The sequence below is a fragment of the Conger conger genome, chromosome 17 (genome assembly GCF_963514075.1).
Source record: "Conger conger chromosome 17, fConCon1.1, whole genome shotgun sequence".
In the NCBI taxonomy this organism is placed as follows: Eukaryota; Metazoa; Chordata; class Actinopteri; order Anguilliformes; family Congridae; genus Conger; species Conger conger.
In genome coordinates this window covers 5289697-5361785 of record NC_083776.1, presented here as the reverse complement: position 1 = coordinate 5361785, position 72089 = coordinate 5289697, and the positions used below count along the sequence as shown (strand labels likewise).

The following is a 72089-nucleotide window of genomic DNA, read 5'->3' as shown; positions in this document are numbered from 1 at the left end:
CAGAACGAGCCGCCGCAGCGGCCTGAAAGGAAGCGCTGTGGCGTGGAGACGCCGGGCGCGGTGGCAAGCTGTCAGTCAGAATCTGCCGCCCCAACCAATTAAAGAGAGAAATCACTGGAGAGGAAACGAAAAGGAGCGCAGATAAGGAGGCTTTTCATTCTCCCAAACACAGAGCTCCCCCTTCACAGAGGCGGTCGCCGGGGAAACGCGGTCTCATTTCTGCGCCGACAAGCGAATATCGTAGCGTTCCGCCAGACAGAGAACACACAATGGAAACGCAACAATTTGTACCTGGTCGGTAGAGTGGAGTTACCAAAAGCGCCCTACAGTGTGCTTCTGTTCAAATTACATCTCGGGGAAAGAATGCGTAACTGAATTCAATCGCATCGTTCGATGTCGGTTCAGTTTGCATCCGTCGCTCAATGCCCAGGCTATTTTCATGTGGGGTCCATCGGACAAGAACTACACGCTGCATTTAAGAATCAGAAGTTAGAACAGCATCAGTGTGACGGTCAGCACTGCAGTCCTCGCAAAGGACCAAAGTCACACTCGCACACCAACGGCGATTGGCTGCCGTGCAAGGCACCGGCCAGCTCGTCAGGAGCATTTGGGGGTCGGGTGTCTTGCTCAGGGACACTTCGACACACCCAGGGCGGAATCGAACCGGCAACCCTCCGACTGCCAGACGACCGCTCTTATTACCTGAGCGAATGTCGCCCCCGCATGTTAGTCTACATGTCGGCAAGCTTAAGGGCCGCACCATCGGCTTCGTCTGGAATAGGAATAACCGAAAAGTTTAATTCCTCGTCCCAGAATGTCCATTTGATGTGAAAATGATGGAGCTCTGCAGCAGATCAGGGGCCGTGGCAGCGTCATTAAACAGGGCTCCACAGCACCCTGACCTCCCGCCTGAGCTGTGGGGAATGCACACGCATCCAGAAGACGACCTGCCATCTGTCAGAGCTTCCCTCTCCCTCTCCCTCTCTCTGAACGAAAAACAGCACCACAGGCAATGGCAATCTCCCATAAACAGGCTGTTCTGATGCAGCATCTCCCATAAACAGGCTGTTCTGATGCAGCATCTCCCATAAACAGGCTGTTCTGACGCACCATCTCCCATAAACAGGCTGTTCTGATGCAGCATCTCCCATAAACAGGCCGTTCTGATGCAGCATCTCCCATAAACATAAACAGGCTGTTCTGATGCAGCATCTCCCATAAGCAGGCTGTTCTGATGCAGCATCTCCCATAAACAGGCTGTTCTGATGCAGCATCTCCCATAAACAGGCTGTTCTGATGCAGCATCTCCCATAAACAGGCTGTTCTGATGCAGCATCTCCCATAAACAGGCTGTTCTGATGAAGCATCTCCCATAAACCTGCTGTTCTGATGCAGCATCTCCCATAAACAGGCTGTTCTGATGCAGCATCTCCCATAAACAGGCTGCTCTGATGCAGCATCTCCCATAAACAGGCTGTTCTGATGCAGCATCTCCCATAAACAGGCTGTTCTGATGCACCATCTCCCATAAATAGGCTGTTCTGATGCAGCATCTTCCATAAACTGGCTGTTCTGATGCAGCATCTCCCATAAACAGGCTGTTCTCCCATAAAGAGCAGCGACCAACTCGGGTTTAAAAGAAAAAGACACTGGTGTTAAAACATTGAAGCCAACCAAAGGGACCCTTTAATTTGTGTGGCCTTTTCAACAAATCTATTAAACAAATATCCAACTCGTTGGTACTTAGCCTCAGATGGCTAGCAGTAGCAGAACTCTCACAAACTAATACACCTTCACTTTTGCCCTGCCAACTCATTCATCATTACGGTGGTTCTGCTTTGTGAGCCAGCTGCACGTTATGTTTTCCTCGGGCTCCATAAGCGTCTGCAGTGCATCAGCATGTGAATCGCGTGAGGAAAAGCCCGGTCTGGCACGTGGGGTGGCAGCCGGAGCAGAGCCAGGACATGCTACAGACCGTCCCAGGGATCTGCCTCTCCCGTTCCAGACCTGGGAGCTCCAGCGGGACGTCATTCCCCTTTCCTCGCGCGTGCCGGGAAAGCGCTTTCCCAGCCGCTTGGAGCTGGAATTCCCGGCGTCGGGAAGAAAACCCAACAGCAGGGAAACTCTTCAGTGTCGGAAGCCGGAGAGCTCAGATTTTCCGCCGGATTTTGACCGCGTGCGGACAATCTCCCGGCCCCGGGGAGGCTGGGAACTGGTCTAGACATGAGGTCATCCAGCGCAAACCACCGACAGGGCGAAAAACGTGCTCCTGACGGCAGGGTGGGGAGTGATTGACTGGGCCACACCAACAGCAGACTCCATCCCAGTGACCAGGAAATGAGCACAAGATGGAAACTCACTATTCACAGGACAAACGCGTATGAGTTCGGTTTCAACCACAGGGACATTTTTATTTTATTAACCTTTATTTATACAGGGTAAGTTCGCACACAAGCTCTTTCACAGTGATGCTCTGTTAGTGCCCCCCTAAGCAGCCTAACCTCTGCCTCTGTACTGTGGGGGGAAACCAGGGTACCCAGAGGAAACACGGGGAGAACAGGCAGACCCCACACAGAAAGGGGCCCAGCCGGGATTTAACATGAAGGACTGCTGCACGGTAGTCTGCAGTGGTGTAGTACAGTGGTGAGGGAGCCGAGGTTGCCAGTTCAATTCCCAAGCGGGACACAGCCATTGTCGTCTTGAACAGATTCAGCAAAATATCCAGCTAAATGGGGCAGCCTGTAGCCGAGTGGCTACGGTACATGACTGGGACCTGAAATGTAGGCGGTCCAAGCCCCAGCGTAGCCACAATAAGAACCTCTAATCAACTTTCGCTTAGGATAAATGCATCAGCCAAATAACTAATGTAATGTAATGTAATATGTGGACGCCCTAGCTAAAAGCATCTGCTAAATGGCAGGCAATGCAGTGCCAGAAGTCTCACACACACACACACTCTCTCTCTCTCTCACACACACACACACACACACATACACACACACACACACACACACACGTCCTTTTCCTGTGCCGTGCAGCTCTGCTCCCGGGCTCTTGTGACAACAGAATCACGCAGATTACATTCAAACCCCAGCAGCTGCCACAAATCAGACACACACACACACACACACACCATGCAGACACACACACTGCAGACACACGCACACACACACCGTGCAGACACACACACTGCAGACACGCGCACACACACACACACCGCGCAGACAGAGATGAACGACTCGCCCCTGACCCCTCTCTCTCTCTCCCTCTCCGCCCCGCGCCCTGTCACTGCCGATCCCGCGGCGGGTCGATGTCGCCGTGGAAACACCGGGGCCGAGACGTCGACGGCGGCAGAGAAAACAAGTCGTCAAGCGTCCGCTCCCGCGCTCGACACGACAGCCTCCCGCACTCCGCCCGCGGCGTGCCCACCGTCGCGGCGCGTCCGCAGAGGCGACTCAGCGTCTCCTCTGCATCTCCCCCCCCTCCATCTTATCTCTCTCTCCCCTCCAATACATCAACAAGATTAAGTGGCCTGAGAGTGACCATCTCTGGGTTTAATGGCCGCCGTAAATCACGGCGGGTTTAGCCCTGCGCCGGCGGGGGAGAGCGCCATACATCACCGCGAGGCTGCAGGAGTGTCCCGATATATCAAGATGTAAATTCAGAGCCCATTACGGCCTCAACTTTTCCTTGTCCTCTACGATTTACAAAAAAAAAAAAAGGCAGCGCTGAAGCGTAATGAGGTGTGGAGTTGGGGGGGGGAAAGGAAAAGGAGAAACAAACGACGGCGAGCCAGGTCTGCTCGTAACAGCTCTCCCCGGCGAACACAACATAACGAGAACAGGCCATTCAGCCCAGCGACGCTCGCCTTTCCCTGCCACTGAAGTGTGCCTCCTGCTTAGTCTGCCTTAGAGCAAAACAGTATCTAGCATCGTATCAAGCCTGGTTTTGCCTCCACTACATGTCCTGGCGAGCTGCTCTCTGCCGTGAAACTTTCCTCCATCGCGGCACGCGGGTTCTCGGGCGTGTTCACCAAGCCCCGTTTCCAGGTTGTTGTTTTTATTTTTTTCATTTATTTTTTTTTTGCAATTAAGCCACATCATAAAAGCCTGTGAACCTTTCAGAGGGAACACCCGCGCACAGGCAGCTGTGAAATTGCTTTCTGTTGAAATTAAATTATTAACGGCTTCATTGGAAAGATGACAACAAGCTCCAGCAATTGCAGAACATTGTGACCAGAACGCTGTGACCGAGCGCTTCTGGCTACCGCAGTGTCAGATTCAGAGCAGCAGGAAAAACGCATTTCAGAAAGAGCCAAAAAAGAACAGTCCTGGCTCTTCAGCCCCTGTTTGTGTGAGCATTCTAGGGGAGAGAGACAAAAATGTACAAAAAAAACAACATTAAAATTAAATATTTATAAGGAAATATTCATATACCACTGTTTTCGCTTCCATCTTCAAAGCTCCAGCGCTGTGTGCAAACCCTAATTTTGAAGATCGAAGGGCTTCTCAAAAAGTGTCCAAAGGCTTTTGGCTCAGTCTCAAAGCTGCAGTTTACGTGGGCTCAGAGGTTTATATTTAGCAACATCATCCGATAATTAAGCAAAAAACATACGTCATGAAAAAAAAGGAAGAGAAAGCTTGAGGATGATATGAAAAGCTCCAAAACACAAAATGCGCGTGGGCCGCTAAGTAGCACTAGGGCATACTGCATAGGTTGCATCAGAGTTAAGTAGGATGTGTGCATACTGCATACTATAAAGAATGTATCAGCATTAAGTAGCACTAAGGCATACTGCATAGGAAGCATCAGTGTGAAGTAGCACTAGTGTGTAACCCATAGGGTGTATCGGGGTTACAATAATTGTGTTGATTTGGGGCCTCTTTGGCCGGAGGTGAATATCAGGTCAGCACATGCAATACGAGTGATGTCATGGTGCTCAGAGCCGGCTGCTAGCATTAGCATTCGCGCTCCATAGTCCTTATAATGGGCCTCACCCACCTCAGGACCGCAAGTCGAGTTTCAAACGTCTACTGGATGTGAACAGCTTTATCAATGCTATTATTCTTGCAGCGTTAATCGTCATCTATACGCACACATCCAAGATCCGTTTCCGATAGCTGCCTCTCAATTCCCTTCACAATTCACGCCGAGAGTAGTCTTCCCCAAACGCTCTCCTTTCTGGCCTCAGAAACTCCAGAGCCGGTTCTGAAAACGTGTCTGTAGAGCTCCAACTACAAACTAAAGACATCAGGTGCTACAATGATGTTACAAAGACTAATTACAGATTTCAGAGGCAGATTACCACTGATTTATAAGGAATTTGGAGTAGTCTACCCAATCAAGGATGACCATTTTCTTTCTGTTGATGGTTGTGGTTTTATGATTATGATTGGGTTTTATCGTGGGTGTCGTGGGTTTCTGCAGCTGATCAGACAGAGGGAGAGGCAGAGAGAGAAACGGTCTTTTAAACCCCCGGCTCACAGGACGGGAGTGTGCAGAGGATGGTCAGGGTGTGTTGAGTCATTCATTACAGAACATCTGACAGCAATTTACGTTGGGTTCTGTGCAGCTGTTTAGAACTGTAATATTCGGTTTCAGGATAAATAACACAATTATCCAGACCGACTGCAATAAAAGTACAGATTTCATTTCCGCGAGGGCCGACTGGGAAAGCATTTTAACGGCACAACTCCTACGCCTACCGAGACAGGATGGAAAGGATATTATCGTAATAGATTTTTTGATTGCGGGATTTCACATTTCATTCTACTGAAAACTGTCATTATGTACAAACGTCGATGGTGAGCAGGAACGGAAAGCAGAATTGTTCAGAGCCTTAACCTGCTCCCAAAATGGAAAAAAAAACCGATTCAAATTCACAGGACACCGATCGATAAACCAGCTACCGAGAAAAAAAAAAGGGACCTTAAAGGGATTGTTCCAGCGGGTGTCGAGGGTGAACAGACGGGGCGAATTCGAATCGAACGGGACGGGCAGGAGCGGCTCTCTAACGGCGGTTGAAGAAGGCTCTCCGCAGCTCTGGGAGAAAGCCCGGTGCCGTCCTTCGAGATGCGGAGGAGTCGGGGCGCGACAGGAAACGGGCCCAACAGAGGCCCGCTTTGGGCGGAGACCCAAACATTCGGCGCTGGGTGGAAAAAACATTTGGGGATGGGTGGGAACAACGCAAGGGCGATCTGCACCGCAGATGTGCAGGGTGGGACCGGTCAAGAGAATCAGAGGAGCACAGTCTGAGCCGGTACTGTCAGACCCGTACAGAGCAACACAGTCAGGACCACTACAGGCAGAACTGCTGAGAGGAGCAGTCAGAACTGCGACAGTCAGAACCGCTACACTCAGACCGGCACAGTCAGAACTGCAGAGAGGAGCAGCCAGAATTGTACAGAGCAGCACAGTCAGAACTGCAGAGAGGAGCAGCCGGAATTGTACAGAGCAGCACAGTCAGAACTGCAGAGAGGAGCCGTCAGAACTGTACAGAGCAGCACAGTCAGAACTGTACAGAACACCAGGGAAGGGGCCCAGTCTGAAAGCACTGCTCAGAAATCAAGATTACACGTTGTTTCAGGTTGTGCGTGAACATACACTTACAGGCCTTCACAGAAATGGAGGCGATATCCCTACAGGACGTCTAAGCTTTGAAAAAAAAAAAAAACCGCAACATTTCCCTTCTAACAATTTATACAGGTACACAGACACACAAAACACACAAACACACACACGGTACACATTGACAATATCTCTATATATAAAAACAACAACTTCATGCTATTACAGAAGACACCATTGTACACAAAATAGAAACGGCTAGGAATACGGCTAGGAAGCACTATCCTGCCATTGGAGCCATAATGCCAGTTCTGTGCCCAAGAATTACACACCGCATGCAGTATGCACTAGTGCTACTTCACCCTGAAGCACACTATGCAGTATGCACTAGTGCTACTTAACCCTGAAGCACCCTATGCAGTATACACTAGTGCTACTTAACCCTGAAGCACCCTATGCAGTATACACTAGTGCTACTTAACCCTGAAGCTCCCGATGCAGTATGCACCTGCGCTACTTAACCCTGAAGCACACTATGCAGTATGCACCAGCGCTACTTCAACCATCATCCTGACGGGCAGCCGGGTGCTCCCTTCAGGCACCAGATGGCCAGGTTCGACTGCTCGTTGACTTCCCTGAAGCAGAGGGGTTTGCACGCAGAGCTGGAGCTGGGGAGATGAAAGTGAAAACAGTGGCAGCCCTCCAGGAAGCGATCAGAGTGGCCCTCGTCATCTCCACAACACCGGGAGAGGAGAATAAACCACTGAACCAGCTCATCTCACATCTACACAACACCGAGAAAATAAACCGCTCAACCTTATCTACACAACACAGAGAGTCCAATCAACCACTAAACCCCATCTCTCAGATACACAACACCAGGAGAGAAATAAACCACTAAACCAGGGAAAGTGAATGAGACTCATCGCGCATCGATACAACACAGAGAAAATAAACTGCCAAAACCTAATCTCACATCTACACAACACCAGGAGAGAAATAAACAGAAATAAAAGACCCTTGGGCCCGAAAGACACTGCGGAATTCTACTCGAGCCAAAACCACAATGAGCTTTATTCACTGCTGCTATCCCGCCAATATACCGCCAGCCAGCCTGGCAGAAGCCCTGAAGGGGCTCTAGAGTCGTGCCGAAACCAAACCAACGACGTCAGGGGCGTCCGATCTTCTCCAAAAATTTTAGCCCAGCAGTAAAACAACCCGGTTTTATCGACTTATCAGGGCAGGGAGAAAACTAAAAACTTGCCCTTTTTGGATAAGACTGGAAACCCCTGTAATGTGTTATCTGTGCATTACAGCACAGCTTTATTATGAGAAAACCATGCATTAAATCTGATGACAGAAGAACACTAAGAGAGCTGGTACGTTAATGTGAGGGGCTACACATGCACACATACACACAGGGCTGCGACCAATACGTCCACACATGTCCTCGGACGCATTTGCACAAGCCTGGGGCACACCTCAAGTACTGTGCAGCCGAATACCCACAAACACTGCTCCACGCCCACTACAATGTATGTAGAGCATGAAATCTGTCACATGCACACACACAAGTGAAGATCAAGGAAATAGAAAGCTTGCATAATAGGCGTGTTCAGTAGCCGTGTGGCAGCCTGAGGTCACAGTGAATGTGAATGCACACGCAGCAGGCCCAGTGTGAGGTCCACGGGATTACATCAACACTGCACTGCAGCATAGAGCCCACTTCCTATACTCCGCCATGGCACTGAAACGACCCGGCACCCCACAACCAACCCAGCACCCTGACTGAATTCACAACCCAGCACCCCACAACCCAAAAACACCCTGACTGAATTCACAACCCAGCACCCCACAACCAACCCAGCACCCCCGACTGAAATCAAAACCCAGCACCCCACAACCAACCCTGCACCCCCGACTGAAATCACAACCCAGCACCCTGACTGAATTCACAACCCAGCACCCTGACTGAATTCACAACCCAGCACCCTGACTGAATTCACAACCCAGCACCCTGACTGAATTCACAACCCAGCACCCTGACTGAAATCACAACCCAGCACCCTGACTGAAATCACAACCCAGCACCCGGACTGAATTCACAAGCCAGCACCCTGACTGAAATCACAACCCAGCACGCCCCCCCCCCCATCCTCGAGTGAATTCACAACCGACCACCCAAACTAATTTCACAATCCAGCTCCCTGCTTCTTTGCATTGGAGAAGGACAGATCTGTTTACAATCAATCAAGGCGTTAGCAGGGCAATCTGCACCTCAGCGCTCCGACACGGTTAACATTATGTAGCCACACCGCACCTCTCTGCCCAGCCCATCCTTCACCGAGCGTGCGGATAAATCACTGCTTCCGAAGGAGCCCCCGCCTCCCCCCGCCCCCCACCACGCGCGGGCGCAGGACAGCACACACCCTATGACTGAGACCGTTCCAGCAGGCAAGGATCCAGCCGCTGGTCTGATTCCTGGCAAAACCAGGGGGGATAGAGCCAAGATGGAGGTCAAAGGATCATTTCACTAAAGCACAGACATGGTAATGGACTGCATATATAGCGCTTTTATCCAAAGAGTTTTACAATGAATGCCTCTCATTCTCACACACACGCACACACGCCGTATACGCGAATGCCCCAAGCCAGAACAAACATTACCAGTTACTCAAATTAATTTTCATTTCAACACTTTTATTTTGTTGTATGTGTGGTTCAGCAAACGTATAAGAACCGTTTGTCTTGGCACAGCAAAGAGGACTGCAGAATATGAAAAATGGTTGATTTTAAGGAGCACTCTCTCATTAAAAAAATCTCCAAATCCAAAGCACACGATCAAACTTTCCACACACTGCCCGTTCCATAAATATACACTAGGCTACCTCTCTTGAGGAAGCCATCAGCGCTAACGTGTTGCGGTAACATGCCTGGACAAGCACATGGACCTTGGAACAGGTCAAAATTAATTTTAAGAATGCCCATCCTGGAAACCAGAAAAATATTTATAGCTCTGGACCAACCTGCGGAAGTCACCAGTGAAGCCGGTGGGAAAATGTGCCCTGAAACATGCTTTTATAAGCAAAAAAAAAAAAGCAAACGTGCCCACGCAGAAGAGACTCTAAAATAGCATTACGCCCTTAAACACGAGGCCTCAGCAGTTTACCAGCCCTCACGCGAGCACAGAACCTACACGTTCCCTCCGTTAACGCCGTCGACTTTGAACATATTCCCAACATTCATCGCCATTCCCAGACGTTCAGAAACATTCACGGTTCAGCTCCTGAGACCCTGCGCACTCAAACGAGGACATTATATTTTGGCTCCATACAGTATTTCTCTTAACATAAAAGGACATTTCATTAAAATTCTATACAAAATACAATTTGAAAATATCTTCACTGCGACATGTTTTTGTCATCCAAGACACTTTATTAAAAAAAAAAACATAAAAAAAGGAAAATGCTTGAATTTATTTCTCTCCGCTTTAAGAGAACAGACCGCATTTCCTCTCCGCATTGCCTCCTCTTCTGGAAATTCATTTCCAAAACCAGACGGGCTTGTTTTCAGGCCAAAATCCAAATGACAAGCGGAGGAACATCCATTCACGACTGTGACAGGAACACCAATCAACCGGAATTACAAGGCCGCTCTGCGGACGGACAGAGTGTAAAACGCCGCGCTGTGATTTAGTCCCGCGGTAAACCCAGGAAATGTATTCTGAGAGGAGCAGCGCTCTGCTGTGTGTCCAAAACTTCTTATTTTCTATCATTTTTGAGCCGCAGATTTATGCATCCGAAAGTTAATTCATGCGGCTTCAGAGCCTCCGCGAGTATCAGAAGCCTTCAGAACTTCTCGACGGTTTACTTTTTTTTTCTTTTTTTTTTTTCTTCCTTCCAGATATCCTGCAGTGAACTCTTTCATCCTGACAGCCACTGAACCCCACTTACGCATGCAGCTGAAGCAGACCCATGGCGGAGGATTCAGAAACCACCGCGGGCAAACGCATAATAAATATTTCATACCGCGGATCATGGCGAATCTCGCCGGTCTTGACCCTCATCTGATTATCTTTTTATTACACGTCTAGTCCTCCGTTCCATAATTCATACATCCAGTTTTGGTTGTCAAACTGGACTTAAAAAAATATATATATATTTTTTAGGCAACATCAAATATGAATATTAATGGAAGTTAAGCTGCTTGCTTATAGCACCTTCCTGCTTAGGCAGCCTTGGTGAGGTGCTTGGCTGGGACCCGGAAGGTTGGTGGTTCAAGCCCCGGTGTGGCCACAGTAAGAGCAATGCAGCAGTCGGGTAAGGCCATTAACCCCATACTGCTCCAGGGGAGGACTGTCCCCTGCTTCGTCTATTCAACCGTTGTTGTGGTTGTTTGGGATAAAAGCGTCAGATAAATAACAAATTAGATTATTTATTACAGTCCAGCATCTCCTAGAAGCAGCTGTGCCAGGACGCTAAATGTTCAAAATGGCGGCCGGAGAAGATGGCGCCGGAGGGAACACATTACCTCTCTCTCCAATAAAGAGGATTAGAGACTTTGCCGAGGGCATCCAACTGCTTCCAGTGAAATAGCTACCTCCTTGCAAAAGTCATTAATTTAAACCCATTTCCTCTCGCAAGATATCATTACAGCGCTCAGTGTTAAAAACACTCACCCCACTCGATTGTTCTCGAGCACACTGTTACTTTTAGCACAAGTTTAGCCCAGTGCTCAAACACACACACACACACACACATACATACACACCAGTATGGTGTAACAGACCTGGATACATTACCACAAGTAATGTAACCTTAATCGTCACCAGAGCGGACTGGTGTGGGAGCAGGCTTTTGCTCCAACCAAGCAGTTATGCACCGGATTGTACTAACCAACCACTAGTCTCTTTGCTAAGGACCTCCCAATGTAGAATCCCAATGCGTTACTGCTGGGTTGCAACAAAAGCCGGGACCCACACACCGGCCCTTCCTCTGTAAGATCGAGGACCTCTGGTTATAAGGGTCCACTCCCTGACGGGGGCGCTACTGTTCCCAGCGGTGAAGCAGACGATTCAATTCGCTTCGCTGTAGATTTAATTTCCTTCAAACTGAGAATATATCCAGGCTTAGCTGGTGTATGTTTCCCGTGGAGACGGGAATCTATAAAGCCAGTTCCCGAATATCGTTTCATTTCCTGGGTACGGCAGAAGCCTCAGACGAACACCGTTTTTTATTTTCTCTGAACCTCGTTTTTGCGAGAAGATGGGTGAGCAAGACAGATGATGTTGGTCTTTTTTTGAGAGTTCCCATCCATCAACATGTTGGCCCAGCAGTTCGACACCTCTTAGGCAAGCGTTTAACGCCACAAACTCAGCCCAGTTGGAACATATTCCGAACGTCTGCGTTCAGCACCATTTCCAGACTTTCATAAACATTCAAACCCTAGGCCGGATCCTGGAGCTACAGACTCATCCAACCCTCCCCCAACCCTCTGAGCTGCGTACTCTACATCCCTCCATGCAGACTTCCTACTTTGCCTGCTAGTTTAACACCACAGATGTTACCGTAGTAACCTATAGGCCAGAGCAGAATGGGCGTCCCCCTATAGCCGGGTTCCTCCCGAGATTTCTTCCCATCTTCTGTGAAAAGAATTGGAAGTGAATAACAAAGAAAATTTTATTAAGAGAACAGACTGTACTGCCTCCCCCGCTTTTAAAATTAGATGTTCCACAACCCACTACCATAAAAGAATTAACTCACTGCCATAAACAAGGGAGAGAGCAATCACAAAATACATGCCTATTATTAAGGAGCAATAAGGCGTTTGGAACACCTGCTAGAAGCCAGAAGACTTCATTTTGGATCAGCGCTGGCCACCCAGACTCTCCACGGATTCGCACAGACAGATCTTCAGGGTATTTGTCCGGTTATCTGTATCAGCCAATCCAGATAATGAGACGCTCAGTGAATCGCTCCAGCTACGGGGCAGAAAATACTAAACAAAATAAATAAATCCAAGTTTGGACAGCGTCCACGTGGGAACAAGGTCACAGCCGAAAACACGGGAGATTTACTCCGATCGTGCAGCGTCAGTAAACGGGGCAAATCCCGAGACACGCACAATGACAACAACAGCGAGGTGTAAAACAGCGGTAGCAACAGGCTCGTTCATGTTTCACACAGAAACCGTTTTTAAAAAAAAAGAAAGGAAACGTGGCAGTCTTTCAGACAGACAGTATTGTCGTTTTAAAATGAGCCGGTTTCGGCGATTTGAATCACAGGAGAAGAATGGAACGCGTCGTGCAGTCAGACAGCTACGCTTCAGCGAACTGGAGGTTTTTTTTTATAGAAACGACAGCGGCTGTGACGATCACGCCCACAGTCCTCCCCGACGGGAACGTCCATTATAGCAGCAGCACAACGGACTCATTCGGGTGCGCGCGCGCCTTTCTCTTCATGCTCGAAGGGGGCCTAAAAGCGCGTGGAAGCGGTGTGATTGTTGCGGATTGGACTGGGAGACGAAGAATCCCACACCTCGTTATTTACACCGCTCCGAACATTCACACCGCGTTCAATGCTTCCTAATTGGGTTGATTTTCTTTTCTTTTTTTATAAATTAAAAAAAAAAACTGCCACATTAATATCCACACTTTCCCTGGAAGCTGAAAAGGCAGTTCGCATCTCCAAGTTAATGATCCAACAACTATCTTTTTTTTTGCATTCTACAGCAGTTGCTAAGCAACTCGTTATTTCTGATACTTCCCTTTTACTTGAGTCTGAAATGCCGTCCGAATTCTGATGGGCACACCCGTACCCTGCGCCAGCCACCAATTTGCTAATCCGCTTATTTCAGTCACAGAGCCCCACGACGGTTTCCGAGAACGTTTTCTGCCGTCCTGACTGATTATGTTGCGGCTGTGTCTGCCACGCCCCACAGAAAACAAGTCTCATTAGAGGGCTGCGCAGATCTCCGCCCACCTGAAGTCCAAATGAAATCAAGACCATGACCCGCATTAAAAATCCAATATCCACAACACATTTAATTAACTAGAACTTAGTCTCATTTCTAATTTAGTTTGGATAGTTTTTTTTTTTCCTGACAAAAGGACCCACCACATTAATTTCAGTCACTAATTGCATATGTTAAATAAATTATCTGTAGGCTAGACAATCCTGTGGAAAACAGGCCTTGGTTAGGTCTATGTGCCTGCATATAGGCCATGGCCTTCAGACAGCCACAAACTCAGCAGGAGAGTAGAATAGGGACACAGTCATTCCCCAAAAATTAGAAACTGCAACTCATCCAGGACAAAGTGCCAAACTGCATTCACTACGCACCAAGACGACCGTTTCTGATCTGATTTCCGAACGTTAACACACGAGCATGCTCACAGTGCTGGAATCTGATTTCATCATATCTCAGGTCTTGAGCACAGACGGCACAGCGCCCTTTCCATATTGATGCTTCCGAGAGGACCTGTGCCGAGAAAGCCTTCCAAACGGCAGAAACGAACCTCTGCCCACCGGATCCACCCAGGTCAGGAAATGTTCAGCACTCTAGAAAACAGGAAAGGCTGACTTAATTTAATCCGGGGGGGCACTCTGACTCATTCCCACCAAAATAGAGCATCAGCCCCCTTTTAGAGGTGGGTGGTAAGGGGGGGGATTATAAAATCCTGTCTACAGAAAGGTGCTAAAGGTGTAAACATTGGTTTCCTTTTTATATATTTTGAAGGCGCAGCATCTTCCAATGTGATATTTCTTGAAATAAAATGTATTTTAAAATGGTTGGCATTCATATAGAACCTTTATTCAAAGCACTGCGCAATTGATGCTTCTCATTCACCCACTCACACACCCATGGCGATTGGCTGCCATGCACCAAGGCACCATCTAGCTCATCAGGAGCATTTGGGGGTTAGGTGTCTTGCTCAGGGACACTTCGACACACCCAGGGCGGGATCGCACAGCGATGAAGATAGAGCATTCCTCTGCAGTAAGTACCGTGATGTCACAGGGTTGATGTCACAGGGTTGATGTCACAGGGTTGATGTTACAGGACTGATGTTACAGGGTTGATGTCACAGGGCTGATGTTACAGGGCTGATGATACAGGGCTGATGTTACAGGGTTGATGTCACAGGGATGATGTCACAGGGTTGATGTTACAGGGCTGATGTTACAGGGTTGATGTCACAGGGCTGATGTTACAGGGCTGATGATACAGGGTTGATGTCACAGGGCTGATGTTACAGGGCTGATGATACAGGGCTGATGATACAGGGCTGATGATACAGGGTTGATGTTACAGGGTTGGTGTTACAGGGTTGGTTTTACAGGGTTGGTGTTACAGGGTTGGTGTTACAGGGTTGGTGTTACAGGGTTGGTGTCACAGGGATGATGTTACAGGGATGATGTTACAGGGTTGGTGTTACAGGGTTGGTGTCACAGGGTTGATGTCACAGGGTTGATGTCACAGGGTTGATGTCACAGGGTTGGTGTCACAGGGTTGATGTCACAGGGTTGATGTCACAGGGCTGATGTCACAGGGTTGATGTCACAGGGTTGATGTCACAGGGCTGATGTTACAGGGTTGGTGTTACAGGGTTGGTGTAACAAGGCTGTATGTTACAGGCACACAGGCTCCAGCGCTGGGGTTACAGAGGAGAGCGCGTGCGGTCTGACACACGATGACGGGAAATTAATAAATGAAACGGAAGCAGGGGAAGAAGGGAAGAAGGGAAGAAGCCCGGTGTATGCCAGGCCCAGAATCGCCCCCCACTCCTCCGCAGGCCCAGAATCCCTCACTCCACTCCTCTGCAGCGAGAGGCAGGAGGGGAGATGGGCGACCTCTGGAATTTATGCCGCTTTATTCTGGACCGGTGAAATGCGGTTCAGCCGCTCCCAATAACGGAATGGGAACCATCTCGCCACTGCAGGAATCGGAGTCAGAGGCCGGAGCTCCACTTTAAACAACAACACGCCCTGTCGCAGCTGAGCACAGCCCAGCTCAGCCCCTCTGCCTCCGGATCGTGACCGTTCAATTTAACGGTCAGATTGTATAAGTCTGCCAACGAAAGCCCTTTGCAGCAGATTAAAGCTCTTTCCAATAAAACGTGTACCGGGAAACGTGAGAGCATTCGTAGAACGCTGACATTAACCTGCTGCGATCTCCTATGCTCTTTACATCAACGACTGTAAACATCAGCTCGACACTGAACACGGCACACGGCAGGCTGAATTGCTGTCACTGTAAGACTGTAGACAGCAGGGACACAGTGCTGGATGACAGTTCAGCTGGGAGAGAGAGAGATAGAGAGAGAGAGAGAGAGATAGGGAGAGAAAGTGAGAGAGAGAGAGAGAGAGAGAGAGAGAGAGAAAGTGAGAGAGAGAAAGATGTAATTTCTCTTGGGCCCCTAATAGGCAGACTGAAGCCGGTCTCCTTATCTGTGCGGCCCCGATGCGGCTCCTCACTCAGAGACGCTTCTTAAACGCACTCCTCCAGACAAATGAAAAAATAATTGAGGTCATGAGTCAGTTATTCCGGAAGAATTCCATTACAGCCACCGGGAACGCGATTCGCCGGCTCGCTGGCTAATCCGCGCACAAAGGCGGAAAATTACCGCCAGAAATGTAAAATACGGCGCCGGAATGGTAAAATATAAGGCTAAACGGGGTAAAATACAGCGCTAATATGCATATATTTTGCTCATAAAAAAAATGATTGAAAGGGATAAAAATCTCAACAACGTATCTTCAGTGCAAGGCTGAGGTGCGTTATTAGGACATGAAAACACAAAACGACAGCTACTCTAAAGAGAAATATGACCCACTTGCACATGGTGTATCCAGCATAATCTATTATGGCCTAAAGGAATGCCAAACGCCACCGCTAAAAAACCCAGCAAATGCCACGACAGTCAGCCACCCACTTAAGCCCACGGTGGGGTCTGTCTCCAATGCCTCTAAAGAACCTCTATATCAACACCAAACCGGGAGAAACATGCACGCATTTTTCATCACACGCTGGGTAAATTAAATAAACGTGATTTTTGTGTTCGACCGGACTCCATTTCAGTTTAAAAGGCCGTTTAAAATGGCAGTTTAACACCGTCCCACCACAGTAAAAGGCATTCCTTGCATCGCTTGCCACACTCACTGCCACCCCACCCCGCTCCCCCATCAAAGGAACGAAACACACAGCCGCACGTCACATAAAAACACCGGAGAGAGAAAGGCTTTCATGTCCACGAGCTGAAAGCGTGTTTCACGCCGCGCAGCTGCGCTGTCATCTCCCACTATAATCACGGGGAATGCATCATGGAAGAACGCACGTATCCGCGTGTTCGCAATATACCAGCATCTGCCACGATCAATATCGAAGAGGTGACAGTTCGCGCGGAAAGCCTCGTGAGAGTGGATCGAGACGACAATGTCTGCATGTCAACCCCGCCACTCCCGAGTTCGTGACCATTTCCTCAACGGCCCAAACAAGGCTTTGAAGCAGGGATGGGCAACTCCAGTCCTGGAAGGCCGGTGTGTATGCAGGATCAACTCCAGTCGTGGTGGGCCGGTGTGTGTGCAGGATCAACTCCAGTCGTGGAGGGCCGGTGTGTATGCAGGATTTTGTTGCCACCAGTAACCCTGGCCCAATCAGCTACCAGCCATATGCACCATGACCGATTCACTCGTAAATTACACCGCAATAAAATGATGCAAGACAAGAACATTTATCAGCTGCTGTTTTTAATCACGGGATGTGGCTAAATAAGACGGATCATGTAAATCCATCCATCCATTATCTGAACCCGCTTATCCTGAACAGGGTCGCAGGGGGGCTGGAGCCTAGCCCAGCATACATTGGGCAAAAGGCAGGAATACACTCTGGACAGGTCACCAGTCCATCGCAGGGCACACACACCATTCACTCACACACTCATACCCACGGGCAATTTAGACTCTCCAATCAGCCTAACCTGCATGTCTTTAGACTGTGGGAGGAAACCCGAGTACCCGGAGGAAACCCACGCAGACATGGGGAGAACATGCAAACTCCACGCAGAGAGGCCCCGGCCGACGGGGATTCGAACCCAGGACCTCCTTGCTGTGAGGCGGCAGTGCTACCCAGTGCACCATCCGTGCCGCCAGATCATGCAAATGATTGGGCTAATTGAATAATTAAGAGCAGAAGTTGGTCTGAAATCCAGAAACGGATACGGCCCTCCCTACGACACAAAGTCATGGACGCCATCATGACGCGACCAGGCGTAGGGTGATGAAACCGCAATAATACATGGCAAGCTGGTGTTTAAATCCTTGTTCCATTTGGTTATTCATGCAGGACTAGATGTGAATATTAATAAGAATAACTCCAACAGGAACAAAGGCACTCTCATGGGGTTGTAGAGCTGTAAGAAAGAAGCTTTACCTGGCCAGTTTTTTAAAAATAATGCTCTGTATTGTCCAGGTGTACTTAGGTGCTGGGCAATACCTATTAAAATAACTCATTTCATTGTAGGAGCACTGCCGTATTCACAGCTGCCAGAGTAAGAGCACAGCTGTTCAATTGCTCACATGTGCCGGCGCTTTTTCAGTTTAAAATGTTGGACACTTCTGTTAGGTTGCTGACTTGCCGGGCGGTTCATTCAGCCAACGCTCCAGTGCAGACTGTGGTCAGTGGCTCCAGGGCAAGTCAATCATTTTTTTCTTTGTCCAATAGCTTTTCCAATGTTCGACTTTATGTTATTCGTGTTGTAGGACAATACAGCAATACTTTGTGGAGGAATGTGTGTTGGAGAACGGGTATCGACGGTGGGGTTTGTGCATTAAATGCAGCCGTCGGTCGCCAATAGTTGGACATTCCAAATAAGGCGGGGAATTGGATACGTACAGCCTCGCATTGGGTGCCAATGATTTCATTTAAAAAAAAATGTCGGACAGTTTTGGTTGAGGGATCAAATGTTTCATTTTGAACGGTAGATGCAGGCCACGGTACAAGCTGACACGTGCCATTAAGTTTCTATTGAACGAATAAGATAACGAAACATGATGTTGATTTTTCCATTGCCTCGAAGCACACAGAATTAAATGATGAAATCCGGATAGATTTTATTTTCGGTCTCATCGTTCATGCAGCTGAAAAAACAAAAACAAAAAAAAAACACTTTGAAACCAAGTGATCCCAACGAGATCATTCCTCAATGTTGTTTTCGTTATAGTTGTGATGTGAGATCATTCCTCAATGTTGTTTTCGTTATAGATGTGACTTGAGTTAGAGCGATTTTTAAAACGACATATTTATACATATACATACATATTTATATCAAACATCATTTAAAAGGGTAGCAAGAGCCCCGAACAGAAAACATTAGCATCGCACCTGTTAATAAGGACACGTTTTCTAATTAGCAATTGAAATTAATTCGGACGTCTGCGGCTAATTAACAGTCCGAGGGTGAACCAAAGACGGTTTCATTTCGGGCAGAACGCACAAGGGCAAAAGAGCTCACTGGTGAAAGTAACAAACCCAAGCACGGTGACCCTGGGTTTTATTCACAAGCCAACACACACTTTAACACTCTCGCTCAGAGGCACGGATAATAGACACGCATCACCACTTCACTCAGGAACGAAATAAGGCCTGTACTTATGACTGTGTGCGTCTGAAGGCAAGGCCACTGGTGTCATTCCCTGCTTTGCTTTTGCCTTTGCCTTTAGAGAGCTCCGATGCCTGGCTTGCAAAGCCTATAGCACAACCTTAGTACCAGTAACCAAACCGTAGTAATGGTTGGGAGGCACTACGTTCTGTTCGGGGTCCCAACCCCCCCCCCCCCCCCTGCTAATCTCACCCTAAAAAAAGCAAAGTCAAAGAAAATCACTGCTCAAACCCTTTAAGGTGCGAGATCGCAAATACCGGATTAGAATGTCCCTTAACGAACATTCTAACGCTGATGCAACAAGGCAAGTTGATGAACAGGCCAGTTAATGAACCGTCGTGATCTTGCACCGCTCCAGATGCTGGTGCCCTACGCTACGGCCCACAGTTTATTCTACTCACTCGCAGAAGGCTATTCTCTGGGATTTTACAACGCCATTTTCCCCACTTTTATTCTTGACCGGGAGAGAAAGCATTGTGACCTTATTTAATGACACCGCCTGTCAGATTCTGAAACATTACTCCAAAGAAAAACAAAAAACAGAATACATTAATTCAAATGTATAGCTTACTGCAGAGAACTTTTTGCATGAAATGAAGTCACGTCACGTAGGGAATGACCTTTCACCTTTACAAAACGAGGTGAGAATAACTGCTACAATCCAAGGTCATGCCGGGGGAACATTTGCATTTTTTCAAAGGTGTGTGTCGAGATCGCAATGTGCAAGAAGCAAAGGGAATCCTTTTAAGCCTAAATCTCCACCAATAATATCGAGTATAGTATGCTAGGCTGTACGTTCTTCCTTTTAGGCACATTTCCGACAACGATAATTGTTCTGTAATAAGCCTCAATCTGAAATTGACAATCAATTTAAAAAGGAGACCTTCCCTTTGTTATCGCTCCATGGGCAGCTGTCTCGCGGTTAGTGGCCAAGTCAGCAACATTTTTAATCGTTTCAGACAGAATCCAATTTAGAGCTCCTAGTAATATGTCAATATCTGCTGCCCTCGGGCTCGGAAGATATGAGCGCTGTCAGACGGCCCTGACCCGCGCGTGGACTGTGGCTTGTCATAGGAGGCAGCGACGACTGATAGCTATACGTCAAATTCATTTTTGACGGTTCGTAAAATCGCCCGGCTTTACAAATCGTATTATTCCATGTACAATGCAATGCGTGCAATTCAGGTATAGTGTTAATCTTATCAATATAATGTGGGTATAAGATAATTCCCTCTTCATTTCTCAGTATTGCTGCCGTTGAAATTTGGCATTTGACCATTTCTGTCATAGCCGACCCCATCTTATGTTTAAAGGCACGTTCGGCATTTTCACAATTATTTATTAACATATAGGTGAATAAGGTCTCGTTTAAAATATATTAACCACAATGAACGTTGTTTGTCCGTTTAGCTGGCGGAGCTGAACAGGATAGACATTTGTTTTTAAATCGCCTGCTTGAGAACACCAGCGATATTTATCACCCGAGAGCAGCCAGTCCCCTCTCCATGGTGCTGAACCCGTTGCCCAGGTGACGTGATACTAAGGTCACCCGCCAAGGAGCGGCGTTCGTAAGCTGGCGCGTGAACCGCACCGACGTCTCCAGCGAATGCTCGTCGTATCTTTCCAAGGACACGCAGACAACCTCGTACAAGAAGTGAACCTGCGTCTCGGGCGAGGAAAGGCGACTACAGCGGTGGCATGTCAACTTAAAAGGTTTTCCAAATTCTGGAGGAAAAGGTTTTAGGTTCAGGCCAATATGCACAGCACGACAGCGCTTTGGTACAGCAGACTGCGTCGTCACCTTTCTTAAGGATGAACTTTTATGAAAATTGTCTTCACATTTGCCCATCCAAGTTGACAATACTGGCAAATTTTCATCTGAGAGTGGAGAAATACAAACAAACATAAAACTTTGATAAAGCGTATTTTACATCTCTCTATCTCTCTCTATATTATATATATATATATATATATATATATATATATATATATATATATATATATATATATATATACTTCCCATAAATGGTGTCATAAAGGCAATGAACATCACAAAGAACAATGGAGACTTTGAATACTATGATGGCATTTATTCAGTCTGAAAATGCAGTTTACCTTTTTTTTTTTTTTCTTCCTGAGATTCAAAAAAACCTCCCAGTTGACTACATTAAGATTATAAAGCAATAAACCAGCGCTCGTATAAATTTATGGCACATATTGGGATTTCATTTATAGCCTATTAAAACTTCGCGCAAAACCACCTGCATAATACTATGGATCTGAAGTAGCTTATTCAGGCAAAAGAACCGATAAGACAAATCAAATTAGACTTGCTTAGAGACCGATTACAATGTTCAATCTTGCATTTCAATAATGCAAAATGTATGCAAGCGAAAATATTATCGTTGCCTATTCGCATTCACATATCGTTCTGTTGGTTCGCTTTGATATTCACTTTCGCATTGTCTCGTCAAACAAACTCGTCTAAGACGTACTAAAAACAATCAGCACTGTGCCCCGTGCTAGCTTGGTTTGGCTAGCGAATTGCCCTTCGGCATATAAAGCCTGGGCTATCCCGTCCTAAGTCTTCCCTCTCTGCGTGTAGCCTAGCTATACGGTGTCATTGGCAGATCCGCCGACGGAATAGCGATTCGGTTATAGGCAAAAACAGACACAAGACGCTGAAATAGAAACACACGAACCGGCTTCTTACCGTTTAATTAGACGTCTTCGGGGTTTCCAAAATGAGCCACACGAATTCTGCGGTCGGAAATGAACTGTATTCCTTCACTTGACAGGAGAAAACCGAGACTGTTGTTGGCGTGTAAGACCTTTCTCCTTCTCCGTCGCTGGGCGCTTCTCGTCTCATTCGTCTGCGGCCGACTGAGGCGCGCGCGACACGGATCACCGTGCACGAGTAGGCGGCTGGCGACGGGCTCTTGAAAGAGACAGCCCAGGTGCGCGTAACACGCCGGGCGTGTGAATGTACGACATTCTCGCCTTGCAGGAAAGCCGAGAAACAAATGATCACTCATCAATGCATTTTAATGTCATGGAAACTCCTACGAGGGCGTTAAAAATTAAATTATTTTGGATCACCTAAAATGGTTTCGTTTTTATATGTACTATAGTGTATACCGAAAGGAACAAGAGGATCATAATGGGCTACAAAATGCATCAGGTCTTAATTTGCACTTTCTAATGATCGCTTGTCGCAGAGATGCCACGAATGTGCACCCTTTGTCTTTACCATTACGGGCATTCCGATATCATCCAAGATTCCATCGCAGTCTACACGTCTACCGTGTAGGCCTATGCTGAATATATCAAAGCCTGAATGGTCGGTAATTGTATTTTTATAGGCTAGCCTATATATGAGCAAACTCGTCCACCAAATCAGATAGAGCACAATAAAATCGTTTTGGAACACCGTGCGCATTAGTAATACAGGTTCTCATCTTCAAGTCGAAACGGAATAGCCATTTTAAAGTAATTTATCGAATAGCCTATTGGATGGATTCACGCGCCTCTCTATGCTAAATATACATTTTCAGTAAAACCACTTCAACCCCCCCCCCCCCCCCCCCCCCCAAAAAAAAAACAATGCAGTCCAGCTCCTAAAATCAGGATGTACAGCAGGGATTCGGTGATTGTCCTTAATATAGCCAATACAGGGGCTACATACCCTCAAATTTTTAATTGGCGTTAATAACCAACGCGTTTTCTGTTACAAATATAGACTACAAGTCATGCGTCACAAATAGAGATTTTAACACAGACTGTGTTGAAAGTAGCACAAAATGCGTTTCCTTTTAACGAGGCAGAGGTGTGTTTGAAAATGACACGCTGTGTGTCGTTTTAACACGTTTTGAGAGCGCACGGTTCTGGGTGAAAATCACTTGGGCTTGAAACAGACTTTGTGAACATTCCTGGGGAAACCGCTCAGAGCAGAAACCAATGGAATTATTCATGTACAGTAGGGCAATTATTTTATGGATTCTTAGTTTCCAGTTCACAAATTTCATTCCATACAAATCAAATGGGTAATTTAAGCGCATTCTAAAATTGTCATACTGTACACACCAACATACCGTGCAAGGATCACGCCATTATCAAATTTGCTTGCCCATTATCACACCATTATGGAGTTAATGTAACAACCTTTGTGCCAATACTGTACTCTACGCCGTCTTCACATTAATAACCTTCATATATTAACCTTCATAACACCATAATGACTGCAAATATTGAATTATAGGGCTTGTTAAACAAATTCAAGCCCATTGGGACGGATAAACATACACACTCAGAGATCACCACTTGTTCTATGGAATGAAGATTGCCTGATAACATCACCCCCTCTAGTGGCGAGATTGGGTACAAGTGGGGAGAAAAAGGGATAATATGTAACGTGAGACAAACAACTAAAGACTGATAGCTCTGCTAGTTCAAAACACTCGAATTCAAAACACTAAAAGAGGAGTGTGCATGTTTCTATAAATTATATTTCGCATTTTTTCCTAATACTGTGTTGCTTGAATGTTGTCTCATGTTCTTATTGCATTGCTCGCCGCCTCTTAGCCAGGTAAAATAGCCTTGTAAAAGAGTTATTAACCTCATATATTAACCTGGGACTCCTCTGGTAAAACAAACGATGGATGGATGGACAGAGATTGATCAGGGAAAGTATTAAATTAGCCCTCCGCTTCAACTTCTCAATTCCATTAAACATTTCAAACATTAAGGTTAAAAGAAGTTAACTGAATCAATTATATTTCTCAAACACAATTCATTTAGGTTAAAGTTCTCTCCTGCTTCTTTTTATTCCACCTTACAACAGAACCACCCCATGAGCAGGGAGTACAGTAAGCCTCAGACATCTCCGCTTCTCTGTCCTTTCAACCCACGCCGTAGAGAGTGGCCATTTTGTGCACTCAGTGCTGCACTCAGCCGCCCCCCCGCCCCCCGCCCCCCCCCCAAGACCTGGCGTACACATTCGTGGACTCCACATTTTGGGCTGTACAACCATAATACTTCATTCTTAAAAAAGAGAGAAATTAAAAATGCATACCGAAAAAGAGAGTGCGGGTCTTAGGAGGTTAAATCCCCAGAAATAAATTACCTGCAACTTTCCATCCGGCCGCCTCTAAAGCCCCAAACCATGATGGGACTCAATGTCATGCCAGAGCAGTAATCTCTCGGGTGTCCCCCCCCAGAAGAGCACTCCCAGCCCTGCCTGCACTGACTGGCTGCTGGGGGGGGGGGGGGGGGATATGGACATGCTCCAGGAACTGAAGACCACTTCCACCGGGGAATATCCCCATTCCGGCTCCATCCGCTCTTAGCCCTCTCAGTACCAGGCCCAATGTGAAATGTGAAGTGGCCCACCCAAATCCCAAGGGGTTCCGGCTTCGGTCGAGAGAATTTAGTAGGGTGTTAATAGGGGCTCAAGACAATTAGGAGACAGGTTGATTGGTTGAAAAGGAAAAAGGTCGAGACTGACATATGGCAGTCATGGGACTGAAAGGGTTAATGTGAATTGGCCTTGAATGCAGAAATGAAGCAAGTGTTGTTTTTATTAATTTCACAATTATGGAAATGAATGAATTTTTAAAATTATGCATACTTGTATGTATATTAAATGCATGCAATTAGGTGTGCACATCTCAGCACATGTTAAATACTTCAACAATTCAGCTCAGAAATTGGAATCCAATGATACTGGCATGAGGATCTAATAAAAAACAAAAAAAAAACAAAACCATGTATTAATTGAAATATGAAACAAAATGAGCATACATTCCTAGCAAACATGAAGCACCATTACATACGAGAGCATGTGAATCTTTTATGACAACAGATAGATACAAAATCGTATTGAAACAAAAATCTGTTATGAAATCTGGCTCAAAGTAGTCACTCATGTGCAGCAGATTTGAAATCTCACTTTCAAACTGGCAATCATTACATTACATTAGTGGCATTTGGCAGAGGCTCTTATCCAGAGCGACGTACAACAAAGTGCATACCCATAACCAGGGATAAGTGCGCTGAAAGACCCTAGAGGGAAGTACAATTTCAACAGGGACCTGTACAACAAAGATAGTTAGATAGATAATAGACAGGACCACTGCCTCTACGGGGAACAGGAGAACAGGAGTTATTGTGACAATACTTTAAAGTATGTTCTCAAAACTTTGTACATTCCAGCATAGACTAATTCATGGACCCAGGCCTTTGTGCTTCGGGAATTTAACTGAACCTTTTGTGCTCCTGAAGTGTCGCCTTCAGTAAGCGAAGAGGCGGAGGTTCAGTAATAATTGGTTCTCTGAAGTCGATTAGGATTTAATTGTTCTTGTCTCCGCTTATTACCTTTCGCACATTTTGCCATTAGGTTGGTTTTTAAGTCCCATTGTGAAAGTGTCCTTGGATGCTCCCATAATGAGTGCTATACGCAGATGAAATTGTAGCAGCTTATTGTATTGTATTAACATAATGCATTCTCGTTGCGTTATAGCCCCATGCCATAGAGATGTGTGACCACAGGCACGTGCAGTGGGGGCATGAGCACCTGTCCATCTCCGCTCTTTCATTCTACAAATTATGATATTTCTATTATCATGGTTGCTCACTAATAGGCAACAATCCATCTGGGAACGTGGAGAACGCGAAACGAACACACGTAGGCCTACTGGCACGCATTCGGTCCGAGTTAAGTTCAGGAGCAGCACGACTTGCAATTTGATTGATAGCTAGTCCAATCTGGCTATATTGAGTAGGTCGCATCATTGAAAGTAGGCCGCTTTACGACCTTTCCCTCAAACCTGTCACGTGAAAGGGAAGCGGGGCCCGAGTTAAGCTCCGACTCGTCGACATGGCCGTGAACACAGAGGGTATCTAGATGACGATTAGAGATAGAAATTACGCTGTAATTATATGGCATATAATGTATTATACTGTATATTTCCAACTTGAAAAAAAACTATGGTCCCGTTTACCAGCATAGCCTATGTTCGCTAAAGCTAGACGTCGACGACATGATCCGTTATGGAGCAGCACGAGAGTGCGGCAATATAGGCCCATTTAACTTATCTTAACTTAATCTTAGGTTATGTGTTAAATTAGACGTGATAAGAATAGTCTAACAATCGGCTAGTTACCCATTATATTAATTTTGCAACCAAAATGGTCTACGTGCGGGGTTGGCTGATTTGACCTTGCTGACACATTGGCTAACGTTAAATGACAGAACAGTTTTTTCGCTAGCTTCAAATTAGCCATCTCGCTAACTTACGCCATTTGGTTATGTAATTCGCCATCGCACCTGCATAATGTTGAATGAATGCATCGTTCCGTCATCAGCTACCTGCTGAAATTCTGTTTTTACAGAAAGAGAAGGATGTCAGTTTTCTCTGACGGAAACGTTGGAGGAGGCGACACAGCAGGGTGAAGCCCTGGAGCTGGAACTGAAGAGAAACAGGGACGTTCTCAGTGACCTGCAGGTGATTTTCATAAAAGGCCTACTTTTGAACACCGAAACAAGCATTGGTGCTTCTGTAGTTTGTAGTTTATGAAACAAATCAGAAAGATATAGTTTTGCCTCATAAATCCGTTGTTCGCTAAAATAGGCCCCACACTATCTTTGTGCATGGATAGCGAAAACGGAATGATTGTAAGGTCAGCATATTTGTGACAGAAACAAACTTGACTTGCACGAAGTACCAAATGAGATTATAACTCCCTAAAGAGTCGACCCATTTAGAGTTTAGTTACCCTGAACTGCAGTTGTCTCACTCCGTAAATAAAACGCAGCTTTGATTAAATATTTTATATTATGTGGTGGTGTTTAAAGCAGACGTTATTCTTACCTCAAACAGGCAACGCTTTTGAAAGTTGCGAAGAGTCGTGACGCCGCACGGCTTCAGTTAAGCAGCACGGAGAGAGCAATTGAAAACCATTCCGACGAAATTGTACAGCTGCAGCTGCGAGCCACTGACCTGGAGTCAGATTCGCAAGCAACTTACCTGGAAAACATCAAGCTTCAACACGAAATCGAGGAAAATAAAGATAGCTTCCAGCTGACGCTGGCAGGGTACAACACGTACCGGAACAAGATGGACAGCCACAAAGTGGCCATCTTCAAACAAGAGAGCCAAACCGCGGTCCACAGGGAGCTGACGGAAAAGAGACGGCTAATTAATCATCTTAAAGCGGAGAGAGAGAAGTTGAAAGTGGACCTTCAAAATCCGGAGGGAAACGTCGTGAGACAAGCGCAGGTGCGGTGGGACATAATTTCACGATCAAAGGGGCGCTAGGAGTTGAAAAGATTGCAGCTCTGAATGATTGGGGGTATAGCTGCAGTTGTGCTTGTATGTAACGGTATTAAACCTGAATCATTAGAAACATCCAGCCATATGTAACCAGGTGATATGCAAACGGTACGAGAACATCCACAATGGTTAGTGGTTCTCAAACTGGCTAGTGGTTCTCCAACAAATGCTGGCTTTTGTTACAGTCTAGTTGCCCAATTAAGGCTATTTAACAGTGTGTTTAGGTTCTTTCATAATTTATTTCTGTAAACCCATTAGCGTAATGCAGGCTTGGCTCCTTATTTGCTTTGGATTCTTCATTATCTACCAAATGGATAGTTTTAGTGGCCAGGTATCCACACTTTCACCAATTAAGAGCCTATTGATCCACCTCAGTCTATAATTTAATCAGTTAAAAAAATGCAGTCATTTGTAGAATAAACAATTAGAGCAATGTAGACCTGGGAATTTTACTCTTCGTGGCACGCAGAACCATTTCTGATAAACGGGTGAATAATCCCTTGAAAGAAGAAAAGTATCTGTTCTAGAAAAATTACGGTTAATGTCCTGGGATTGCAATTGCAGTTGGAACAAAAACCAGCGTAGACAGCGGAACCCCAGGACCTAGTCGGTTTCCGTATCTGAAACACCAGTTTACAGTGGAATAATGGTTTCTTTTTACTGAACTGGAAATTCCAAACCATAACTTTGATAATTTCCTATAGATTTTTTAAATCATCTAATATAAAATTGAATAGTGCAAGTTACTGCAAAAGCATTCATGCGACGGTCGACTTTGATGTTGGCAGAAAGAAGTCGATGAGTTGAGGGTGCAGATTTCGGCTGTGAAGGGGCTGGTTTTCCACAAAACCCAGCTGCTGGCGAAGGAACACGAGACCCACACGCACCTGAGGAAGGACATCGAGGTTGGCCGTTCGTAAAAATACATGTGATGTTTAATTCAGGCACTTTGACGATGTAAACCCAATTTAATTTAAGTGTTGATCCTCTTTGCATTTCATGCTTGTAGAACAGGGGTGCACAAGGGCCGTTCCCTTTCACAAACTTCTGGTCTTAATTATTTAATTGACTCAATCATATCTTATCTGACATGTGTTCAAGTACTGGCAACAGCTGCAGACTGCAAGTGTACCCTAATGATTTTACTGTGCTCAAGTGCAAGCTTGAACCAGGGTGATTTATCGAGCTGTCAGCAAATTAAAAACAAGGCAATTGGTTGGAACAAAAGGACCAGAGTAGTGCACCCCTGATGTAGAACATGATGTGGAGCATTTTCAAAAAGGAAAAGCATTATTTTTGTTCTGGTGTAACTTAGTCAACCTGTTACCCATCTGTTCCGTGGTCCTTTTCAGAAAATACTCTATGCTTTTCGCAAACCTTACCTACTGTGCCCCTACTGTACTGAATATGAGTGTTTGTTTTGGTCGGAGAAAAGAGTTCAGCACAGTGGTTAGGGAACCGGGAAGGCTGTAGGTTTTCAGCCGATTCCCTGGTGGAGTACGGCTAATAAAGTCTACCCTTGAGCAAGGTGCTTTACCCGAATGGCCCCAGTCAGTAAAAGACAATAAAACTGTGGTCCTGGTCCTGGAGAGCCACAGGGTGTGCTGGGGTCCTCACTCCTGGTCCTGGAGAGCCGCAGAGTGTGCTGGGGTCCTCACCCCTGGTCCTGGAGAGCCGCAGGGTATGCTGGGGTCCTCACTCCTGGTCCTGGAGAGCCGCAGGGTGTGCTGGGGTCCTCACTCCTGGCCCTGGAGAGCCACAGGGTGTGCTGGGGTCCTCACTCCTGGTCCTGGAGAGCCACAGGGTGTGCTGGGGTCCTCATTCCTGGCCCTGGAGAGCCGCAGGGTGTGCTGGGGTCCTCACTCCTGGTCCTGGAGAGCCGCAGGGTGTGCTGGGGTCCTCACTCCTGGTCCTGGAGAGCCACAGGGTGTGCTGGGGTCCTCACTCCTGGTCCTGGAGAGGCACAGGGTGTGCTGGGGTCCTCACTCCTGGTCCTGGAGAGCCGCAGGGTGTGCTGGGGTCCTCACTCCTGGTCCTGGAGAGCCGCAGGGTGTGCTGGGGTCCTCACTCCTGGTCCTGGAGAGCCGCAGGGTGTGCTGGGGTCCTCACTCCTGGTCCTGGAGAGCCGCAGGGTGTGCTGGGGTCCTCACTCCTGGTCCTGGAGAGCCGCAGGGTGTGCTGGGGTCCTCACTCCTGGTCCTGGAGAGCCACAGGGTGTGCTGGGGTCCTCACTCCTGGTCCTGGAGAGCCTCAGGGTGTGCTGGCTTTTGTTGTTACTCAGCACTTACTCAGATCAATTAAAGCAGTTAATTACACAGTTAATGCGCCTCATCTGGTTAATGGGTCTGAATCGGTTGCTGATATTAAGGCAAAATCAAAAACCAGCACACCCTGCAGCTCTCCAGGACCAGGAGTGAGGACCACTGCACTAAACCGATATGAGCTGTGCAAGCGTCTCTGAATAAGACTATTATAAATGCGCATGATGTTAACGTCCTCTTGCCATTTAATCAATTTAGACAGTCTCGTGCTTTGCTCTGCGTCTTAGATTCAGAACAGACGGTGCGACGCCATTCTGAGACGGCTGCGCTGTCAGCTCAACAAAGCGCAGTCCAATCACAGGCAGCTCACTGGCGACATCTGCTGGCTGGAGAAGGAAGTGGCCGACCTCAGGAGGCGTCTCGCGATCCAAGAGGGAACCGAAGCGGATTTGTTCAAAGCGTTTTAAAAGTTAAAATTCCCACCCAAAATGTTATAGTAATTGTATTAAGTGACTAGAATGGCGTGTGTTATTGCATTTGCTTATCCAGTTTCATGCCAGCTTTGTCAGAAACAAAATGTTGCCGTTTAAATTACATATTTTTTGCTTCAACCCTGTTTAGGGAATTATTCATGTACAGCAGGGAAAGGATTTTATGGATTCTTGGTGTCCAGTTCAACTGTACAAATGTCATTCCATACAAAGTTAATGGGTCATTGAACTGCATCTTAACTATGGAGTTAACATCTATTGTGCCAATACTTTACTCTTTGCCTTTGGATTAATAACCTTCATATCTTTAAAAACACCGTAATGACTGCAACTATTGCACGATAGGGTGTGTTAGAAAGCAAGTTCAAGCCCATTGTGACCGATAAACACACTGAGAAAGGAGGAGAGATCACCACTTGCTTCAACAGAATGAAGATCACCCCCTCTAGTGGCGAGAATGGGTACTAACGGAGGAAAGATTGTTTAGCATGTTGCGCGTTACACGACCAGACTTATGTAATCACACGCCTTGTTCAATATTTTGCAAAACTTTTAATTGAACAAAAGTATTTCAATTCTCAAGACACCGTTTGAGGTGCAGTACCTTGATACTGGGTCAGAACAAATTTATATGTGCACCTTTTTTTTTTACATACATATAATGGAAACTAAGAGTTAAATAACTATGTTCAATAACATTCAGTGTTATATTTATAAAAAAAGAAAATTCCAGAGAAGGAGACCAAGGCGGCAGGGATGACGTAAAAGAAAAGGACTGAAGTAAAAAAGAAAGGAAGCTTTCCGTTGTCCTCCCGTTAAATCTCAAACCTGCGTTCACAGGCTGGCACCTGACGACACTCTGAGGAACAGGATCTGTGGAACAGGGTCTGTGGAACAGGGTGGCGGGGGGGGGGGGTGTAGGGGGCACATTTGGTTGAACGCTGGCAAAAATTTGGCTATTATATTTTCCTGTTGTGACCCCCCCCCACCCCCCTCCCCAAAATAAAGTCAGTCAGGAACTTAAAACGTAAGCATGGGTGATGGCTCCAGGTGGCGGTATCAGTGGAGGGGTCAGCGTGCGTTAGCCTAGCTCTGGCGCGCAGCACTGTGTGTGGAGGAGGGGAGGGGGGCAGGGGGTGGGAATCCCCAGGACAGGGGCGCACTTTCAGTGCGGTCGCCAGCAGAGGGGCGATGCGGAGATGCGGCCTCGCTTTTTTCGGAGTTAAGACCGCGTACCGGAGGCTACGGTTAGCACGTGCTAGCAGTCAATTCTCAGTTCTCGTACCCGCCTTGCAGACGGTCTGGAAGACAGCTGACGAGGCGCAGGGCCATCGAACGATAGAGAAGGAACCAAAACGGACCGAGCCGGCCAATCAGCCGTCTCCTTGACTGTTAATCACTCTGCGGTAATTGGTCCTGGTGTCCCACGCGTGTGTTAATTCCTCCGCGCGGGCGGAGAGAGGTGCACTCTGGGAGGTGAGGCCCGGCGGGCGGAGAGAGGTGCACTCTGGGAGCTGAGGCTCGTCGCCGGGCGGGGTTACAGGAGCGGCCGGACCAGGTACAGCTTCTCTCCGCGCTCGCTGGTGAAGATGGGAGCTTTCTTGTAGTGCTCCACCAGCTCGTCCATGGTGTCGAAGCGCCGCTGCCCGATGCGGTACACCCCCTCCGTCAGCTGCACCTTAAAGTGCTTATTCTTACCTGGAGCCTTCAGCGACACCGAGAAATCACTGGGCTGAGGGGGAGAGGGAGAGAGAGAGAGAGAGAGAACAAACACATGTTAACAACTGGTGTTTGAGAGAGGGAGGGAGGGAGGTTGAATGAGAGGGAGGGAGGGAGGGGGAACGAGAGAGGGAGGAGGGGAGTGATAGAAGACGAGATAGAGGAGGGGGACAATACAATGGCACTCAGTAACAAATGGAATAGGAGAGAGGGAGGGTGAGGAGAGTGAGAGGGAGGGGGAGCGCGAGCAAGAGAGAGGGAGAGATGGAGAGGAAGGGAGAGAGCGAGGGAGAGAGGAAGGGGGGAGCAAGAGAAAGAGAGCGAGGGAGAGAGGAAGGGGGGAGCGAGAGAGATGGAGAGAGGAAGGGGGGAGCGAGAGAGGGAGCGAGAGAGGGAGAGAGGAGGGGGACAATACATAGGCACACATGAACAACTTGAATTTGAGAGAGGGAGAGGGAGAGAGGGGAGGAGGCAGGGAGACAGCAAAGGCACAATAACAGTGGAATTTTAATTTGAGAGAGAGAGAGGGGTGGGAGATGAAGGGAGGGATCAGGAAAAGAAAGGGAAGAGGACCTCTTTAAATTGCATCACAAGATTCATACTTTACAGTAGTATACAGTATACTGTATCCCTGTGTGTTCAGTGCTTCTTTGATATTTCCAAAAGGGGGCGCCATGACTACATGGTACAGACCAACGACATCTGCACATGATTCAGTACTGACCAATCATCACTGCCCAAACAAAGGCACTGTTAACTGGAGGCAGTGTACAAAAACAATGTACAATATATTCATAAATAATTCAAATGTTCTTTATGGCTGAGATACTGTGGTGTAAATGAGGTCGATAAGCGGGTTCAGTTGCATCCCACAGCAGTTTTGGAATGACAATGACTTCAGCTGAAACAAAGGTGGTCTGATGCACACAACACACTACACACACACACACACACACACACACACACATGTAAACACTACACAACCATAACCGCGCACACACACACAAACCATAAACACAACCATAAATGCACATGCACACTACACAACCATAACCGCACACACAGACACACACACACACACATGCACACTACACAACCATAACCGCACACACAGACACACACACACACATGCACACTACACAACTATAACCGCACACACACACACACACACACTACACACTACACAACCATAACCGCACACACAGACACACACACACACACACATGCACACTACACAACTATAACCGCACACACACACACACACACACACTACACACTACACAACCATAACCACACACACACACACACACACACACACACACACACTACACAACCATAACCGCACACACACACACACACTACACAACCATAACCGCACACACACACACACACACACACACAGACATGTGCAGAAAAGGTATAAGGTGGAGACAGACGCCCCTCTGTGGACTCAATCTCCCAGAATGCCCCTCTCTCACCGAGGACTCGCTGTCGCGCAGCAGGAAGTCTCCGTCCCGCCCCCGCTCATCCAGCATGCGCTCCGCCACGTGGCGGGTCACGTTGCCGTGGTACCAGGCCTTCCCCGCGAACACGCCGCTGCGCGCGGGGGCCTGGCCCTGGGGCCCCGCCGGCACCTGGCCCTGGGGCCCCCCGGGGGCCGGCCCGTCGCCCAGCACCGCCACGTAGTTCTTGGGCACCAGCCCCACCTGGCCCCGCCCGTTCCTGCACCTCCACCACTCCGGGTCGTTCTGCGGCTTCTCCAGCACCTCCATGGTCTCGCCCTTCTCGAAGTTCAGCTCCTCGTCCGTCGCCGTGCTGAAGGGGTACAGGGTCTGCACCAGCAGCGGGGCCCTGGGCCCCGGCCCCGGCCCCGGCCCGTTGGGGGGCCCCGGGCCCCCGGGAGGGTCCCCCGACGGCTCCTCGGCCTCCTCGGTGACGTAGTTGGAGGGGAACCAGCCCACGCGGCCGGCGTAGCTGCCCCGCCACCAGCCGTCGCTGCACTTCTCCAGCACCTCCACGCGCGAGCCCTTCAGCAGCGTCAGCTCGTCCTCCCGCTCGGCCGCGTAGCCGAAACGCACCAGCGCCGGGGAGCTCATCTCATACAGCTGCTCCGCTCCCCCCCCGCCCCCCCCCACCGCCCCCGAACTCCGCATCCGCGCTGCGCGTGGGGGACAAGTCACGCACACTCGGTCTCCACTTCGGCTTCCCCAGACCTGAGAGAGGGAGAGAGAGGGGGAGAGAGGGGGAGAGGGAGGGAGGGGGAGAGGGAGGGAGGGGGAGAGGGAGGGAGGGGGGGAGAGAGGGGGGGAGAGGGGGGGAGGGAGGGAGGGAGGGAGAGAGACGGGGGGAGGGAGGGAGAGAGAGGGGGAGAGGGAGGGAGAGAGAGAGGGGAAGAGAGAGGGAGAGAGGGAGGGAGAGGGAGGGAGGGAGGGAGAGGGAGAGAGGGAGGGAGGGGGAGAGGGAGAGAGAGATGGGGGAGAGGGAGAGGGAGAGAGAGATGGGGGAGAGGGGGAGAGGGAGGGAGAGAGAGACGGGGAGAGGGAGGGAGTGAGAGAGAGAGGAGGGAGACGAGGGGGAGAGGGAGAGAGAGAGAGATGGGGGAGAGGGGGAGAGAGAGAGAGGAAGAGAGAGAGAGGGGGGGAGAGAGGGAGAGAGACTTTCACTTTATAAAATATTTCATTAAAAACATTATTTTTTTCAATAGAAATATATATCATTCTTTTGGATATACATGTACACACATTTAATGTTAAAGTCAATAAATAATAATAATAGATTTCTATTATTAAGATTTAACTGCAAGCGGTAATTACCGCTTGCAGTTATCATCATAATAATAATGAATGAGGCTTATAATAATAACAATAATAATAATAATAATATCATAAGCCTCATTACATATAAAATAACATTATGCAAACCGCTCTCTTCAGTGCTTTTCTTTGAATTCTGCCGTGGAATAATAAAAAAAGAGGAAAGCGCACCCCTGCACCCTCAGCAGAGTGATGGGCTCATTAGTATTCCTGGAGGAAGGCTGAGTTTTCCAGGACCTATCTGGGGTGAGCGGGAGGTCAACGAGAGGAGCGGTCGACACCAGGTGGAGGAGGGGAGGCGGACGGGACAGGGGAGGAGGGGAGGCGGACGGGACAGGGGGAACGGAGAGCTATTTCAGGAGCTCCGGAGAGACCGGGAATGGGAATTCCTCAGAGCTGCCCTGCTCCGCCGGGAATTCCGAAATAGGGTCCCCTCAGACACCACATCTGCGGAACGCTGTCCCCCTTCCCGACGTCTCCCTGGCAACCCTGTATTCCGTCCCATTTTCCCTTCGGGATGCGAAACGGAAAACCTTGTCCTCTGACCTCCGGAGAGGACTCCAAGTTATCTACAGTGCATCCAATTAGGCACGGACAAAACTGCTGGGAAATTGTGTTCTGCCGCATACAGATTTTAAACCTTGGCCCCGCCCGAATTGTGACTTCACCGTACCCTTATCAAGATGACTGTAATCACTGAGATCACATTTTTCCCCCATCCTGATGGTTGATGTGAACATTAACTGAAGCTCCTGACCCGCATCTACATGATTGTATGCATTGTACTGCTGCCACACGATTGGCTGATTAGATAATCGCATGAATAAGGCGTAATAAAGTAAAAATGTTTGTAATAAAGTGACGACCGTAAGGTCGAGCGAGAGAGAGAGTGAGAGAGTACATGGGTGTGTGTGAGTGTGTGAGTGTGTGAGTGTGTGAGTGTGTGAGTGAGTGTGAGTGTGAGTGTGAGTGTGAGTGTGTGTGTGTGTGTGTGTGTGTGTGTGTGTGTGTGAGTGTGAGTGTGAGTGTGTGTGTGTGTGTGTGTGTGTGTGAGTGAGTGAGTGTGAGTGTGTGTGTGAAAGTGAGTGAGTGTGAGTGCGTGTGTGTGTGTGAGTGTGTGCGCGTGTGTGTGTGAGGAGTTGATAAAAGCTCTATATGAATGCAGTCCATTTACATCCCTCCCTCTCCTCACACCCTCACTCACAGAGCTCACAGCACACAGAGCTCACAGGGCACAGAGCTCACAGGGCACAGAGCTCACAGCACAGAGCTCACAGCCCACAGAGCTCACAGCCCACAGAGCTCACAGAGCACAGAGCTCACCAGGGGAACGGGAGTCTCATGTACATACACTGTCAGGTACATGCACAGGCATGCCACACAGACACACACACACACACACACACAGGTACATGTGCAAGCATGTGCGCACACAAACACAGAGGTTAGTGAATTCTAGCATTTACTTAACAGGATAAATGTCAAGTGCCTTGATTTAACTCTGTTGTCCTTCTCAGGGCAGTGTGCTGCCTAACCGCCATGCTTTAGAAGCAGCTCCTCCTCAGTCCAGCACAAGCTACTCATATTGTGCAGAGTTAGCAGGTAAACAGGTGACAGGTGTGCACGGATTGGCCAGGTAAACAGGTGACAGGTGTGCAGGGATTGGCCAGGTAAACAGGTGACAGGTGTGCATGGATTGGCCAGGTAAACAGGTGACAGGTGTGAGTGGAGTTAGCAGGTAAACAGGTGACAGGTGTGCACAGATTGGGCAGGGCTTACTCCAGACAGGCCTGTGCACATTCCTGCTTCATTACCCAGAATGCAGCAGCTCGTGGCTCGCAGCAGTCAGAGCGTTGCCCTGTTGCACTCCACCACAGTGTGTCCTGATTCCCCACACAGTCACCTGTGGTGGGGGCTGTCCACAGCAGAACCGAAGACAGACCACACACTGCTGGCTCAATTACAGACCTCACACTGCTGGCTCAATTTCAGACCACACACTGCTTGCTCAATTACAGACCACACACCGCTGGCTCAATTACAGACCACACACTGCTGGCTCAATTACAGACCACACACTGCTGGCTCAATTACAGACCACACACTGCTTGCTCAATTACAGACCTCACACTGCTGGCTCAATTACAGACCACACACTGCTGGCTCAATTACAGACCACACACTGCTGGCTCAATTACAGACCACACACTGCTTGCTCAATTACAGACCACACACTGCTTGCTCAATTACAGACCTCAAAGGACAGATCCAGTAAAAGAGATGGAGGTGTGCCTCTCTATATAAAAGCAAATCTGCAAAAATGTGCAAGAATAAAGATATAATATACTGTATATAAAACATAATGAATCTCCTGTGAGTCTAAAGAGCACTTTATTCCCATGCTAAAAACCGTGTCAGGGCTTCCTATTGTCAGGGTAATGGTGGAATGCTATTTCACACCATCCAGGGTGATTATGACACCCTCTCTGTGGATTTCCGTTCCGTCGAGCCAAGAAACCAATTAATGGCAGACTCATTTTCACTCAGAATGCAGATTTAAATTCACATTAAAGGCTCTCACTTCAAAGTGACATTAGATTTATGATAATACATCCCTCTCTCGCCCGCGGTAAAGAGATTATGAGTAGCAGATGGAGGTTTCCTTAAAAAAAGCTAAAAGGTTTTTGAAAGGCTGTACCTGACAATTAGAGAATGTGACTATTGCGTGTGCAGATTAAAAGGCTGAATTCGTGTTTTACAGGCCGTTTAGAGATTTCTGAAGTACATGTCGTCGTTGCGCACGCTAACATGCGTGTTCGTATTTCATATTTTCTTTAACCAATTTATAGTCCCTTGCATGTTTAACATTATTTTGCAAATAGAAATGAGAACAAGCTGCTATACACGAATACAGAGCAACTACACCACGGTCATCACTAGCGGCTGCACCGTGCACAAGGAGTTTCAGGGGCTGCAGTTCTTGTCCTCCAGGTTAAACGCTCTCAATCCCTGAACAACATCCGGTCATGACATTAGCCGACAGGTTATTTGGCTGACACTTTTATCCAAAGCGACTTTCAGACTTGATTAGACTTAGCAGGGGACAGTCCTCCCCTGGAGCAATGCAGGGTTAAGGGCCTTGCTCAAGGGCCCAACGGCTGTGCGGACGGATCTTACTGTGGCTACAGCGGGGCACCGAAGCACCAAACTTGCGGGTCCCAGTCATGAACCTTAACCACTCCGCTACAGGCCGCCCCACACGGCTTAGTGGCACAGCCATAGCTGAAACCTCCAAATCCAAATTCTGCAGAACGCAACCCTGAACTTGCAGTGAGCACCTTCGCCAACTTAGCCTCTCTGAAAACAATAACGTGCAGATGTGACGATAATGTTCAGACCATTGTTCTGGTGTTTGTTTAACACATTACATAACGTCATTTGGCTGACACTTTTATCCAAAGCGACTTACAGTTGATTAGACTAAGCAGGAGATTTACAAGTGAGACGCTAATGTTCAGACCATTGTTCAATAATGTTGTGTTGTTTGGTTTTGATGAAAGTCATCTTCATCCCACCGTTTTCCCTCTCTCACTTTCTCTCTCTTTCGTTTGATTCCCTCTCTTTGCCTCTATTGATTTGATGTGTCTGCATTTGCGTCGCCTGTGCGGACCCTCATGGGGCAAACGGTACTCTGACCGGCCGACTCGGTGAAACTCGAACCCTCGATGTCGGAGGCCCATCAGCCCGAAACCTGAAACCGCACTCTGTTCACAACACAACTCCGCCGTCTGCCAGCACCAGAGCAGGTCAACCGACACGCTAACGTGCTAACGGAACTACGCATGCTAATCCAAACTACTGCGCCCCTGTGCTTCTAAACACTCAAGGATCCTGTACAGGTGGTGTTAGAATGTGCCGTAAAGGCCATCTTTTAATCGGCACGTCACTCCTTCGTGACTAAGTTCATCTCCGCTCACGGGAACGTGGAGTTAGCCATTAGCCCTCGGTCACTGCTACGATTCTGCCCATAGATTAAAATTTAAATAAAATCTCAGAATTCTTTCTGGACTGAGACTCCGTTCCGCTGCAGCGGTGCCCACGGTAACGTAAACATGGTAATGATGAAGACGAGCAATACTGTGCTGAAGAAAAAGCCCTCGAGGCCAGTCAGCACAGACACAGCCATTGCACCATTATAACGGCGTCCATTTTAGATGGACTTCACTGTAGTCCAATAGTTAGGGGATTGGGTTTCTAATCCAGAGTGTGCCAGTTCGATTCCCAGGCTAGACACTGTCATGATATCCTTAAGCAAGGCACCAAGGATGACATTCTGCAAAATCCAACAGGTCTACTATATGAAAAAAAAAACATTTCAGCACACACGGAGTGTATATTTTACCACCTCTCCTTTTCAGCAGAAAAATATTCACAACACAGATCCCATCCGCCTCCTTTTCCACTCTCAAAGTCTTACACGAACCGTGGGATGAGCTATAATGCAATAATATATGACACCCAGGGTCAGAGCTAGGTCATATATATGGGTGCAAGCCATGATAAGAACCCCCTCGTTACACCTTAGGATATGATTACAAGTTTTATATGGGATTAATTTTGCCAGGCTGAGATAATATGCACATTGGAGATTGCTCCGTCTCATAATAATAAAATACAGTATATTGGTTGCATTAGGTTACCAGCAGGAAGGCCAACTAACCCCCTTTTGAATTGCTACAGTAACTTACAGTAACAAGACAATGTTTATGACTTGAGTGTTCTTCTAGATGTATAGTGGCAATAATAACACGCATCGGCAGAGGATGTAAAATGAAGGGCACGTTTAATCATCAAAATGAAAACATGCTGAAACAACGGAAAATTACAGAACAAACGGCAGCATCCACCGTTGCGTCAGTAGTCCCATAGACTGATCAGAGGCTGCTCTAGTGTAGAAGCCAAATTTTAACCGCATTTCAGTGTGAACTCAATAAATAAATAACATGCAGCAGCCAAAGTAAGTGTTTGGAGCAAATGTTCAAACATTTCATGACTGGAACGTTTTCTTCCTTTTCTCTTCACTTCAATTTTTTGTGGCTGATTTATTTATTGCATTCAAGAAGGCCAATGTTAACTATCCATCCACCCATCCATCCATCCATCCGTTAACTATTCAAACATCAGCTCGAGTGCGTTTGGCGATTACGCAGGTTAATACATTACACGGGTAAATCCTGTTATTAGAGATAGAAAAGCCGTAGCTCTGCCGTTGTTGCAGCAAATGATGTCAGGGTGCGACTCCGAATAGCATTTCTAGGTCTGATTTTATTGTCCGAGGCAATAACGGCCCAGCTCATAAATAAATGCGTAAATAATGTACAAGCTCCCGCCCGTTGGTGAATGCGGCCGTCCAGGCGAGAAGGGTGCCAAGAGAACGGCTCATCGGCAGGTCTGACTTGTTTACGAGACGATGGATGAGGGAGCTCCGAGCAGTAGAAGACTGCCACTCAAGAGCTACCGTAATGTCTCCAAAGCAAACGCCGTCAACGCCGGATTTCTCTTCGGCCTACCGCTGGTTCACTTCGCGCCTCTGAAACATCTTTCTCTTTAAAGGACTTGTGTTCGACTGTGTTTGACCAAAAAATGTTCTGCTGTATTCCCACTTGTTTCCTGCCCTGGGGAATTTCAGTCCACAAACAGCCCGTTTATCCCACTGGCTGAGTTTGAGGGTGGCCCAACCTGGCAGTGATGACTATTGGCAGTGTCCTTCGCTGAGACTCTGGGCTCGTTCAAATCCCTTATTTTTATCCTCTTTTTCCTTTTCTTGCTCCACGGGAGAAGCAAGTAACATATGAAAGGAAAGGAAGTGAAGGCGGGGGAAAATGTGAATTAGGCGCACGGAATGTCCTTGCTCCTTCAGACGGCAGTTGAAAGCCACATCAGTCACGATTAATTAACCAGCGAGACCTCGAGAACAGCTCGTCCAGTGAGAAACGCACGGAGCGAAAAAATACCAGCTCTGGCTGCAGGGGGTCAAGTATTGATCAGACATAGAAGGGGGGGGTCTAAGGGCATAGAAACAATATACTCCAGCACAAAAGAGCCCTCACACACGTCCACACACACCCCACCTCTGGCCGAACGCTCGACTGCCTCACCTTTTTGTAACTGGATATTGTACATGAGAAGCTGCAGTGAGCACCATATTTCAGTGGACAGTGACACATTATTTATCTTCGTTCTGTACTCTTGCGATGATATGATCGAATGACAATGAGGTGGAAGTGCAGACTGTCAAGCTTTAATTTGAGGGTATTTTCAGTATCCAATTCGGATGGATGAACCGTTTTTTTTTTGTAACTGGATATAAAAAGCGAATTCAATAACTGCAGTGAGGAGCGTTTGCGGTGCATTCTGGGATTCCCACCCCTCCCGCGGTGCTCAGGCATCGATTATTCCCTGAAATTCACGCCTCGTCAGCGCTTCACAAAGAGCCAATCGGAGGGCCCCGTCGCTGAAGGAAAGAACAGCAGGCGAAGACTCAGCGGAGAGAGCCCCACCGGCCCTTATCCTGCTGATATTATTACTGGTTTAACTGCCAAAGCCTTTAATCCACAGCGCCTTTAAAGGCTTAAGATTTATTAAATACATATCAGCAAAGTGCGAATATCGCAGGAGGGCGACTGTATGGCACATTAGCATAGAGCTGGACACAAAACTCATAAATAACGTAATTGTTTTTGGAACAGATTCATTAGCGCAATGATACTTTACACCAAACTAACGTGCACATTGGGCCACACAATAATTTCTAAGAGGATAAAAAGTGCTGTTGTGGTCGTTTCCGTTTCTTAACGAAGCTTTTCCGTTCAGGCTGGGAGCGGATTCTTTGCGTTCTTACCCAGAGCTGTGGCTGTCTCAGACTGGTTCCCGCCCTCCCTAGGGTGTGTTTGCTGATACCGTGGGCCTGTGAGGTTGAGTCCCTTTGGGGCTTTTAACACATGACCATCAATCACATGCTGAGTGACAACCCATCCACATACCGTGGTTTGGACTGTTAAACAGCTTGAGCAAGTAAGAGTTGAATCTGTGCAAGTATAGTTCGTGAAAAATATACGATCCAATTTTGCTACTAAAAATTCTGTGCTTCACGTGACCTTTATTTTTTTGTAAAGAGACTTTGTAAAGAGAAGTCTGCCATTTCAAGCTGCAGTTTTTTTAGGGGGGAGTTTAAACAGAGGTCAATGAGTGAATGCATAACAAATCACTAAAAAGGAAAAACCTGAAGAACTGGATCAAGGTTACAGAGATGCAGTCGATGCAGTTAAAAGGGGTTTTGGGCAAATTCAGGAAAAACTTCCTCAGTCGGAAAAAACTTCCCAAAGCGAGGGAGAGGTTGGGAAAATACCCAGAGGACGTCAGGAAAAAAAGGTCCTGTGTGAACGTGGCTTTGAAGTTTCGGCTGCCTCTCTCTTTCCACAGACGCAGACAGCACAGCTACTGAAGTCTGGCTCAGAGGGATACACTCATACTCCTCTCCCTTCTTTACCGCCGTCCTAGCAAGTCAAAGTTTTCCCGGGGCATAAAATGTCCCCCTTCTTCATCCGCTTTCTCAGATGAGTCGTCGTCCGTTTCTAATCCGGGTCACAGCAGCCGGGCGGGAATAGCGCTCTCTGCCCCAGGCGCATTCCCGAGGGGAGCAGGTAAGCTCTGGGAAAGTCACTCAGGGCTGGTTACACCGGTGTCCCAGAGCAGAGTGGGGCAGACAAACAACAGCGTTATGAAGAAAGTCCATCCCATCCCTCCGTCTTTGGTTTAGAGGCACGGGGGGGTTAAATTCTGGTTATTGTTAGCTCGGCTGCGAAAGACCCAAGCGCTACATTATTTCACGCCGTGTTTTGGCCCCATTCCGCTCGACGCACGTCACGGAAAAACCACGGGCTCGTCGTTCCCGCCGCTCCGAACACGGAAACGGAAATGGACCGCTGGCGTCCGGATCCGCTCAGAACCTGCCGAGCCGCGTTCCGATCGCCCGGCCGTGACATCACAGCGCAGGTCTGGAGGCGGAGCCTCACAGAGGTCACGAGCGTGACGGTGTTCGGATAGTTAACTTTGGTCACTTTTGCTCTGTTTGTTTGTTTCTTTGTTCAAAAAAAAGAAGAAAAAAAAAGAAAAAAAGAAATTGGCCCTGGTCCTTATCTTTGTTGGGCAGGTAGCAGTTGAAATTGTACTTCCCTCTAGGGTCTTTCAGCGCACTTATCCCTGGTTATGGGTATGCACTTTGTTGTACGTCGCTCTGGATAAGAGCGTCTGCCAAATGCCAATAATGTAATGTCATGTAATGTGACGCAAAGAGTTTACAGGATAAGGAGATCACGCGCCCTGACACACCCCTGGGAGGACCGAAGAACAGGGCACGGGGAGACACGGAGAGTACGGACTGCACCGGCGCTATATTTGTACGGTTTGTGGAGCAGGGAGAGAGCGGGAAAGAGAGCGTGGGGGGCAAGGCCTGCCTTTACCCCACATTGTCCCCCAATTAGTCTTAGTCTAATTAACCGTAAGTCAGCTAATGAAATGAAATATAATGTCATTTAATGCAAGGGTACAGGTGTGCATGGCTGACACACCTGTACCATTCCAAAAATGGCTCAATGGACAGGGGGAAAACCAGACATTGCCCGACTCACCCCGTCTGGGTGCAGAGAGAGAGAGAAACACACTGAATAAGGAGACTGGACTCAGGCTGGGCGTTCCCACAGAAGTGAACCACTTGTCATTATGAAAATAAAGTGTTCTGCCTCAGTGCATGACACCGTCAAACGCTCTACATCTCCTTAAGCACAGACCCAAAGAGTCAATCAGCGTGAAATCCTTTATAATGAGGGAGCTCTTCCTGAAGAGAACTACACTGTCTCACCCAACTCACACCTACACACACTCCTTTTTGGACCCCCTTGAAAATGAGATGATTCATCCCACGAAGCTATCCTTCAATACATTTCTATATACACCCACACCTAAAACAACTCCTTTAGGCGAGCTGAACAGTTGGCCAGATTTGTGAGTGGTGGTGCTGACTGAAGTAGAGGGGTATTGGGGTATTAGGGTATTGCAGTACTGGGGTACAGGGACACAGGGGTATTGGGGTTCAGGGGTACAGGTGTACTGGGGTTTTTGGGTATTGAGGTTCAGGCCCACAGTGGTATTGGGGTATTATGATACAGGGGTATTGGGGTACAGGGGTATTGGGGTTCAGGCCCACAGGGGTATTGGGGTACAGAGGCATTGGAGCACTGGGTTACAGGCCCACAGGGGTATTGGGGTACAGGGGAACAGGGGTACAGGCCCACAGGGGTACTAGGGAGCAGGGGTATTGGGGTACAGGGGTATTAGGGTATTGGGCTACAGGGACACAGGGGTATTGGGCTACAGGGCCACAGGGGTATTGGGGTACAGGGACACAGGGGTATTGGGGTACAGGGACACAGGGGTATTACGGTACAGAGGTATTGGGGTACAGGGGTACAGGCCCACAGGGGTATTGGGGTACAAGGGAACAGGGGTATTGGGCTACAGGGACACAGGGGTATTGGGCTACAGGGCCACAGGGGTATTGGGGTACAGGGACACAGGGGTATTGGGGTACAGGGCCACAGGGGTATTGGGGTTCAGGGGTAGAGGGCCACAGGGGTAGAGGTTGGCGTGCGCCCTTACCCAGCGTGTCCTTCAGGTTCTTCACCAGGCTGGCCTTCTTCAGGCTGTTCTTGCGCTCCACGTAGTTGGACGGCACGTAGCCGGTGCGGTTGGCGGCGTTGCGCACCCTCCACCAGGTCCGGGAGTCGTCCAGCAGCCAGAGCCGTTCGTTCCTGCGGATGTCCAGCTCCTGGTCCTGCTGCGCCGCGTAGTCCCACTTCGCGATGACGATCACCTCCTCCGTCATCGTTCACGGAGTGCTCCTGGAACAGAGCGGGGGGGGGGTCAGCACGTCTCACACGGCCTCCAGGGCATTTAGGGGCTCATCAAGCCTCGCTCCATGTCATCATTCTCCCCACATACTATTTGGAATCTAAACGGTTCAGATTTGAAATGCAGACTCTGTGTTCATGTTTCTGGAGAGTGAGGGAGCTGAGGCCTCTATCCATCCATCTGTCAGCAGCAGCAGTTCCGCACAGACCTAACGCAATGTACACAGCACTAAACCCCAAATAACATGCATTTGCACACACACGCGCACACACACACACATACACTCATCCACGCACGCGCACACACCCACACACATGCATGCACGCACATACATGCACACACACACACACACACACACACACACACACACACATTTAATATGCGCCTTTTTCTCCCCCCTCAAGCTTTGGTAATACAACTGTAAAATGTTGTCGTGCCAATGGGGCCTACTGAATTGAGTGGACAGAGAGATATTTTCATGTTTCATGTTATGTCGTCACGTCTACCTCCTGTCACATGTCATTCACATGATCCGCGTTTGCTTTGAGAACACAACCTCGGTTGCCATGACAATAGAGTGCTGCTGAACATGACCGAAACTGAGAGAGGGCAAGCGCATGCCCTTCAGAAGCACACGCTCCGATCCCGGCCAGAGCGGAATGCTCAGTGTTGGAAAACCGTAACCGTGGTGACAGGCCGTTTCCTGTCTGCTGTGACCCGATCGCCCCCAACACCAACGCAGACACGCCCCCCCCCCTCTCTCTCTCTCACACACTCACAATCACACTCACACTCACACTCACAATAATGCACACACAAGTGCACACACGCTCCACACACACCACATACCTCACGACAAAGGCATTCCAGGAATCACAAGAACAAGAACACATGCAGTATAACAACCTGTAGGCTTTCCTGCACAAAGCATCCATTGTTTAGGTGATGTCATATCTATGGGACAGTGCCCTCACACCTGCTGCCACCAGTCTGGACAAGCCCTACGCGAGGAGCCTGGATCTCATGTGTCGCAGAAACGCTCCGGGCAAGGAAAGAGAAGGAATTCCATCTTCACTACCAACGGAATTCGCCCTTGCATTCCGTCTTTAACCCCCAAATCGATGGATATTTCTTCATTAGGATTTGAAATTGTAGTTCCCTCTAGGGTCTTTCAGCGAACTTATCCCTGGTTATGGGTGTGCACTTTGTTGTACGTCGCTCTGGATAAGAGCGTCTGCCAAATGCCAATAATGTAATGTAATGTAATGTTACATTTTTTTCAAAGACACAGAAAACATGCAGGATTACCGACATGCAGAAACTCTGTGGCCAACCCCTCCATCTTTAGATGCTAATAGTTGCCGGGGAACGGGGGCTACTTTCACACCAAGCAGTTTAATAACCATCATTTTTCCGAGCTGTGTAGGGGAAAGGGCTCATGTACACTCACTGAGCACTTTATTAGGTAGACCTGCACAGCAGCTTGTTAATGCAAATATTCAATCAGCCAATCATGTGGCAGCAGCCAAATGCATAAAAGCATGCTGAAGTGGCAAAGAGGTTCAGCTGTTTTTCAGACCAAATGTCAGAATGGGGAATAAATGTGATCTAAGTGACTTTGACCATTGAATGATTGTTGGTGCCAGACTTTGAGTATCTCAGAAACTGCTGATCTCCTGGGATGTTCACACACAACAGTCTCTAGAGTTTGCAGAGAATGATGTGAAACATAAAAAACATCCAGTGAGCAGCAGTTCTGTGGACAGAAATGGCGTGTTAATGAGAGAGATCAGAGGAGAAGGGCCAGACTGGTCAAAGCTGACAGGAAGGTGACAGTAACGCAAATAACCCCACATTACAACAGTGGTATACAGAAGAGCATCTCTGAACACACAACGCATCATAACTGTAAGTGGATAGGCAACAGCAGCAGAAGATAAGTCTAATAAATATCCAATAGAGCACTCACTGAGTGTACGCAGGTGGGGGAGTGAATAAGCATTTCTCTAAAGAGTCGCTCAGCTCCACCCCCAAACAAAACCTCACTTCTCCCCAAACTAATCCGTCTCTATCCCTCTAAAGCCCGATGTCATTCAGCCACAGAGCCCAGGCTAAGCCCTCCCGGTTTACACGTTCAAAACCAGGGGAGTTATGCAAGAATCTGGCACCCAACAGATACATTCACATGGCCAAGTAAAAAAAAAAAGAAAAAAAAAAAGGAGCTTCTTTGCAAATAAATGTCATGGAGGTGCATCATGAAAAGATTTTTACTATACAGCCCAGTGCAAATTGCAAAAACCTAAATCGAATTACTATTCGCACAAAAAAAAACGCACAATAACTAGTAATGATAAGATTTATCGAGAGTAAAAAAAAAAAACCCCCATTAGATTTTCGTTTTGGCAGCAGAGGAAGCCCGGGAGAAGTCAGAGACGGTGAGTCGTTAGGACGATCACGCGCGCTCGTTTAGAGCGGATGGGAAGATGCCCGCGGTGACCGGCTGTTCACGGAGACAGGGAGAAATAAAACGCTCACGCCGGCGTTAAACCCCAGGCCGCGCCACGTCGGGCCGCTTTCCTCCAGATTAATGTCCCTGCGTAAGGGGCCTGCCTCCGGTTCGGGGACCGGGATAACGAGCCGAGAATAAGTCCAGGGCCACGTCTCTCCCAGCGCGGTCAGCGGGGCGGTTTGCTGGAATCTGACGGAAAACAGGCATTCCGAAAAACAGGAGTGACACCGGTCCCATTACGGCTCTGCAGAGATACTAAAATCACAGCGCTTTAAAAAAAAAATGACCGTTCCCACCTCAACAGCACCACTGCATTCTGGGAGCCCAGATGGCTCTTTTGCAAATATGACTTTATTTAGGTCATTTAGCATTAAAGAGGAGATCTGGGGGAGAAGGGAGGGAGAGGGGGATAAAGGGAAAGGGAGGCTGGGGTTGGGCCCTGTGATAGAGCTCCACCTGAGGACACCTGGCCCCAGTGTGCATGTTAGCCTGGGCCCTGTGTTGGAGCTCCACCTGAGGACTCCTCTGGCCCCAGTGTGCAGGTTAGCCTGGGCCCTGTGGCGGAGCTCCACCTGAGGACTCCTGAGGACTCCTTGCTCTAACAGTGCCCAGAACGGAACAAGCGAGTCACTGACCCTAGAGCGACCCTAGAGCGTTCCGGTAGCCTTGCTGTGGAGGGAGGGGGGAGGGGGTGAGAGTGGGAACCCGGAAGCATGGGATTGCCCCTCAGCCAGGATCTCCGGGGGGCTGCAGGAGACCAGCTGTTTTCCCCAGTTCTTCCCCGTGCCACGATAGAAGCAAAAAACGGGAGCCAGGACACGCAAAGGAAAAAGAGGAATAATCTTCCATCTGTTAGAAGGGAGAGGGAGGGGGGGAGAAAAATGTGTTTCGTGCCAGAGAAAGCAGTTCTTTATCAGCTGGTGAAAGGGAAAGGAGTTTTACAGAGAGAGATAAAACCCAGGAGCATTAATCCCCCACACACGCAGAGCACACTGCCTCTCTGATGGTCTGTTCATCAGCGCACAGCTCTGCTCTCTGAAGGGTCCAGCCTAGAGTGACTGTGTGAGTGTGTGTGTGTGTGTGTGTGTGTGTGTGTGTGTGAGAGTGTGTGTGTGTGTGTGTGTGTGTGTGTGAGTGAATGTGTGTAAGTGTGAATGCGTGTGTCTGTGCGTGAGTGTATCTGTGTGTGTGTGTGCGTGCGTGTGCTTGTGTGCGTGAGTCTGTGTGTGAGTGTGAGTCTGTGTGTGTGTGTGAGAGTGTGTGTGTAGAGGGGAGAGAGAGTGACTGCGTATGTGTGCGTGTTTCTGTCCATGCGGGCAGACTAACAGGAGCCCTAAATCAAATAAAACATTTGCACTGTACAGTCTCTGCGCTTTCATGCAATAAAACACAGAGCTGAAGCACCGTCCTGCATCGACGTGGTTCAGAGACCTCCTCCTTCCTCAGCACTTCTCCTGCGCTCTCAAACGTACAGGCTTTTGACTCATTACCAAATGTGGAAGCGGTTTCCGAACAGAGGAAGGATTGAGGAGTTCAGATCTTCCCAGAGTCTGGTGTATATTTAGCGCAGCGGAGCGCGCTGGCTGGCCAGGACGTAGTGGAGGCCCGGGCGTAAACAACATCCTTCTAACGAACATGGGAACTGCAGGGAGGGAGGGGCGGGAGAGGAGGAGGAGCAGCGTCCAATAATTCAGCTGCAAATTACGGTCCTTTAGCAGACGCTCCTATCCAGAGCGACGTACAACAAAGTGCTAAATCATAACCAAGGGACAAGTGCGCTGAAAGACCCTAGAGCGAAGTACAGTTCCAAGTGCTAGAGTGACCACATACAGAAGATAAGAACTTGAACCCTTGTAGAATAATCAGATAAACTGGCCAAGTTGCAATACCATGTGGCTAAGTATTAAGAGTGAGGTAGGGAGGGACAAGTGAGAGAATGAAACCACCTCCATTGGCACAGAAATGACTGGAATGTGGATTCCATTTCCCAGCATCCACCAGGGCAGATGTATTGAAAGTCACGGCATATGAACACAGGCTGTGATGTCACACTGTGATGTCACAGATTGAGACATGCTGGATTAGGACTGGAGGCACCACATGAAAGGGTAACACACCTACATATCTCCCAATGCCCAATGCTTTTTTCCCCAACAGGAAAACGTTTAAAATGCACCGCAGTGTCTCAGGAAAGAACTTAAACGAGTACAGATTAGCAGCAGACACAAGATTTAGCTGGAGTGTGACTACACGGAGCAGAACAGCAGCGTATCCCGGGCACCTTGTCTGACTCGTTGCCCGTGAACAGCGTCTCACACGTCTCGCTCTGCAGAGCGGCGAAACTGGATTGAGCGCTCAGGCCGACAGGCCGAAACACGCCCCTCAGGTATGCACCCCGGCAACGCTGGGACACGCTGCTCTGCAGAGAACGCCTACCTGCCCCAGGTGAGCTCCTCACACACAGCACTGAACAACTCCCAACTGATACAGCAACATCGATCCCACTGCGCTAATACTGCAACATTGATCCCACTGTGTTAATACTGCAACATCGATCCCACTGTGTTAATACTGCACCATCGATCCCACTGTGTTAATACTGCAACATCGATCCCACTGTGCTAATACTGCAACATCGATCCCACTGTGTTAATACTGCAACATCGATCCCACTGTGTTAATACTGCAACATCGATCCCACTGTGTTAATACTGCAACATCGATCCCACTGTGTTAATACTGCACCATCGATCCCACTGCGCTAATACTGCAACATCGATCCCACTGTGCTAATACTGCAACATCGATCCCACTGTGTTAATACTGCAACATCGATCCCACTGTGTTAATACTGCAACATCGATCCCACTGCGCTAATACTGCAACATCGATCCCACTGCGCTAATACTGCAACATCGATCCCACTGTGCTAATACTGCAACATCGATCCCACTGTGTTAATACTGCAACATCGATCCCACTGTGTTAATACTACAACATCGATCCCACTGCGCTAATACTGCAACATCGATCCCACTGCGCTAATACTGCAACATCAATCCCACTGTTTTAATACTGCAACATCAATTCTTGGTGTCTCTCTTGCACATATGCACACACACTCCCTTTCCTTCTCTGTACCTCTCAAACACACACACACACACACACACACACACACACAGAGTTGCGTGTTGTAATGTAATGGCTCGAGTGCCAAGGGACAGAAGTCCATCCATACTGAACTCAGCCTGCAATACACAGGCACTTCTTTCAGCAAGTACTTTAAATCAGGCCAGTACCTTAAATTAATATTTGCTTGAATTATTTTATTTCACTTTTCACACAACATAAATTTTTACTTGCCACATATTGTGCAGCAATCAAATTTAAATGTGAATTTTTCAACAGGTCCGTGAAGAGGAAGTCGAAATGTAATTACCCAAAGAACAAGAATGTGGTGGTGACTCAATTCACGACCAAATCTAATGAGACGCTCACAGACTGGATGGAGGAGGAGAAGGACACCTGAATCTGGAGCAAACACTCTCCGAGACACCACCAGACAGGCACTGTCAGGAGCGGTTCTCCAGTGACGCTAGTCTCCGGGCAGGATACAGGCACATCAGATGTTTTCTGTCATCTTGCCGTGATGCTCCACGAAGCAACAACTGCAGGCAACATTGCTGGCCATTACTGTACATTACATTCTATTATATTTAGCAGACGCTTTCATCCAAAGTGATGCACAAATCAGTGCATGTCAAGGTCATACAAGGTCAACAAACAACCGAACACGACTAAAGGCCATGACCTCCTCAAGCACATCAATAATTCTGTCCCATCCTCACAAATAGACCAGTTGAGAGGGAACCAAGAAAGACTCAGTCACTCACAACAGAACATAACGGCAAGAACAGGCCAGGCAGCCCCACAATGCCCGCAAGATTTCCTAACACGAAAGTGTACCTACTGCTTAGTCTGCCTCAGAGCTAAATAGTATCAAATGCCGTATCAGGCCAGGTTTTTAAAACCTCCAGACAGTTGGACTCCCTCCCTCAACATTACTGAACTTAAAAAAAACAACAAAAAAAACACAAAAGCTCAAAACAAAACAAAAATCACATTACAGACCAGAAATGAGTGACATGTAGACAAATCCATCAGCCAGAAACGTCTCTTTATGTCTAATATGAAAAGAAGCCATTTTCTTTCAAGTTTCAAATACAAGATTTGAGACCAAAGTTTTGCATGAGGCTGACCAACTGTCTGGACCCTGGGGAAATGAGGCAGCGCTGAGTGACACAACATCAGCAGTGACTCATCCACCAGCCACTCACACCAGGAAACTTCAGAGCCTATTTTGAGTTCGGCACAAGTGTCTGAAAAGCCTCTTCCCGTCTGGACGCCCGTCGTTCCACCACTCGAAGCTCTCGGTGTCTCATTAGAGACCTTTCAGAGCCAGCCACTCAAGTGTCCAGCTTCAAAACTACCGGCAAGTGAACTCCGTCTGCTCCCAGAACCTCAGGAGACCTTAAACTACACACACAGCACAGCTGGAAATGGAAGATTGAGTCTTCAGAAACCCCATAATGTGCAGAGCCATGACCAGCTTAGCATCACTGATCTTATCCAACCAATGAAAGCCACTTCACAGTAAAATGTTTTGATCGGTTCAGATCAGGGAGTCACCGGCAGCGCGATACAGAGCCCTCCATTTTGGGGGTTCGTCGTAAAGTCTCAACCTCCCTTTTGCTTGGTACCGTCCCGAGCTTCATCTACAATTAAAGCCAAAAGGCACAGCAAGCGGGAAAAAACGCAATTCTCCGAACCATTAACGTCTTCCAACGAAGTCCTGACCTCCGTTAACGCACCAGCGCGGGGTTTGATGGCGGCCGTCTCCACCCGCAGCAACGCTGGACATCCCCGCCGTGCTCCTACTGGAGCTCTGCAGCAGAACATCAGGTTTAATTTCACTTTTATTCCTATCGCGCTTTTCACAGCAGACCGAGTACAGAGTAACAGAAGGGAAAAAAAAACCCCAAATTGCACACGAGGTGAATGACTCCCTAGTGGTAGGAAGTCCCTTAAACAATGGCAAGAAAAAACTCCCACATGGGAAGAAATGTTGTGAGGAACCTGACGATAAGGGGAATTGCCCATCCTCCACTGGCTGGTAAAGTCATGGGTATAACGAAATTGTAATACATTTATCACAGCAAATCAAACAGGCTGAGTGCGATACAGTTGAGGCAGTAAACTAACATGCAACGTAGATACTTTTAACCGTGTTTCACCACATGTACAGGGCGACATTGGTTCAGGAGGTAAGGTCAGTCGCCTGGCAGTCGGAGAGTTGCCGGTTCGATCCCGCTCCTGGGTGTGTCAAAGAGTGTCCTAAGACAATAAATTAGGTGTCCAAGACAACTAATCCCCAATTACTCCCGACGAGCTGGTGGGTGCCGTGATGGCAGCCAATCGCCGTGAGTGTGAATCGGCGTGTGTGTGTGTGTGTGTGTGTGTGAATGAGTGAATGAGAAGCATCAATTCTACAGCTTTGGATAAAGGCGCTATACAAATGCCGACCATTTACCATTTACCTCTCCAGAGCACTGAGACTGCACTGTGAGAAGTGCAGGAGAGATTACATCTGCGCAGAGAGCACCAGGAGGATGATGCTGTCATCTGTAGGGTATTCACGTGTCACTTCCTGTGCACTTAGAGCCATTCCACTGCTTTGCGCTGATAAGAACCTCCTAATTAGTCCAGAGCCGCATAATTAGCCGTGTCTGCGTTTATCGCCGAGCGTTTTCCGACCGGAGAGAGCCGCCAGGGACCTCCGGAGCACAGCCGCTGAAGTTCGGGGCGACGGCCCAGATGGTCACACGCGGGATAATCCCCCCCGGGGCTGAGATAGGAGGCACCGCGCATCGGAAAAGACCTCATCCAGCCAACAGGGGAAAAGGGCACATTCCCGGCGTTCCTGCGGCATTCCGTGACTTTGACACGGGATGTGACTTTTCCGGAGTGTTTCGCGACCGTGTTTACAAACAGAATCAAACTGCAGACGCAGCTGGCTTTAAACCGATTAGCATGGACGAGGCGGAAGAGCAGCCTTCCTTGGCATGACAGAAGTCAAGGCCTCAAGCCTAAACATACAGAAAGGTCTGTAGGGGTCAAAGGGCAGGAACTGGGTTGGGGGGGGGGGGGGGGGCAGTGTGGGGGGGTCACTGGCGAGGTGGTGACTGGTCACTGCGCTGGTGACACACACACACATCAGGGATGACTCACAGGCAGAAAATAAACTGTTCCTGCAGAAGCTTGCATCTTCCAGAGGCATTTAACACATCCTGAAGGAAGCAGGGATGGAGAGACTCAATTAAAAAAACTGAAAAGTGCAAATATGAAAAGAAAAGATGTGAGCTATGAAGTGTCTGTCCGTCCATCCGTCCGTCTGTCTGTGTCTATCCGCGTGTGTCTGTCTGTCTGTCTGTGTGTCTGTGTGTCTGTGTGTGTGTGTGTGTGTGTGTGTGCGTCCGTGTCTGTCTGTCTGGGTGTGTCTGTCTGTCTGTCTGTGTGTGTGTGTGTGTGTGTGTGTGTGTCTGTTTGTCTCGGTCTGTCTGTGCGTCTGTGTGTGTGTCTTGGTGTGTGTGTGTGTGTGTGTGTGTGTGTGTGTGTGTGTGTGTGTCTGTCTCGGTCTGTCTGTGTGTCTGTGTGTGTCTGTCTGTCTCGGTCTGCGTGTGTGTGTGTGTCTGTGTGTGTGTGTGAGTGTGTGTCTGTGTGTGTGTGTGTGTGTGAGTCTATGTGTGTGTGTGTGTCTGTGTGTGCGTGTGTGTGTGTGTGTGTGTGTGTGCATGTGAGTGTGTGTGTGAGAGTGTGAGAGGCTGAATGACACTTTGAGCTGAATGTGGGTTCAGCTCAGTCAGCATGCAGAAACAACATTAACAAAGAATTAGGCTAAAATAAGGTTCTAACTGACATGTTTGACAAAAACTACTGAACTAAAATAAACGAAATAACAAAATACTGCTTAAAAGTATGAAAAAAAACGCTCAATTTAAAAGGCTGCATCTGCTTGGAGCCCACTCATTCCACAGCCCATTTCAATCTTTGAGGCTCAATATCTCAAAACTACTCAGAACGAAGATAGAGCCTCATAATTCTCCGCTCACGGTAAGCTGCTTAAACACCCAGCACCCATTCCACTGCAGGGAGCGCTAAAGCCGTGCCAAAACTCAGGCCCAAATCAGCCATGTTCTCAGTACTCAAACTCTCTCTTCCTTGTAGAGACACATACGCAAACACACACAAGCACGCACACACACACACAGCTTCCACTGAAGTGAGATCAATTCAGCATTATTTTTTCTACTATACTTTCTACCAAACTAGCCCGACAGCGCTCAGATGCAGAGAAGCACACATCGGCCAGATGAAAACGCCGTGTGAGCGAGTCGGGGAAACTGCTGCTGCCCCGGCGTTCATTGATTCAATGGACCAAAATCTACTGGCAGTAAGAGGCCTAAATCTGTGCAACAGCATGCAGCGCTCATTAAATATGCTACAAGAGTGTGCTTAAATGCAACAATCCATTCCCACCTCCCCTGAAACTAGTTAGCTTCACTTTAATGCAGAGAAATTCACCACCCTCCCGCACCTCGGACTGATTCAGCTAGGAGGCCGACTCAAGCCTTATTCCTGCTTCATCCAGCAGAGTCCATGTGGAGGACCGAGAGATTCCAATGCTGGCAGAGGGTCCGTACGGAGCAAAAACTATGCTCTGTATCGATCCGGATAATTAAACAAGGCTGTTTTATGGTCTCTGCAAAGACCAATTCTGAAAACAACTGGAACTATGAACGCAACCACCATACGGAGTCTGCGGGCAGATGAATGAACCAGGCTTCAGGCAGCACAACCTTTACCCTTTCAGACAAATATATCATCGCAATGTTCTCCACTGCACTTCTTCATTCTAATGCCGAAGTGACCATCACTGCCGCTAACTGAGAGCAGTGGGAGTTGAGGAACACAGACTGAAGGTACAAAATAAATTAAAAGGCTTGAGAAATTCACCCTCTCTTCCTACGCTGTGCCTCGCTGCCGTCCGGCGTGCCGAAGTTCCTGAGCGCACTGCGGGAAATCACAATAAGATCATCGCAGACAGTGGGACTGCAGGTCTGTGGGCCGATACCCCAGCATGCCGTCAGGTTACGCGCAGTGTGTGAAGACCCTGCAGGCACACACTGTAATTACATTACATTACATTATTGGCATTTGGCAGACGCTCTTATCCAGAGCGACGAACAGTTGATTAGACTAAGCAGGAGACAATCCTCCCCTGGAGCAATGCAGGGTTAAGGGCCTTGCTCAAGGGCCCACCGGCTGTGCGGATCTTATTGTGGCTGTGGATTAGAACCACCAACCTTGCGTGTCCCAGTCATTTACCTTAACCACTACGCTACAGCCCCAGTTCACAGACCTCCGGAGTACTCCGTACTACCCATTTCAAACCTGAACGTGTGCTCGTTCACTGACAGGCAACAGCGTGTTTGGGGAAGAGTGTTTGGACAAAGCCAGGCTCAGCAGCACAACTCTAACCCAGCCAATCAGATCCAATCTCACTCGATCAAATGTCAGCACAGCCTCCAAGCAACGAAAGTCACCGTCAGCTCTCCAACAAGCAGCTTCTTCGACCCAGCAGTGCAAGTAACGGTTATATCAGAAGTTAACGTAGATAACGTGCCTCACTGGTAAAGAAGTGAACAGCCACGCAATCAGGGTGCACACTGCAAAAAAAACAAAAATAACCTCAACAATCTCAACAAACAGCATTATATTCAGACTTAAATTCTTCCTTTAATACTTTATTGCTAAATAAGATTTTAAAAAATATAGCCAATGAGGTAAGCCAGTTTGACTGATTTCAAGATTTTCAACTGGGGTAAGAAGATTTAACACGTCAAGCAAACAGTAACTTAAAACAAGCAAATACTTTCTTCTTGAGACAAAAAAAGAAGAGGTTTTGTTGCAGTGCAGTGGGCGTACGCACACTTCTGTCAGTTAAAGAGTAACTGCACTTGCTGTGTCAGCCCGTCTGCCTTCTACACAATTGCGGTTTTCATAAAGATCTCATTTGCATAAAGTGTTCTCCAACCAATCAGGTGCCGGCAGAGTTCCGTTTCGTATTGATCCGTAACAGCCGGCTCCGCGACTTTGAAAACAAGCCGTTAATTCAAACGGACAAATCTGTGCGCGTCAACAATTTTCAAAATGGATATCTGATTGACATCTATACAGCATAAGACATCGGCGTATCAATGTCACGATCCTGGCGGGGCCAAGGTGCACTGCAGAACACAACCTTCGACCAGTTTTTAAGCCAAAATAATATTACTTAATAAATATTTAATTAGAATTTCGAATTATAATATTATTATCATATTAATGGCTTGGATTAAAATGTTTCACAATAAAGTAGGCCAGGGGTATCCAATCTTATCCTAAAAGGGCCGGTGTGGGTCCAGGTTTTTGTTTTAGCCCAGCAGTAACACACCTGATTATACTAATGAACTAATCGTGGTCTTTAATCAAGACCTTGATGAGTAGAATCAGCTGTCTTAGTCCTGTGCTAAAACAACAACCTGCACACACACCGGGAGGTTGTTGTGAACAACCATGTTAAGGAGGGGGATGTTATGTATGGGGTGGCACGGATGGTGCAGTGGGTAGCACTGCCGCCTCACAGCAAGGAGGTCCTGGGTTTGAATCCCCATCGGCCGGGGCCTCTCTGTGCGGAGTTTGCATGTTCTCCCCGTGTTCGCGTGGGTTTCCTCTGGGTACTCCGGTTTTCCTCCTTCCTTCAACATCCACCATTTTGTTTCGAGCAGTTCATAGTTTCTGTGTTACAATAAATGTAGTTATTTTCAAACACTTTAACTGTGTCTGTTTCCTCTATGTTATATTCCCTGAGCCAGGGTTGTAACAGTGCATAAACACACACACACACACAGGTATGGGTGCATAAACGCACACACACACAAGCACACGCACGTACACATGCACACACACACACACACACACACACACTTCCACATAAGCACATGCACCTCCTAGTCCTCACTATGACAGCACACAGAGGGATGTTCTCCCGTGGTGAGGCAGGGATCTGTGATTAGGTGTCTCGCCCTGGGAGACGGTGTGCAGTCAGAATGCTGACATCAACAAGCTCTGCATCTCTACATAACACCATCAAATGTCTCATGTCAACATCAGCACACAACACAACACACGTACTGTACGCGCACACACACACACAGGTACACACAGGTACACACACATAGCAACACTGACATTCTCAACAAGAACCACACAAATGTGTCATGTCAACATGAGAGCACTTATACGCACACAAATGCAAGCCCAGACACACACATGCATTCACGTAGAGGAGGACACTACAGAACTACACACGTATGGAAGGACAATGCAGAACTACACACCTAGAGAAGGACACTACAGAACTACACAAGCAGGGAAGGACACAACAGAACTACACAAGCAGATAAGGACACAACAGAACTACACAAGCAGATAAGGACACAACAGAACTACACAAGCAGATAAGGACACTATAGAACTACACACGTAGAGAAGGACACAACAGAACTACACGTAGAAGGGCTGAACGTAGAGAAGGAGAGGGTGCTGGAACACACAGAGTGCACTCACAGGAATCAGGGTCCAGACGTCTAATTAAAGAGATGGGTCTAATTATACGGACGGGAAAACATCAGGCACTGGGGTGTACTGTAGTCCCACTGGAAAGCATTAACACACTCATTACTGAGGGAGACCGGGCTCTGAGCACAGCGCGGCAAAACGACCATGTCGAGGAAAATCAGCTTCATGACCAGCTTGGTCGTGCTGGTTGACCAGCTCACACCCAGCTAGACCAGCTCATACCCAGCTAGACCAGCTGAAGATCAGCTTGACAATTGCCAACCTGGCATAGCTGGATTTTGCAGCAGGGATAAGAGGAAAAGTTATTCTCCCATGGGGACTTCAGAGATGTGCGACAAGAATAACTTCCCCATTGTTCTATTTACAAATAATTACGAAGATGTATGCCCTAATTATGCCACGCAAGACAGAAGAGGAGAATATCTCAAGTTGCTAAGAAGCAGATTTGTGGAGCACATCTTCTAAAATACGGAAATGGGTATTTGGCTAAATTGGGAAATGAGAATTGGCTTTTACCACATTTTCGATGTCAAACCAAGGTTAAAATGGAACACTTCACCAAAGGATCAAACACTCGACTGTACAGGGCATTGCCAGTTAATGGATTACATCACTTCCTGTCTAGGAGGCGTTATCAACGCAATTCTTGCCAAACCATGTCCAGAAATCATAGCTGGGTTTTTTTTGAATGAATGAAAAAAAAAAAAAAAAAAATCCACAGGGTTTGGTGAGGAATTGATTTTAATAATAATAAAAATAATACTCATAATTCTTCTGAAATAGTTACTACGTAGTCTGCGGACATACCCTCCTGTACTCATTTCCTGCACTTGGTCACATCAAAGCTGGGAAAAGAAGAAGAAAAAAAGAGAGAAATGAGGCCATAACCCAAATGCCGATTTCACAACGTTCACACTTCCTAAAAACACACAGGGGCGTGTGGGGAGGGGCGTGTGGGGAGGGCGTGTGACTGGCCCACACGGGGCGGGGAAGCACAGATTTACAGCGGGGTGGGGGTGGGGGGCGGAGAACGAGGAGGAAGACGAGCGGTTTCGTCGAGTCCTGTTGGCAGCGGGTAAAAATATCATGACAGTCTCCCTCTGAGCAGCGCGGTTTGGAACGTGGTGAGTCTGCGGCTCGTTCACACGAATCTTATCACCCCCATCGAAACGCGCTCCAGCTTCTCCTCCGCGGGGCCAATCACCGACGCCGTTACATAACGTGTTTACGCAATATCTCTGCGTATGTGCGAGGCCCGAGGCTTTATCCTGACCGGCCGCACGCAATCTCATCAGAGAGATTACTCTGCATGCACAGCTCTGTAAAGGCCATTTGATTGGTCGGTTGCGCGGTTTCCCCGGGCCCTTCTGGAGGCGAGGCTTCACTGCCACTCCTTTACTCCTTTACTCCTTCACTGCCACTCCATTCCTCCTTAACTCCATTACTCCTTTACTCCTTGACTCCTTGACTCAGAACTCAGCAGGGTAATTGGGGAAGCTGGTCGGGGTCACCGTTCCAGCCGGGTCCGCCCCTCTCCCGAAACAGAACTTCCGGCAGCTCTCCCAGGCCCATCGCGTGCAGCTCAGCTTTTACATCACATGTTATTCAGCCGATGCTTTTATCCAAAGCGACTTACAGTTGATTAGACTAAGCAGGGCACAAACCCCCCCCCCCGGAGCAAAGTAGGGTTAAGGGCCTTGCTCAAGGGCCCAACGGCTGAGTGGATCTTATCGTGGCCATTCCAGAAGGAGTGAGGCTTCAGGACAGCACTGTGCTGGCAGTATGAGGCGCCCTGATCCACTGAAGATTTGCATTTAAGGGGTGTCTCGGTGGCGCAGCCCGTAGAGCACTGACCGCATGCTCATTGCGAGCCGCGACGTCGGCGGTTCGAATCCGACCGTCCGACATTTGTCGCATGTCTTCCCCTCTCTCTCGCTCCCGTTCTTCCTGTCTCTCTATACTATATACTGTCCAATAAAGCTGATAAAGGTCTAAAAAATATCTTTAAAAAAAGATTTGCATTTACATTCATTTACATACGTTTTTGTTTTCTTTGTCTAGAACAGCTGGCACGGTTCAATGGTCACACACACCACAGCCACGTTTGCAGACACATATATACGCACCAGTGCATGGATGATGGTTCTGCAAGAGCGCCCACACACACACACACACACACACACACACACACACCAGCGCACAGCTTCACACAGGACTGAACCACCTCTCCCCTCTGCAAGGCGAGGCCTACAGCTCACATCCCTTCGAGCTGTGGAGCATACGCCCAGACCTGTCCAAGCGCCTGCAGACGCACAGAACCGAGGCTCGCCTTCCACGGGTCGGGCCTATGCCAGAGAGCTGCGTCTGAGGGCCACAATCCATCATCCGTACAAAGCCCAAGCTTCCCACCAGCACAGGCACCCCGGAGCAAACCTGACCGTGAATACGGAGGCCCATCTCACGCTGCCCTACGAAATACAGATCCACGAGTCACGCCATTCCTATAGACAGAGGGAGGGAGAGGGGGAGAGGGGGAGAGAGAGAGAGAGAGAGAGACAGAGAGAGAGAGGCATAGAGACACAAACAGAGAGAAAGAGAGACCAAGAGAGAAGGGCAGAGAGAGAGAGGCAAAGATAAAGAGAGAAAGAGAGGCATAGAGACACAAACAGAGAGAAAGAGAGACCAAGAGAGTATGGCAGAGAGAGAGAGAAACAAACAGGGAGAGAGACCAAGAGAGTAGGGCATAGAGAGCGAAAGAGAGAGAGAGAGAGAGAAGGGCAGAGAGAGAGAGAAAGAGAGGCATAGAGACACAAACAGAGAGAAAGAGAGGCATAGAGACACAAACAGAGAGAAAGAGCGACCAAGAGAGTAGGGCAGAGAGAGAGCGAGAGAGAGACGCACATTTTCAGGGAAAGTGAGGCAGGACAGGTGAGGTGGACTGATGAAAGTTTAAAAACGGCTCACGGCACATCCGGTGGGGGAGTGGGTTCCCGTAGGCAGGAGAGCACCAGACGGGGGGAGACGCAGGCCGGGGCAAAACCCGGCAGCACAACAGCCTGGCTCACAGACGGAGAGGCCCAACGCAAACCCCTCAACGCTACTACAGAAGCGCTATCGCTGCCAAGCGTCAACACAAGCTCTAGTCCCGCTGCCAGCACTGGTAGTAGTAGCAGTAGTGGCCATGGCAACACTCACAGTAGTAACAGCAGTTGCAATGGTGACAGTAGTTACAGCTAGCGGTTATTATTAGCATTTGTAGCGACGGCACCAACATAAACAGTACAGACGACAGTGGTACTCACAAGAGCAGTAGTATTAGTATAAGTGCTATTTGTAGCGATGCGGCTAACGTTAACAGTAGAGACGACTGGTAGTCACGGCGGCAGTATTAGCGTTTGTAGCGATGGTGCTGACATTAACGGGGCGAGATGACAGCGGTATCCAGTGGTGAGTCACTCATTTCCTGTTTGCGCTCAAATCTGTCATGGCTGTCAGCTTCCATCCCAACCAATGGAGGAGGTTCCTCTGACCTGAGCTGGTATGAGAAGAATTTAGTTCATAAAGACGAGCCCGGCGTTAGCATTGAGCCCGGTGTTAGCATTCAGCCCCACGTTAGCATTGAGCCCAGTGTTAGCATTCAGCCCCACGTTAGCATTCAGCCCGGTGTTAGCATTCAGCCCCACGTTAGCATTAAGCCCGGCGTTAGCATTCAGCCCTGCTTAGAATTCACTCACTATCATTTCACCCTGGCACTTTTGCGAGCCAATAAAAAGGTAGAAAGCAGAGTTTCCCCCCCCCCCATTTCCCGGCCATTTAGGGAGGAAATTCAAAACCCGCCGGCATCAGTTACAGAAAGCGAGAAAACAACTGGTATTAAATCTGATCAAATCAAGGGGCCGACGTTTCAAATTTGATCCAATCTATTCTATTTGTGTAGCCCTTCCTATAGAGAATCGTCACAAAGGCGCTTTACAGAGTTACAATTGGAGTCTGTCAGCATCCAATAAGCAGTGAGATCCCAACGTAAGCACAGACACACACACACACACACACACACACACACACACACACACACACACATACACACACACACACACACACACACACACACAGGCCTATCGTACTAATGCGCAGATCACGAATGCCTCAGACAAACAAACAACTGCATCATATCATTTGCAACTCCTTGATAGCTAGCAGTTGTGGTTAAACACTGGAATGTGTACCTGACGTTATCCACCTGGGCCTCTGCCATCATTTCAGCAGATTTACAGTGTGCAGAGTCAGGAAAAGCAATCGCTCTGTTTGCCAGGAAAGTTCCTGCAGGATTCAGTCTGAAAAAGCCAGCTTTCTTCCAGGAAAACCAACAGAGATGTGCCATTGCCAAGCGTCATCACAGTTAAGTGTCAGTCATTTCATTTCAAGACACACTTCCAGCACCCCTCATAGCCTCCTCCATGAGAGAGCCAGTGAACGTGTCTTTTTTTTTACATTACAGTGATTACGCTGACGCTTTCATGCACGCTATTTACAGTTCATTAGACTAAGGAGGGGACAATCTCCCCTGGAGCATTGTCGGGTTAAGGGCCTTGCTCAAGGGCCCAACGGCCCTGCAGATCTAATAGTGGCCACACTGGGTATCGAACCACCGACCTTGCGGGTCATGTACCTTATCCACTGGTCTCCAGTCTGCCCGTGCAGAACCAAAATTTTCTCACAGGATGTGCACCATGGAGAGCCACATCCACATGTGGTGAGCTAACACACACACAAACGTGCGCGCTAACACACACACGGCAAGCTAAAACACACACACACACACACACGTGGTGAGCTAAAACACACACATGCGGTGAGCTAACAAGCACACACACGAGCAGCAAGCTAAAACACACACCCACATGTGGTGAGCTAACACACACGCACACACTTGCACACTAACACACACACACACACACACACACACACACACGTACACACACGTGCGCGCGAACACACACAGCGGCCCCTCGGTGTAAGGCAGGAGGCTGGTACCGCGGCAATAAGCCGCGCACGGAAGATTCCGGAATTCCACCCGTCAGGCGCGAGGTGGGAGGCTCCGGCTCAAAGGCCGGGCTCCGCAAAAACTGTTTTACGGGTCGTTAAAAACCCCCGCAGGGAACGCCGCGCTCAGCCCCTGAGCTGGGGAGTGAACAGCCAGGTTTACAGAGTCGGCACGGAGAAGCTCGAGTGTCGAGTGTACACAGAGACTGAAGACTGAAGACACACCTTTTCAGCTGCACCTTCCCCACCCCTACCTCACTGAGACGATTAGCCGTGTATGCTATGTGTAATGGTCGCATTTGCGTTTAATTATGTTCTCTTGTACTGGGGCAGCCTGTAGCCTAGCGGTTCAAGGTACATGACCGCAAGGTCTGTGGTTCAATCCCCGGTGTGGCCACGATAAGATCCGCACAGCTGTCGGCCCTTGAGCAAGGCCCTTAACCCCACAATGCTCCACGGGGGGGTTGGTCCCTTGCTTGGTCTCATCAACCGACTGTAAGTAGCTTTGGATGAAAGCGTCAGCTAAACAATATATAATGTAATGTAATGAGACAGAGTGAGACACTGAGAAATCCTGGTGTACCTTCTCTGTAACACAGACGGTAAAGCTTTGGAGAATTTTAGCCACAAAAAAAAAAGACAATGGCATTAAAAATCTGCTGCCTCCGTACCATCCCAGTTCACTGGTGGCAGACTATTGCGGAATGCCTGACTCTGCCATCACCACCACCACCACCACCAGCGTCTCTGTCAGTCTCTTAGAATGTAAATTAAATTCCCCACCGGACACTGTGGTTTCATACGTGAACCCAAAAGCCACCGGCATTCTTTTTTAAATTTTTATATTGGTTTCTCCAATTCCAGTTTCTCGACAGGCTCGTGCACCTGCCGGTTCTGCATGTTTGTCATTGCCGGGCGGACATTGTCCTCGTGTTCTGCGTTCCCATGGTGATATTATCAATGGGTGTTGCCCTGTTAAACTCACCTGGCTGGTCAAATACTGTACTACAGCCACTGTACTCCGCTTTACTTTCTTTACACTGCGAGAAATCATCGACAGGGCAGGACGTTGAAACGGTTTCGTGTACACTGCGTCCATATCCTAGCCGTTTTGCACATTTACTTAACTTACTTACGAGAGAAGTAGCCCTATAACAGTCTAAGCAAAACAAGCACAAGCTCTGTGACAGGTGTAAAATTTAGTTTTAATGAAGGGAATGGGTGACTCCACAAATTCCTCCAGGATATTTCAGAGGGATAAATAGGGGGAGGGGGTCATTAGTCAGGTTGTCGCCACAATCTACAGGCGACGGGCACACATTGCACCGTCTGCGTCATTGACCGCTAACTTACCAAATGTTTCTTTCCACTCAGTCACACACATCTCAGCCTAAAATGTCTCGTGACAATTTGAAAAATAAGTAAATAAATTCTGCAACGTGTAGGTATAGGGTTGTTCTATCACCTGTCTTTGGGGGGCACGGGGCACGTCAGTGTGAATTTTAGTGAATTGGTAGCCCGTCGACCACTTTAGAATTTGGGAAGTAGGCTAAGGCGAACACTTTATCAGTAGAAAAGCTCATTTTTGTTCAATTACAAATGGACTGTCTTATCCATCTTCAGATCTCCTGCATGTTTTAATAGTTCGGGCGAAATTAGGTTCACCAAGCACTCGCAGGGAAGTTGACGTACGAGCGACACTCGGCCGCGTCGTGGTTGTACAATGGTCATTACCACCGTTTATTGCCAGGCCAAACAGAAACGGGTTGCGCATGCTAAAATAAACAATTCGATAATTGCTGAATAATTCCGGTCAGGCGTGCTCTTCTGAGTGAAACAATGCAATAAGTCGTGCCTATTTCAAACAAATGAATGGACATTTCGCAATCGAGCAGTGAGTGTACGGTAGGCTATGTTTACGTCCACCGAAGTAAAAACAAAACAGAGTTAGGGGGTTTTATTAATATTATGTGCCATTAGCAGGCGATGGATTTAGGGTATAATTCTGTCCGAGTGTCATACGAGCAATGTGAACAACTCAACTTACAGCTTTACACGTAACACGTACAGGGCGAGTAACGAGCAGGTGTTTTGTTTGTTTGTTTAAAACAGTAGTATAACTATACGAGTAATTAATAATGCCATGTAGGATTGGTAAAACCGACAACACGTTGTTACAGCCACTGCTAGCTACCTGCACGATTATGGTTTCCCACTCAAAATCCACCCATCTGACCGTGCACATTTATTTAGGAGGGCAATCTGGCGTGTTCCGTTTTGTTAAATTATGTGGAAACTAACTTCAGAGGGATTCGATGAAAGTACAACCACACTGAACCGGATACTCAAGCAGCCTTTTTGTGTTTTCCAAAGAAAACTCCACCACAAACGCTCAGACCGCACATATATTGTACTACCGTACACACACACACACACACACACACAAAACAGAGTCGCCCGCAAGGAACAGGAGCGAAGCGAGCGCGTCAACAGCGTGGACACATAAAACTAACGTCTCACTCTTCTGTCCACGTTCCTGAGAATAATCGTTTCACTTCAAAATAACATAAACATAGCAGGGAACTTGGAAAATACAGCTGAGCTCAAAGCCAGCCATTCTCCCGTCAGCGTCCACACGAACTTTCTGCTCAGTTCTGTTCGCCTTCCCTTTACCTCTCGCTTCTTACCTTGGTATTCCGAGCTTCGGTCGTATCAACCACGGGGAAGGGGGAGGGGGGGTGTGGACACGCACAACTGAAAGCGTCTTTTCAGTTCGGTCGTGCTGTGGTCCAATATCTGACAGTCAGAAATCCGTCGGGTCTTCTCTCGCAGGGCCAACTATTCCACTCCCGTCCTGTTCCACGCGTCGCTCGCTCGCTACCTTCTGTTCAGCTCACTGTCTTGCTCGGTGACGTCACTGCTGCCGAGGCAGGACGGGGGCTGGGTCGGAGGCACCTCTCTCTGTCTCTTGTCAGGTGATCTCAGTCAAACCGACAGCCTAACGTCAACGTCCTCGACAGAAAAACCACGCCGGTTACCCTTGAGAGTTGTCAGGACAGTGGTCCAGAAAAAAAAGTCCGCAAAGTTTGGTTCGGCGATTAATTTCAGTTTCTTACTAAACTGAACTAAACAAGGGATTGTGTTAGCTGTTTGCATATCGGCCCTTAGATTGATTTAAAATTGGATCCGCAGATATACAATAGAAGTAGGTAGTCTGTGTCATTTGTCTCATGTGGTTGCAAAAGAATTATTGGGACCCACAAATACTATACTACAACCATGACATAACATAACCCACTGTATCATAATCAGTAATAAGTCACAACTGCCAAGTTCACATAAATTGATGTCCACTGTTTTAAGCTTTCATTGTCATTTTGTGGAACAACATCTTGGCTTTCATAATCTGCATGTCTTAATGCCCAATTCAGAGTAAAAATATAGTTTGTAAGCATGATGTCAAAGTGAAAGTAATAACGGAGTTGTGCGTTGTTTGGAGGCTAGCCAGCTTGTCACTGTTCACCAGTCACAAACAACCACAACAGCTGCGTACATGTGAATGTATTTGCTTTCATGGTCTGTGTGTCTTAATTTCAAGAGTAAATGTTCAGAGTGAAAATATAGTTTTAAATGGTTTATACATACGATGACAAGTTATAGCCCCGGAGTTTCGTTAGCCCAATGGCGTTAGTCTCCCAGACTCACAAAACTCTCTGGATGAAACTTTGAAGGTATTTTTCTCAAAAACATGGTTTGGTGGCACTCAAAATTAGATGGGACGCAACTCCCTTGATACCTAACCTTATCGTTAGAAAGCTTATAGTCTCCTCTTTCCGATTAGTTTCTAAAACTCAAAATACGTTTTGATAGAACAGGTCATATGTAATATGTTAGCTTCAGTGCATTACGGTCAGTTCCTTGTCCGCGTGTAAAATGGTTGTTTAGAGTTAGCAAAGGATGCTCTTCCTCTCAGAACCCACATGGATGATGCATGGCTGCCATTTTGTGCCAGAACGCTCACCACTCACCAGCTGAGGTGGAGAGGGAGAGAACCATGTTTTTGCCAATTAAATCAGGGCATGATTAGGGGGCAGGTTGAAAGAGCCAGGGTTTGGAAATATACCTACACTGACACCACTTCCAGCAGCAACTTAGTTTTTCCAGGAGGTCTCCCATCCAAATACCAACCAAGCCCACACCTGCTTAGCTTCAGCACCGTTTCACAGAAACAGGGTGCATGATGGGATGGCTGGTTTTCCAGATGTGATCAAAAGTGTGATGTCACTACAGCTGTTTCCCAGGGTACCGTGGCCAGCCGACCCCTTGTCTCCACGGTTACGGTCCAGCCTGGCTGGAGTCAGATAAATATAAAAGCTCCTCTTTTACTTTACTTTCAGTCTCAGGAAATCACACAAAAGCAAAGGCATTCTGGCCTGTGGCTGTTATGATTTTTGTGAACCTTTTGTGATTCTTCAACCATACAGCTTTTAAAAAAAACATCTGTAAACTCATTAATCACAGATGATGTAGCGTTCTGCAAGGCTTGCACAAAATCCTGAAAGCATTCAAAAAGCCAAGTGTAGAATGATGACAATATTGGCTTTTTAAGTGGTTTCTGCGGAAATAGAATCACAAAATGTGTGTACTCAGTGAAATGAAAAGGGTTCTCCTTACCAGCGAGGTAGCGATGTCATATCGTCAGAGAAGTAGTCGTATGGAGATATGCCGCCAATGTGAATACCAGGTTTCACCACCAGGGGGCAACTATGAACACTAAAACTGGGTTATCCAGAGCAGAATGAATGGAATTTGTATTGTTTTACTTATAAAGTCTTCTGCTGCTGTAGCCTATCCTCTTCTGCATACCCCGGTTGTAACCTGTGCTTATTTGCGTTACTGTCACCTTCCTGTCAGTACCTCAGACACTGCTGGGATTTTCACACACAACAGTCTGTAGAACAGGGGTCACCAGCCCTGTTCCTGGAAATCTATTGTCCTGTAGGTTTTCACTCCCTAATCCTAATTTGGCACACCTGATTATACCAATTAGCAGCTAAATGAGATCTGAAGCTGTTGAATGGGGTGTGCTTTGTTAGGGTTGGAGTGGAAACCTACAGAATGGTAGAACTCCAGGAACAGCGTTGGTGACCACTGCTCAAGAGTTCGAAAAGGCAGGTTCCGTTCACAGAAATATACCGCGAGGTCAAGAAGGACATTTTACCAGTCGTTTAACATTAGGCACAGCCAATTACAGTTTTACAAACAGTTTGATGTGCTCACAATTCTAAATTCCGTAAAATGAATTGGGAGGCATCAGCTGTTGTCAGAATTCGAATCCCAAATCCAAACAGTCAGCCTAAAACTGAAATTGTTTTTTTGTGGTACTATAGCTTGCGTGCTTGTACCCAGTAATGTATCGGTATGCAATAAGGAGTAACGGTGGCCTACATGGGTCAGAATAAGTCGGTACCAGACCGCTTCAAACACTGGGAATGATGCATCAGAGAGGGAATTCGTTTTCAAAGGTTTCGCGTTCAGTTCCTGAACCTCTAGAAAACCATTGTCAAACAAATTATATTAATAGGTTTCCTCATTTCTGTCAAACAGAGACCTTTCAGTTTAAGATGGTTAGATATGACTTCAGTGGGTTAGATTCCCATAGCACTGTAATGAGTTTAACTTAAGTTCAACGGTATAATGAAGTAAAGGGCTTGACATGCAACTGTTATTGCCTGTGAATGTTTTATTTTATAAACATTTAGCAATATGCCTGAGTCCCCAGTTCTTCACCTCCAAAAAAGAACTGTATTGAATCAGAATAGAGCCAAACTCTATGCACTTTTTAATCTTAGTTGAAAATGACGTGATACTGACAGTAAGTAAATACAGTATATGATTGATTCCTGCTTTTTGGAGAAAAGAAAATTCAGCGACACAGATATCCTGATGTATCGCAAATTTGTTAGGTTTCGTGTTTTTTCATGTATTGTCATCTTTTGTTAGCGTTTCCGTGTTTTTGTTGTCTCCGCGCGCACCGTAGCCACCCTTGTCAGTTCATTCACTCCATTCATTCGTTTCACCTGTGTTTCACTCCCCGATTGTTTCCCACACCCGATTGTCATTCCATCTTGTTAACTGTGTATTTAAACCCCTTTGTTTGATCAATTCCCCGCCAGATTGTTATGTGTTTACTCCATACCTTCCAGCGGTTTCGGCTTGATATCTGTTACGACCTGTTTCGCCCCCGACCTCCGCTCCGTTTTGCATATCCTGTTTATCTGACTGTGAACCGTACCTCGACTTTTGTTTCTGGATTTTGTCTTTGTCTGATTAGCCCGTTTGTTTTCAACCCTCCGCCTGGGACCTCGACTATTCTCTGGATTACCTCTGATACATTCACTGGAATTGCGACCTACTGCTTGAACTTTTGATAACGAACTGCTTGATCCCTGTTGCATCTGTTTGCTGGCTCTTGACCCCGCCTGTTCAACCTGCTATAAGAAAAAAAAAAAGACTTTATTCACGAAGAAATTCACATTGTGGAATTGCTTGTCTTGCTTCTGAGTCCCCTGTTCTTAGTGATAAAATTATTTTCTTGCAATATATAGCGTCTATCATATCATCGGCAAAGTATCTTCATAGTATGGTATCATGAGTTACTACTCTGTGACTCCAAACCCTAATAACTACATCCCAGCCCTTTTACAATAACATTTCAAGGCCCCTGTAAGTCCCAATGAAAAAACATACTGAAAAACAAGCATCTCCTTACAAAAAAAAAAAATCCACAGACACTGCTTCATGACTGATTTTGTATTCTGCATGCTTCGTTAACATTAATATTAAAGGTGAGTATTTTCTGAAACGGACAGCTCTGTAGCCTGTCTAAAGCCGGGGTCTGAAACTCCCGTGCTGACGGTCTGCAGGCTCTGCTGGTTTCTGTGATTTCCTTCTAATCAGCAGCCAATTTAGACCTGGGAAACAGACTCTTTAGCCAATCAATGGCTTAAATGAAGTCGAGTGTGAACACAATAAAACCCAGCCGACACCGCGGCTCTGTGGGATTTGAGTTCGCGATCTGTTAAAAGCAACGATCGGGTAAGGCACACTACGCACAGGCTGATTTCTCTGTTGGCCAGCAGATGGCGCTGTGGTCACAGGACAGACGGCAGAAGCGTATGCCAGACTGCCTCAGTCCTCGTGTTTATACAGCTTGTTGAACAGAACTGTTCTCATCCTCTGTGCTGGAACAATTTTGACCCTGAAACGGTAAATACAACATAATATACTTGACATTGCGCATTGTGTTTTCATTTTCTCACTCTCTCTCACACACACACACACACACACACACAGACACTCGCTGTCATTTCAAAGGAGAGGAAGGTAGCAGGAAAAACAGGCTGTCACCTTTCACATTTTAGGGGTCTGTGGTCAGTTTTTATAGCTTATATTTTTCCTCTGGCATTATGGAAATGAACGTGTGTATGTATGTGTGTGTGTGTGTGTGTGTGTGTAGGCATATGTATTTGCACATGTGTGTGCAGGCATATGTATTTCTACAGGCGTGTGTGTGTGTGTGTGTGCGTGCACGTTTCTACAGGCGTGTGTGTGTGCTTGTATGTGTGCGTTTCTGCAGGCGTGTGTGTGTGTGAGAGTGAAAGACAGGGTGAATAGACTCTCTCACTGATTGGTTGAGTGCATTCTGGGATAGAGCTGCCTGTTAATGTCCCCTTTTACACCTCCTGTGTGTGATGGCACAGACCTGCTCTTTGCCTGCCTTTCTCTGCTTTGCCTCCTCTCTCTCGCTAATGTAAACTTGCAATTGAAATTGTACTTCCCTCCAGGGTCTTTCAGCGCACTTAGCCCTGGTTATGGGTATGCACTTTGTTGTACGTCGCTCTGGATAAGAGCGTCTGCCAAATGCCAATAATGTAATGTAATGTAAACTGTTTTTCTGCCGCTTAACATGATTGTGTACATATGGATTTTATGAAAAAGACTTGTGATTTCACCCCACCATGTTCTCTATAAAAAATATTAAAAATATATATATTTGAGGTGCCTTTGACACGGATCGGGGCATGTTGTCAGGGCCTGCTGTCCTTAAGTCCCTATAAAGCTTTTATGAAGCTGTCATTAAAAAATGCTAATATGATAAAGTAAATGCTTTATCATAACACATATCTCTAGAATGTAAGTCGCGTCTCATTAGTAATGTCATTATATTGTTATAAAATTGTAAAATCAAACTTTGACAGATTTGCAAATCATTGTTTGGTAATAAGGGTCCGATGCTGGCATTGACATGCAGAGGTTTCAAAGAATTTTGAAATAAAAGAGTATTCTGGAAGGGAGAAAAGGAAGGGTTGAGCGGTTGTACAGAGGAAAGAAAACAGAGTAAACACAAAGGTAAATTGCAACATGAATAATGAATAAGGGTACATTCTACAGGGACAGTGAAAAGGCCACTTTTGATGGAAGTATTTTATAGCTGTTTCTCGGTGCAGGTAAATATAATGAACACCCCCTCAAACCATGGGCTTTTATTTTTTGAAAATGAACGTCAGTTCTTTCTTTACAGGTGTTTTAAGGAAGTGAATATAATTTTATTTTGTCTGTGTACACCAAATGTGTACTGATATTACTGATAAAGCAAAACTCAATAGGGAAAAAAAATAGGGAAAATGTATTAAGTATTGTAATATTGTTCCGAGACACTACCCATCTTCCCAACCCTACGACACACACACTCACACACACACACACACACACACACACAGTGGTCACAATGGCAGACCCTCGTAACCAGCTCTGGATGCCGTGAATAATAATGTCCGATGGTTATTATTTTAATGGTGCGGTTCCTTTAGAAAGAGCTTATATTTTTTTTATTTGATGACATATTTGATGGGTCGCCGAGACTAAACAGCGTGTGGAAAATGAGGATGAACACAAAGCAAATGGCAACAAACCAAACCTGTAGTCT

General features: G+C 47.5%; 1 protein-coding gene and 1 pseudogene across 1 annotated transcript; one reads left to right on the top strand and one right to left on the bottom strand.

Annotated features, from left to right (window-relative positions):
* The first annotated feature begins 25977 nt into the window (after positions 1 to 25977).
* LOC133116997 (coiled-coil domain-containing protein 122) lies at positions 25978 to 30939 on the top strand. Its single transcript, XM_061227051.1, has 5 exons — positions 25978 to 26118; positions 26615 to 26727; positions 27103 to 27501; positions 28344 to 28460; positions 30104 to 30939. The coding sequence occupies exons 1-5, from the start codon at positions 26100 to 26102 to the stop codon at positions 30281 to 30283; spliced, it is 828 nt and encodes a 275-aa protein (XP_061083035.1). The 5' UTR covers positions 25978 to 26099; the 3' UTR covers positions 30284 to 30939.
* A 346-nt stretch (positions 30940 to 31285) lies between these two features.
* LOC133116734 (cytoplasmic protein NCK2-like) lies at positions 31286 to 66061 on the bottom strand (annotated as a pseudogene).
* Between the last annotated feature and the right edge of the window lie 6028 nt (positions 66062 to 72089).

Excerpts from the sequence above, each read along its gene's own strand:
- LOC133116997 (XM_061227051.1), top strand. Across the intron at positions 26,728-27,102 it reads ACGTTCTCAGTGACCTGCAG|GCAACGCTTTTGAAAGTTGC; the intron begins GTGATTTTCATA and ends TACCTCAAACAG. Across the intron at positions 28,461-30,103 it reads ACCTGAGGAAGGACATCGAG|ATTCAGAACAGACGGTGCGA; the intron begins GTTGGCCGTTCG and ends TCTGCGTCTTAG.